Source organism: Rattus norvegicus, chromosome 3, assembly GCF_036323735.1.
Source record: "Rattus norvegicus strain BN/NHsdMcwi chromosome 3, GRCr8, whole genome shotgun sequence".
Classification (NCBI taxonomy): Eukaryota; Metazoa; Chordata; class Mammalia; order Rodentia; family Muridae; genus Rattus; species Rattus norvegicus.
Genome location: NC_086021.1, coordinates 167,183,366 through 167,254,489, shown reverse-complemented (window position 1 = coordinate 167,254,489; position 71,124 = coordinate 167,183,366). Strand labels below are relative to the sequence as shown.

Here is a 71,124-nt window from a genome sequence, read left to right as displayed (position 1 = left end):
CCCAAGGGCATCGAGGAAAACCTGTGGAGGGAAAGAGCCCAAAAGGCTCTCAAAAAGTTCTTCTCTTAAGGTTTATTTATTCTTATTTTATTGAGTGTTTTGGTGGTACGTCCTGGTGCATTCACATTCCTGAGAATAGAACTAGGTAGGGAACTGAGGCCTGGGCCACTGGGTTAAGGGCACTATGTGTGTGCAGTACCCACAGAAACCAGAAGAGGGCGTAAGGATTGGCAGTACCGGCATTTGGGAGCCATCACATGAGTTCTGGGAAACCTAGCCCCCAACCCCCTGCAAGATCACCAAGCACTGAGGGTTTTTTTTTTAAACAGGAGGTTAAAAAAAAAAAAAGCAAATCATCAACAGAACATGGCCGTGCTTGTGTGTAGTTCAAGCACTCTGGAGGATGTGGCAAGAGGGTCACAAGTTCAAAGCCAGCCTGGTCTACAGAGCAAGCCTGTACAAGAAGCAGAATGCAGAAAGCCTTTCTGTGGGTTATGACATGGTGGCCCTACTGACATTCGGCTTAATATTTCAGAAAGGTTGGACTGCCCGGTTGTGTCCTGGAACACAACTCTGATGTCCTCACCCTGTGAGAATGTCCCCTCATGGACAACTCCCTTCACCTGGCCTTCATTCCTACAGCTCTGTGCAGATCGGGGCTGTGGCTGCGATTCTGATGTTTAACCTGGACACCTGCCAAAGCCGATAATCTTAAACTCACACAGTTAACGATGGCCTCTTCTTTACTAAGTGTGAGCCACTGTTCCCAGTGTAACGATATTATTCCACCTCAGAGCTCTTCCCACTGTCTTGTATTTTTATGAATGGGAAAACTGAGGGTCAGAGAGGTGAAACAACATGCTTGAGCTCACACAGCCCACAAGTGGCAGAAGCAGGATGTGAACCCAGGCAGACTCATCTCACCCCTCCCTCCGTGGTCTCTTACACACTCGAATTCCCCTCAGGGTGTGGAGTTCTCAAACCCATATCTCCACATATACCCCTTCTCCCCTCCCCCTGCCCCGTGCTTTTTGGCTTTAATCCATGACTGAGGTCTAAGATATGTGAGTTAAGCAATGACTATCCGGTGGGATGCGCCGCTGTTTGCCGTGCACGATCCCTGTGTAATTATCAGCGACTCCCCAAAGTACTCCGATTTGGCGGGTAAATTGCATGGATGCCCATCCAATCTGTTGTGTGTACTGAGGACGGTATCTCCCAGGGCTCCTGCGAGAAGTAGGGGAACAGTTCCGGTGCCATTCTCATTCCTGAGGAACTTGGATGGGTAGGGAGCTGAGGCCAGGGCCGCTGGGACATGAGATGAGCCCCCCTCCCCTCCCCGACACCCCCCCATTTCTATGGTTCCCAGGCAACCCGCCACTATGGCGGAGGAGCTGTAGGCAACCCTTATGGGGGAACTGATTTCCTGTCCACCTTGGTTTATTCGTCTGTTAAAGGGGCTGTTACTTGGGCCAGGATAGCTGCGGGTGGGATGTCAGCACAAACCTTTGCTTTGAATGCCCCAGAACCACCTGCAGAGATCTCCAATGCCCCCAAATCCCCTGCAGATGAAACTACAAGCAGAGGGTCTCTTGGGATCACTAGTTTCCAATGGCCTGGAAACTCCATTAAGCTGAACAAAGATTGGGAACATCCCAGCACTCCAGTATCCTGCGGGAGGATCTCCCATAAACACGCTCCTGAGGGGGACAGCCAAACTTTGCCATTCCCGTCTCTGAACATCACACTTCTTTCTCTAAAAACAGAGACTATAAATCGTGGCCTTGGGCTTGGATGGGGCAACATGGAGGATTTTCGGAGAGGCGGGTAGAACAACCGAGCCATGTCCGAATCATTTGGAACCCTACGAGTCCTCTACTGAATTAGTGCAGTGGGGTTGTGGGTTGTGTACTGCTCGGCCACCTGCTTCCTGTGAGAACCAAGGCCAGCCCCGCCCACCACGCCAGCCCCGCCCACCAGGCCAGCAAACCCCTCACCACCACCACTCTCTAAGCCCTCCCACTTCCCAAAAACCCCCTGAGTTCAAGGTCATTCAGATCAAAGGCCTTCCCAAGTAGCAGCCAGAGCTGTGGAACAAGCTGCATCAGAGAGCCTCCGTCTACTTACCACGCTCCAGCCGAGGCGGTGGTTCTCATCTTCCTGGAGGTCCAACAGCTGGGATCTCAGGATTCGGCAGTGACCCTGCGCGCCCCAGCATCTCTCACTTTCCACTAGTTATACTCCAAGGGTCCCCGTTCCACTCTCTAACCCTCATCGAAGTCACACCCTCTGGCCCATCAGGCTTTTCCCAGTTGGCTGTCTCAGGGTTTCCACATCTCCTTGACCAACGCTGCGCCCACTGCTGGGTCATGGGGAGATGTGTAGGTGGGGGCTTTTACTTCATTGTTTATAAGTAAAGGCTCCACAAGGCCAGCGGCCAAGACCAGGCTACTGTACAGCTCTAAGTTCTCTGTGCAAGAAAGTCCAGGATTGTGGGGGGATTGACTTGGCCCAGAAAAAGGTCTCACAGGTCTGCAAGGAGCTAGGGCAATGGCTGACAGAATTGATGTGTACTGGAGTCTCAGAAGCAAGACTCTGACCCAGACCCCACTTCAGGGTCCTCACGTTCTAGGTAGGGTGGATGACATTATCCAAAGCTGCCCATAACAGTGGGCATCTCGCATCCAGGAAGCCTTGCTACAGATTGACCTTGGCTCCTTGACTGTGCAGGTGGAGGTCTGGGTCTCCTTCCCTTTGAGAATAGTGTGACAGCAGTGTGACTTCAAAGCAGGGTCATAAAAATGCATTTTTGTTTGGCCGTCTTGGAGCCTGGCCAACAAGCTGTAAGGAAGCTCGTTCTAATCCCCACACAGAAAGTTCACCCTGAGGGCCACGAGGAAGTCATGGCCTGTGGTCCGGTGCCAAGCTCCCAGCTGACAGCCAGCATCCATCACCAGCCTTGCCAGTGATGAGACCCCTGCCCCCAGTGACTGAATCACCCTTCAAGTGGACCCAGCTGACACTGTGGAGACAGACAAACTGAAAGACAGGTGACAATGGCCTTTCACAGGACAAGTATACAGCAGAACAGACCTAGGACTCCCAGATCCCTTAAGACCTGTCACCTCACCACACACCTGACTTAGAGCTGGCCCTGCACCTCTTCCACAAGTCATCGTACCCTGCTAAGGGACAAAAAGCAGTTATTTAAAGGGAGGGAGTCCCACCCAGAGCTGAGCACAAGTGGCCAGGCACACCACATGCTTGCCCAGAAAACGCAGCAATGCCCAAGTCTTCTCCATAAAATAAAGTGTACATCTGAGGCACACCTAAACCCCGACCACTCTACACGGTCCCCTCCATCCAGAGCAGTTCTGGCACTGGGAGACCAGGAAGTGTAGAGCTGAGCCCCTACACCCCCCAAGAAGTTAGCTCCTTGGCCCCAGGCTTCACCTCATTTGTGATGTTAATTGCATAGATTTGCATAATGCACTCACTGAGCTGGTATTTTACTTGCACATTAGAATCATCTAATCATCTGTGATTTTTCCTTCTTTATCTTGATGATACCAGGAAGGGAGGGTGGGGGAGGAAAAGGGAGCTAGAGTCTTTCTGGGTCTCTGTCTCTCTGTCTGTCTCTGTCTCTCTGTCTCTGTCTGTCTCCTCTGTCTCTCTCTCTGTCTCTCTCTGTCTCTGTCTCTCTCTGTCTCTGTCTCTCTGTCTCTCTGTCTCTGTCTCTGTCTCTGTCTCTCTCTCTCTCTCTCACACACACACACACACACACACACACACACACACACACATGCAGAGAGAATGCATGACAAAAATGTTCTTGGTCCCAAAACTTTAAGGCACTGAGATAGCAGGAGCATGACTGTTTGGCTAGGGTAGCCTGGGCTACATAGGAAGCCTTTGTCTCAAAGACTACACTGTGGTTTGCAACCCCGAGGATGTCTAACTCAAGACAGACAGACTGATGCACACTCACAGCGCATGTCTACCTTAGTCTTCCATGTTTAAATTCTTCCATCCCCGCCCTCATGCCTCACCTGTTCCCCCAGATTACATACCTTACTTCTTGTTTCCTTTGTTTCTCTCCTCAGAAGATGTCACCTCTTCAAAATATTTTATGTTTGAATGCTTAGCTATACGTGTGCGTGTGTGCCCTATGTGCATGCCAGGTACCTGTGGAGACCAGAAGAGGGTATTGGATCACCAGGAACTGGAGTTACAGATAGCTGAGTGCCATCATGTGGGTGCTGGGAAGTGAACCTGGGTCCTCTACAAGAGTCACCCTCTGAGCCATCTCTCCAGTCCTGACATCACCTCTTCAGGAAGATGTCTGTGACGTCTCGCTTAGCCCTGTGTGTAGGAAGCGGTACTAGACGATGGTGTGGGCTTGCCAGTGTGGAAGCCAGGGGTTGACCTAGCCCACCTCAGTTTTGAAACAGGGCCTCTCACTGAATCCGGGGCTCATGGGATCGATGAGCAGGTGATAGGAATGGTGGGTCAGGTAGGTTGAGGACTCTGAGGTAGCAGTTACCAGAACATCCTTGCCGAAAGCAAGAAGGCCAGCAAGGTTCTGGTTCCTGTTCCCTTGCCAGCTCCTAGATAAGCACTTCTGCCTGAGGTTGCAAAGTGACTTCACAGGGTGACTGAAACAGAACAGACAATGGACGCTTGGTAGGTCAGCTGGGCTGACGGCTTATCGCTCTCCCTGGCTGACCAATAATTGAGAAAATGCCTTACAGCTCCTCAACTGAGGCTCCTTCCTCTCTGATGACTCTAGCTTGTGTCAAATTGACACACAAACCCAGACAGCACAGTACAGTACACTATTTGCTAAGACCCTCCCCCGCTATCCAGGAACTCCATTTCCTCTCTCCTATGCCCCCACCTATGAATCTATAATAAACATCCCTCTCAAATTCCTCCTCTATGGCCCATGGATTTTGTTTTCTTTGTTTTTTAATCCTGAGACAAAACCCCAAAGCCATTTGCTCAAGCCAGTTTAGGCAGCTTTAATGTTTCTGGGACATTTGTTCCTTAAAAAGACCCTGCCAATCTCAAAGACGCCCCCACATTCCTGTATCAAAATCAGCTAGGCTTGCTGGCCAGTGATCTCCAGGCGGCTGCCTGTTTCTATCTTCCCGACGTCCTTGGTTTTCGTGGGAGTTCTGGGGACCCGAACTCCCGTCCTCCAACTTACACAGCAAGCACTTGGCTGGCCCCCTCACCTAACATCTGCCCTCCATCCTTCTACAGTGTGTGAGCGGTCAGTGGTAGGGCCTACCTGCTTAGCTACCCACAGGGCTTGCTGGAATAGAATGCAAGCTCCACCAGGACAGGGCCACCCTGTGATTTGCATCTTCTGCTTGACCTGTGATCGCTATGTCTCTCTGGGGTTGTGATAGGTACTGCGCAAAGATTTGTCAGCTGAACGCACACTTACAAGCCAGATAAGATTAAGACGTGACAGTGTAATGTTGATGACGGCTGCCCAGGCCTGATGTCACTAAAGTCAGCCTTTCTGTGGAAACCGAATGCTTTCCTCCGAAAGCTTTGACCCCAGGTCAGCATGTCCCATAGCTGACATTTCCCAAGCATAGGGGATGACCATTGGCCTCAGGGGAGCCTGAGTGAGGTGGTGGCATTTCAGGAATTGGGCGGTGGTTTTGCAACCCAGGCAGATAAGTGGGGCCCTTGGGAAAGACTGGGGGAAAAGGTGACCACAGATGCACGGAGAGAAAGGCTTTGAGGTCAGTGGAGCAGACCTCAAAACAGGAAGCTGGGAAGGTGGCTGTTGTCATTGTTCAAGAGACATGTGAACTAAGGTAACCCCTTAAGTCTGTGTTCTCCCTGCACCCCTGAGCACACAGCAAACTGAGGCTCAGTGAATGGACCTGAACAAGCCTTGTGAAGTGGAGGTGCCAGGGTTGAGAGGCCAGGAGGAAGTAAGTACAAGGTGCTGACCGCTCCTTTCTGCCTGTGTGTAACTTTTCTTCCTGCAACTCTCAGATTGGGGGTGACTTCTAGGAAGCCCTCTTTGAAGCACTCAGGCCAATATTCTCTGTTCTCAGGAAACCACACAGTTGGCCTTCATTGGCCAGAGTTCCTCAGTGACCTTCCGATGTCTGTTACCCAATTGTGTCATACGCTCTACCGTGCAATACGTGCCTGGCTGTGGTGTTCACTTCTGTTCCCAAGCCCAGGGCATACTGGATACAGTGAGGCCCACTGGTCGGATAGATGCAGTGTGGTGTGCACTAAAGGGTTGGGGTGTGTGTGACATATCAGAAGCACTTCTCAGTGAGGTGACATGAAGACTGGCCAGGAACCAAATGTCACCTCAGCATCCTTGGGTACTGCAGAGGCTATAGCAAGAATTGGAGGTATTTGGTCCTGCTTTGTCCACCACGGGTACACTGCCTCACCACCACGATCATTAGATTCTGACTCTACATGCCCTCCATTAAGGCATGCTGAGATGCTCGTATATAACACCAAGTCAGGAAAGATGCCCGGTCCCTGAACCTCTGATGTGTCGGGTGTCTGGCCCAGGAAGTACCGTGGAAACTTCCTGGTTTTCACTTCCTCCTCTGTCAAGGGTATTATTCAGCCCAGTGCCCAGCTTCACGCGGCCCGAGTGTCTGGGCTCAGAGGTCATGCCTCCTCTCTCTGCATACCAAGCCACCTTTAGTTCCCTAAGAAAGCCCAGCCATCTTTTGCTTGTCCGGCTGGGTCTTAGCACCTGCCAATCCCAGTTGTCTGCCCAGCTGGTACTTATCTCCCTCCAGAGCACACGAGCACCATCTGGAATCTCTCTCTCTCTCTCTCTCTCTCTCTCTCTCTCTCTCTCTCTCTCCACTTCTTCAGGCTGCAATGCATCCCTTGCCCAGCATAGAAGTGGTCACATCTGTGCATGTTTGCAACATAACCTAAGCTCCAAGTGCCTGAGATCAGACCCAGGCCATTGGTTTGCTAGACAAACACTCTGATCATTAGGTGTATCCCCAGCCTCTTGTCATGACTCTCTGGAGTCTTGGCACTGGCTCCTGTTCAACTAGATCCTGCTGGTCCAATGGCCTAGCCTCAGGCTGGGAACACAGTGACAAAAGCCCATGAGGGAAGGAATGATGCTGACATCTAGCCACCTCCTGCTTTTCCATCCAAGCTGTGTGGCACAGCATTGAGTGGAAGCCGACTGCCCACTGCCAGCCTTTTTAAAGTTTCACTTCCTTTTTCTCTTTTCTAGAAAAGCCGATGTCAACCCCGAAGTGCCCAGTGCTAACCCTCTCGTTCTACCAAATGAAGCGTGGTCCCTGGCATCGTGAAAACGTCTGACAGGATGTTTCTGAACATTCCCTCTGGAGACTGTAGCTCCTCTGTCCTCTCCTCAACCAGTCCCCAATTCTCTGGCAGACCTGTAGGGCTATGATGAGCTGGAGTCCAGAGTCAGGCAGCTGGGAGTTCAATTCCCACACCTACCACTGTGCTAGCTGGCTGGCCTTGAGTAAACCACTTCTCTGCCTCAGTTTCCCCACTTAGTGAATGAACAGCCCAGAAGCCCTGGCAGGCATTCTGGGGCTCTTTCTCCTGTTCCTTACATCTGGAAACAGTAAAGGGCCAAATTATATGGTCGGTGAGAGGGGCCGGAGTTTGGGGTGGGACTAGATAGCCCTGCGGGGGACATGGCTTTGCCACTGAGGCCCCTAGAGGGCTGGTAGGCTGTGCTGCTGAGAAGGGGGCCTGTTCTCCAAGCCTAACTTCCTTAGTGACCCCTTCTTGACCCAGCCAAGCCTCAGCTGGCCTGATCCCAGCCACACTTTCAGATACATACCTCACCAGTTTCACTTTGGCTTCCTCAGCTTTTGGCCTGGTTTTGTCTCCCTTGGAGGCCACTCCAAGAGGCCTGGCTCCCCTGGTCCACAGGAATGCAGTGACTCCAGCTTGGGTTTGCAAGGGACCGATTGCCTCAGGACAAGGTTTCCCGGTGTGGGAAGAGACCCAGGCTGCTGTTTTAAGTCTTTCTGGGCTTCGATGCACTCGCCGGTGAAATGGACTGGTAGTCATCTGAAGGGTACAAGTAGCTCTGTAGACACACTTAGCTGCTTATGACCATAGTTCACGTAGCAGATCCTTTGGTCCTGCAAAGACTAGAAGGGCAGACTGGCCTGTAAAGTCAGTGAGGCTGAATAAAACCAGGAAGGTGGACAGAAGGACAGACCAGGACCATGGAGGGAGGGAAGACTCTGGGCGACAGAATAGTAGGAAGAGTTTTTCTTCCATTAAAAAGGGGCTACTTGGGCTGGAGAGATGACTTAGTGGTTAAGAGCACTGACAGCTCTTCCAGAGGTCCTCAGTTCAATTCCCAGCATCCACATGGTGGCTCACAACCATCTATAATGGGGTCTGATGCCCTCTTCTGGTGTGTCTGAAGACAGCAGCAGTGTACTTACATAAAATAAATAAAAATCTTTAGGGGGGGGGTGTTCTTTAAGGGAACTTGGAAGTGTGTGCACATCCTAGACCAAGGTCAGGAGAGCCTGTGTCCCAGCCCTAGCTGAGCCCTTGCATGGCTGAGTGACACAGAAAAGCCACAGCCACAGCGGGCCTAGATTTCCCACTCTTGCACAAGGCCAGGACTCAGAATCGTCTTGCCCCTAGTAGGTGATTTCAGAGCCAGGCGGCTGGAGCAGTCAATCCCTGATTCAGAGGCAGCAAGATATAGCTAGAGCTTCTCTCTGATTGCTTGTCTGCTGTCTGGGGGAGCCAGTGACAATCTAAAGAAGAGGACACAGGCTTGAAACCACAGCAGGGTGGTTCTGATGCCTTCTGCATGAATAATCACCAAGGAAAGCACTCTGGCTTGTGGCCTGTCACATGCATGGAAGAGGGGGCTTGACGTATATGTACAGGTGTTTTATCTGTATGTATGTCTGTGTACTACATGCACTCCCGGTGCCTACAGAAGGCAGAAGAGGGTGTTGGATTCCCCAGGGTGGAGTTACGGTTCATTCTATGGGTGTTGGGGATCAAACCCAGGTTCACTGGAAGATCACCCAGTGTTCTTAACCACTGAGCCATCTCTCTAGCCCCAGGCAGTCTGATTTTAAATACGAAGTTGCTTGAGCACTCAGTGTTCTCTTCCTAGGGTATCTCAGAGGAAATATAGCCACATGAGCTGACTAGAGCTGGGGCATAAGGAAAGACTGATGGGAGGGAAGCCACAACGTAGCCCAGCAGACAGAAATACTAGTAGCCACAGGATAGGTGCTCCCAAGAAAGGCATTCATGTACAACCACATTGCCCTTCCTCAGAATGTCAAGGACAACGCGTTGAGGTCACTGGCTAACCAGGGAGGGACCGCACGCTTATTTGTTCTGTCACGATAGACTTGATATCCCCACTTGGGTGTCTGAGGCAAGTCACACTTCCCATGTCTGGGGCTAAGCCGTCATCTCTTTCAGTATCTCCCATCCCAGTCAGTGACAACTGTCTTCTGCTGGGGTCAGAGCCCTCCCACTCAGTTTGGGCAGCTGGCAAAGGTACCCAGAATCTGACCTTTTACCCTTTAACATGTGCTCCCACTATCATCCCACGTCTGGATTATAGCAATAGCCCCTCAGTGGCCCATCTGTTTCAAGGTTCCCCTCAGTGGCCCATCTGTTTCAAGGTTCCCCTCAGTGGCCCATCTGTTTCAAGGTTCCCCTCAGTGGCCCATCTGTTTCAAGGTTCCCCTCAGTGGCCCATCTGTTTCAAGGTTCCCCTCACTGGCCCATCTGTTTCAAGGTTCCCCTCACTGGCCCATCTGTTTCAAGGTTCCCCTCACTGGCCCATCTGTTTCAAGGTTTCCCTCACTGGCCCATCTGTTTCAAGGTTCCCCTCAGTGCTATCAGTCCCTCCCCCAGTATCAAGAGCCTCCTGCTAAAACCCACCCAAGGCGGATTACTTCTCACAGCTCCGGTTCGTTCAATGGCTCCCGTGTCAGAACAAGTCAGCATCTTTGGAATGCCCTGGAGAGTCTGAATAGCTCAGGCTGCCTGGGATTTTTACAATACCTTCTTGGAGGCCAACGGGGATTGGGGGAGGGTGTGATGATTATGTTCCTGGTCACTATAACAGGATCTGTGACTGAAGCAATATAAGGAAGGGAGGGTTCACTTGGCTCACAGAGCGTGAGGTCCTTCACAGCGGGGAGGACGTGGGGACAGGAGCTGGAGGTGGTGTGTGATGTTGCACCCAAGTCAGGGACTGGAAAATAACGGACTAAGTTTCTTGAGATTCCAATGCCTGGGGTGATGCCGCCCACGTGAAGGCTGATCCTTCTTCCCACCTCAGTTAACTCAGCCTAAGGTTTGTCTCCTAGGTAATTAAAGTTCCCAGTAAGTTGACCGTCAACGAAAATTAACCACCATGGAGGGATTGCTCCATTTTACTGATGGGAAAACTGAGTCCAAGGCACAGCAGAATTCACCTGCCAGTCTTGCCCTATCCACCACTCTGACACTGATGCCTGAATGGCATCTTCTAGTGTCTCTAATCAGACAAAGCTGTGCACATGGTTCTCTCCACCAAGTGCTGGCTCACTGCCCCTCCGTGGCGTCTAGCCAGGTGTTGAAATAAGACTGTGGACACTGTGCACTTGGCTGGAGCAGGTCCCTGGATTCCACCCCTTTTTAGGCCAAATATGAGCAGTGTGTGGTCCTCCTCCAGGCTGCTGAGTTGATATGAGAGGAATTAAAACCCCCAGGGCTGGAACAGGTCAACTTCTGGGTCCTGGTTCCACTGACTCACTGAGTTATCCTGGGCAAGTCACTTCTCCCCTCAGAGCCGCACCGTTTCCACGGATGAGCTCTAACATCTAAGAACATCTTCAGAATGAGTGGATTGAAGCACAGACTCACGCCGTGAGGTCTGTTGCCTGCAGGTCGCTTTAAAATAGAAAGATGACTCAGGAGGCAATATGTCATAGGATATCAGAACCACAGTATCCGAAGACCTGGAACGGCAGGACCAATCGGCTAAGCGTGAGGAGACAGAACACAAGGGGAACTTTCCGACAGCCTGTGCCGTGCCTGGACTCAGACACCAGCCAGACTCGGTCACTGAGGCAGTGTGAGTTTAGTCAGCAGGTCTCTGGGGGGCATTTGACAATTTATAATGTTGTTTTGGATGTCATCACGATTAAGGAATTAAAAGCCGTAGTGATATTTTGTATCCAAGAGTCAGGGATCCTGGATCTCCCCAAAATGTCCAGAATCGTCTCCAAAAGATCATCACCTGACTACCTTCACCACTAACAAAAATAGAAAATAAAAAAATAAAATAAAATAAAAAAGAAAAACCACTGCAAATCTAAACAGGCCAGGTTTTCATCCACAACAGAGCCATAAGACTTTGCAGGAAGTCAGAGAGGACTCTGGCTCAGGAACAGGTTGTTTCTGACAGAGAAGCAGACCTGGGACAAGAACGGTGACTCAGTTTCTGAATCATTTTCTCATTCCACACGTCCCGCCTGGTCAGAGAGTCGAACCATCTCCAGTTGCAAAGTTATAGGAAAAGAGTTCTGTGGGTGGCTATACTTCCTGCCAACATAGCAAAACCAACTGTGATCGTGGGACGGAGGGATGAGGCCTCTAAAGGCTTAGCATTGAGTTCCAGGCTCTGGCTTCCCCGTATCACTGGACGGAAGGTGGATTCTTGGATTCGTCCCCTCTTCCAAATAAGGGATGACGTTGGCTAGACTATGCTGCAGGCAGGAGGCATCTCTGAGCTGACGGTGCACTTTCTAATCGTGATATCCGTTGGGAACTGCGTATCCCTCGTCTCTGGGGGCCCTTGCTGACTCTCTCCAAGTGACAAGTGCCATGTGTGCTCCTGCATGCTCTTCTTTCTCACCTACAGTTGTTTCTCCTCCCCTGGTCACATGCAAATGACCACTGGCCATTATGCCTGCCCTGACAGCAGGCTTTCTTTTCCTTTCCAGCTGAACCCCCTGCTTTTTCATCTCCCCGGGCTTCCTGGGCCTAAGGGTCGCTGGGCTGCTCACCTCCTCGGAATCTGCATTTCCTCATTCTGTGTGACCCTGAGGAGTCTGATATTTTTCTTATCCTTCCTGGGTGGTTGTTCCCAAAACTATATTGGAGCACATTATTTTATTATAGATAACTTCTTTTCTATTCCTTCCTTATATAATAGACTAGTCATTGCATGTGTGTGTGTGTGTGTGTGCGTGCGTGCGTGTGTATTATTAACCATGAATTCCATTTCAAAATTGCAAATAAAAAGTAAGATTGGGCTGGAGAGATGGCTCAGTGGTTAAGAGCACTGACTGCTCTTCCAGAGGTCCTGAGTTCAATTCCCAGCACCACATGGTGGCTCACAACCATCTGTAATAGAATCCAATGCCCTCATCTGATGTGTCTGAAGACAGCTACAGTGTACTCAATAAACATAAAATAATAAATAAATAAATAATTCTTTAAAAAAAAGTAAGATCAAGCACTTTATATAAATAAAAGACTTGGGTAATTACACTTGTGGGTTCAGGCTTGGGAGCTGAAATCAGGAAGATCAGGAATTCAAGGTCATCCTCAGGACATAGTAAATTTGAGGCCTATATGAGACCCTGTCTCAAAACCAAACCAAAACCAAAAGTAAAGCCTCAACTAGAAAGCGTTCACATATGCAAGAATCTTTGAGTTCGAACCGCTCAGAACAGCCCCAAGAGGGAAACAGTGCCACACCCATCAGAGCTGAAGGGATGTGTTCCGTGAGGTGAGGCACGCTACAGCAAGGAAGAGGAGCCAGGCATGACTGTTCACGGCGACACAGAGAGAAGGATCACACTCAAGCATGCAAGAGAGGGGAAGATGCAGGCAGGAAGCTAAATCCGCCGACACTGAGCTCTTGAGGTACCTAGTTAATTCTGTACTGCCAGACAGCAGGGAGGGGCCCGCCTGCCTTTGTGGTCAGTGACCCGGTGAAAGGGAAAGGAGACTTACTTACAGGAAGGTGTGTGGTGCCCCACTTCCTGATCTGATTTGTCAGTGTGTGAAAACTCACCAGGCTGCTCCCTTGTGAGCACTTCCTTGTGTATATGCCAGTACCAAAGCTTTTCAGAGAAGTACAAAACAAAACAGTATGTGCATGTGATGACTTATGATAGACAGGCAGACAGACAGAGATAGCTAGCTAGCTAGATGATAGATTTACAGATAGACTACTGAAACAGGCTTGCTCCTCAGGGTAGACCAATAGGCTAGAGTCAGGAAGGAGGTGACATGGTTGCTTGAATCACAAGTCAATCTGTAGGCAATTGAATGGAGGCTCATTGGCTAAACACAAAGTTTCTTGATTTAAATGTTAGATGTTTGTTTGCCTTGTCTGAAACAACAACAACAACAAAACAGAAGACTTCTACAGAAACAGCTAGGATCTTACCGGATCAAATAACAGAGCAGCATGACCTAGTTAACTGGACACTTAAAATGGCACAATGTTACTCTTCAATGAAACAGTCATTAAGGGGTGGGGAGCTTCCTACTAACGAGCATGAGAATAGTAACATGAACAGTGCTCCCAAGAGGCCTTATTATAATTCTGGTGGTTGCAGAGCCAGGTCCACCCCATGAGCAGAACTGTCAGAACCAGATCAAAGGAGAGACCGTTCCCAAGAGCCCCTATCTTCTGCTTGCCAGTGTAACCTGGGAGAAATTTGGCTACTTTTATTATCAAACTTGAGAATCACAGCCCCAAGCCAGGTTCAACCACCCATGTGCAACAAGCCAATTAAATGAGCCAAACTATGGGCTGGGATGATGGCTCGGCAGTTAAGAGCTCTTGTTTTTGCAAAGGCCCTGAGTTTGATTCTCGACCTCCATGTGCCAGCTCACTACCATCTGTAACTCCAGTCCCAAGGGATCTGACACCCTCTTCTGATCTCCGAGGACACCGTGATCATGCAGACATACAGACGGATAAAACACTCAACCTATGTAAAATAATAAATAAATCTAAAAATTTTAAAAGAGCCAAGCTACGAGTGGGAAGCAGGAAAGGGAGGTTCACTTGGTATGTCCACACTGAGAAGAGATCTGGGGAACGCTCTCCCCCCCAGAGACTTTTACTTTGGGCGTCCTGAAGTAGAGGTAAAATTTATTAACAGAGAGCCTACGATATGTACACGTAAAATAATCCTAGTCAGGGTATGGTCCTGCTCACCTCTAACGATGTCTGGGATTCAGTCTCATCCTGCAAGGAAGTCTGACAAGTTGGTAGAGCCTCATGAAATCTCTTTCAGAGACAAGTTCCCCCTCTGGCTGGCACTTCTCCTTTTCCCAATGGGAGAGTCTTGAGGAAAATCGCATTTCTTTGGGGTCTACTGCTTTAATAATTTGTCTCTTTAGAATATCTTTATTTCTTCCAGCCGTGTGACATTTAGAAAAGGTACATTTTCATAGTGACCTAGGCAAGGGTAAAGGGGCATCCTGGGAATTCCAGCACTTGGGAGGCTAAGGCAGGAAGATTGCTAGCTCAAGGTCAGCCTGGGCTACACACCGAGTCTCAAAGAGCAAAACACAAAGATAACAAAAATATCATAAGTTTTTGTAGAGAAGCAGTAAGGGATCAACAGGACATAATATTAGAACTAATGAGCCACTTCGGTAAGGTTGAGGGACACAAGATCAATGTACAAAATCAATGAGATTTCCACACCCCAGCGGTGAGCGACCTGAAATGAAATTAAGAAAGCAATTTCAGTTCCAGTAGCAGCCAGAAGAATAAAATGCAGGAACAAATTTGATGAAAGTCTACGGTTTGTATAATAAAAACCATAGAGCATCACTGAAAGCAGAGTGAGCCCTGGAAAGGTACCGGAAGTCGGAATGCTCACCAGCAAGATGGTGGCGTGCTCCACAGCCATCTAAAGTCAGCACAAGCTCTGCCGATCACCGGGGGAGGGAGACAGGTTAGAATAAAACATAAAGGCGCAGACGCCAAAATGCTGTGGTGAAACCCATTACTCTGAGCGGAAGCCTAAAAATTAATTTAAAATAAAGAGAAAGATGAAGACAAAGTATATCTGGAGACATAGAGAAGTCCATGAAGTGCCTACCATGCAAACATGATGTCCCGAACTCAACCCCCTGAGGCCAATATAGGGGGGTAAGGAAGAACTCACTCTTGGAAGTTTTCCTCTGGTCTCCACGTCACTGCCAAGGCACATGAGTGTCCTACCTCCCTACGCACTATCTATCTAAATAAATAGTTAATGAATTATATATATAATTCTGGGCACAGTAGTTTATATGTTTAATCCCAGCCCTGGGAAGGAAGAAGACAGGTGGATTCCTGGGGCTAACCTAGGCTAATCAGCTCCAAGTCAGTCAACAAAATTCTCTGTCCCAGAAAAACAAAATGGATGGGTCCTGATGAATGATACCTTTGGTTGATCTCTGGCCCCTCCCTATACACAAGACCCCATGATGGAAAGAAAGAACTGACTCCAGTAAGTTGTGCTCTGTTTTCTATACGTGTGGCATGCCTCATGAGTACATGCACGCACGCGCGCGCACACACAAGCACACACACACACACACACACACACACAAATGAATAAAGGAAATAAAAGTATGTGTGTGTTTTGATTTCTGGTTTTGTTTTGCTTGCTTATTTTTTTTTATTTTTAGCAAGATTTATTCTTTAAAAACTTCCAAATTAACAAAAATCACACAGCAAAATTAATCAGAACTGAAGTCTATACATCTCAATGAAAAAAGAGAATTTGAGGAATGATATTCTAACATGTGTCTTACACCCCTGGGCCCTGAACACATTGTGCTAAGAGACAGGTGGCAGTTACAAAGAAGGCAAAGTGCTTAATTCTGTTTATATGAAATACCCAGAACAGACAAACTTAGGAACAGAAAGCTGGTCCCTTGCTGCCTACGATGTTGGGAGGTTGATGGGAGTGACACAGACCATAGGAAGTGTTTGGGGATGATTTGAGATTTTTTAAGTACACTCTATAGCCTTAGTATCAATACCAGGCACCTGTGCCTCTCAAGGGCTGGGTTGAAAGATCTACGCTGCCACTGTTCCCTGAAGTCTATTCCGGAAGTAAGGCGACAAATATCCTAAACCCTGTCATCCTCGAAGCTTTATGGTGGCCCACATTTAAGGCCAGAACCTCGCACCTCACAAAACAGCTGAGGGAATGAGGAAGGCCGACCTGGTTTACACAGGCAGAAACTCATTCTGAAGAGAGAGTGGCTGAGAGGCTCCAGGATAATTTGTTACTCAGGGTTCACACCCGGAATCCAGAAAACCACATTTACAGTTCTAAACAGAAAGTAATTTAATCCAGGAAACTGGGTTCTTGCGGAATCATGGAAAGACCTGGAGAAGTCCCTGAGCCTTTAGGATTGACTTTCTAGAGAAGCCATCATCCCTGTTGACAACTCAGAATGTTCAGGAATGTGTGTCTTGGTTTTAGTCTGGGGATTGGAGATACTGCTGGAACCCCAAAACCATTTCAAGCTAGGACCTGGCTATGAAAAGGTGAAGCATGAGGAGGTTACGTCTGTCTCCCTTTGTCTTTAAATGACAGCCAAGCACTCACCTGCTTGTTTCCTGAGAGGAGGACTTAGTATGAGCTCTAACTGCACTCACCCTTGAGGCAACAATCACCATGATTCTGCCTCCCAGTTGCTGGGATTTATATGACCATCCCAGACAAATCTATTTTAAGGTTTTTCTTTTATTATTATTTTTTTTTATATTTACCGCAACAATGTGGTTGCTGAGAATTGAACTCAGAACCTTTGGAAGAGCACTCAGTGCTCTTAAACACTGAGCCATCTCTCCAGCCCCCAAATCTATTTTAAGATTTAATTTATGTGTATGTAGACCCTCTGCCTCCATCTCTCTGTCTGTCTGTCTGTCTGTCTGTCTGTCTGTGTCTATCTCTGTCTCTGTCTCTCTGTCTCTGTCTGTCTCTCGTGTCTCTCCATCTCTGACTCTATCTCCTTTCAGGTTCCCACAAGTGTATTTTAATAGGCAACCTAGTTGATCTCCCACCCCTAGCTGCAAAGGAGTCTGGGAAATGCCATCTTTCTCCTTCCAGACTCTGCATACCAGAAAGCACACAGAAAGAGGTTGAAACGGACACTGAATGAAGACTCACCCTACCGTTTGAGCCCACAGTGGCAGGATGCCTTTATTTCCAGTAATGAAAACAGAGGGAAACAGCTTGAGTGCACAGTAAAAGAGGACGGATAAAAATGAGTGCATTTATCCAGTAAGATTCTAGGCCACCAATACACACCCTGCATAAACCCAAGTGACTTGAGCAGCTTTAGACTGATCAAAAGGAGGCAGGTGGCAACCACATTGGCGTGGCAACCTTCACAAGAGTAGTCACTGTGTCCTTCTTGTCCACCACCCAACACATCCTTGGCACAGAGGAGGCTCTCAAGACCCAGATCTTGAATGATGGCATGATTCTGTGTTTAGGAATGCAATGCATAGCTATGCAAGTCTACAGCTGTTTGGCTGTAATAGAGCAAGGCCAGAGAGATACAACAAATGTCAACAGTTGCTCTCCGCTGGTGATTTTCAGTGACTTTCCCTCTCCTCTTTTGGCTCTTTGAACTTTGTAAATGTCAAACAGTGAGCAGGCATCAATATCAATTAGAGAGAGCGCAGATGTTCTGGAAGAGCCTCAGAGGGAAAACACGCTGAGCTCACTGCTCTGTCTCTCGTAGGGCTGGCCAAACTGGGCCCACAGTGGGTACTGCTCCGGGCTTGCTAAGCAACAGTGTGAGTCTCAGTCAGTCTTGGCGGGAGGAGGAGAGGTTCCTGTGTCTCTCGCTGAGAGCCTGAGGGGAACTGAGCTTCCGGGGTGAGCCTAACTCTTCTGGCACCCACGGTTCTCTGAGCACCAGAGCCTGGAGACCCTTCGACAGGGTCATCCAATACTGCTGAGGTGGGGTTGGGGATTTAGCTCAGTTGTAGAGCGCTTGCCTAGGAAGCGCAAGGCCCTGGGTTCGGTCCCCAGCTCCGGGGAGGTGGGGGGGGAAGAAAAAGAATCAGTACTGCTGAGGCTGGCTCAGGTTACACTCATGCTCTGTGAGTACAGGATCAATGACTCCGTCCATTGATACAACAATCCATATACCCATCAGGGCCCTGGGCCTCTGTACCACCTCCCAAATCAGAACTGACATTAAAGCTCTCAGTTGTAGTTAGGGACAGAGGTTTCCTGGAAATGGAAGGGCAGGGGGAAACCTATCGTTCCTCAGAGCTGTCTTGCATATCACCTTGGAGACCTTCAGGGAGGTGTGCTTATTATGGGTTAGAGGAGGGGGGAGGTCTAGATGTGATGGGGCAACTTATGTGCCTCAGTTTCCCCACCTTTGCCAACAGCCAGCTGGGTAGACAGGACTTCTAGTGACAGCTGCCCTCTTCCTTCTTGCTGCCCTCGTAAGTTGGGAAGAGGTCAAGAGTGTCCAACTGTTGTCCTCAGTCCTGTGGCATCTCTCACACCCATCAGGAAGGCAGGAAACTGAGGCTCCAGAGGGACAACACCACAGCCAGGAGCACACACTGGGAAAGAAATGTCTACAAAGCGCATCCCTGTTCCCACCAGTGTCTTCTGAGAATCCAGGGCAGGACCAAATGGAAGAGATGGGAATGGTGTTACCAAAGGCCCAGGTTAGCCTCATCCTCAACCTCTGTCCCCCTCCCCTGACAGATGGGGGGGGCTGCTGTCCTGTGGGTACCACTGCTGCCTCAGTGCATTCAATGAAAGGGCCCAGGGCTGTTGTCATCACAAAATCCAATTCTAAGAGCCCGCAGCTAATGAGTCCACTGTCATTATCCCCAAACTCTGCTCCAAACACACCACTCCTGTCTCTTCGAAATAATTGGCTCTTTGTAGGTCAACCTCAAGCCTGGTGCACTTGGCTATCTCTGTCTCATTCGTTCGTTCATTCATTCATTCATTCATTCATTCATTCATTCCCTGGGCCCTGAAACTCCCGTCACGTGTTTCTCCACACCTCCTCACCCCTCTGGCTTGGTCCCATGTGCAAACCCAGGTCTCTTGGTTGGAAATGCCACGCTTTGCCATATCTGCCCAACTCACACTGCAACGCTCAGACTGTCGCCTCCTCTGGGGAGCCCATCCTGATCTTCCGGACAGCCCCTCGAGACCTTCCCCCTCCACAACTCTGAGCACAGGTTGTGAACCACTAGCACGGTGAGCACCCTGGAACCTGCCTGTTTACCCCACAGAGACGAGAGTTCCTCAACAAAACTCTGTTTCCAGATCAGGATATACAAGGGGCTCAGGGAGTGTCTGGAAATTATTCTGTCAGTAAGTCGATCTCCAGAGCACCCCACAGCTCTGCCTCTACATGTTTAGGGGTCTCTGACGATGGGAGCTATCACTGGCTAGCCTGGGGTGTGACACAGGAGTAGAGAGCTTGCCCAGCAGTATAGTTCGCCAGAGTTCTATCCTTAGCACCAGAAAAGAATGAAGAGGAGGGGGAAGAGGAAAGGGAGGAGGGAGGAGGAGAAGGAACAGGCCAGGGCGAGTGGGAGGGGAAGGGGACTGAACTAGCTACTTCTGAGGTCATGACCTTATGACATTTGTCTTCTGTCTGTCTTCCCACGGCTGTGACCAGCCCGGCCCAGCCAAGCTGTCAGCTACTTCGACTAAAGAGGAAACAGAAAAAGTGAAACTGACTCGAAGGCCACACAGCACCTCACACATGGGGCCAGATCTCCACTGTGGAGTCCCCTCTCTCCAAGCTTCCTGCAGATAAGGCACAAAGTTTGAGAAGTGTGTCTGTCTGTCCTGTCTAGACAGAGGGAAGAGCCAATGTAAAAGTTATGAGACAACTCTGCCAGAGCTAAGGGAGCAGGGACAGCCCTGGGAGAGGAAGTCCAAGGACAATGACCATGACGGGCAGGTCCTATAGTGTGAGGTAGCCAAAAGCGGATATCTAACCAGCCCCGAGTGGCATCAGTGACAGGCCAAAGTGTGATGTCATAAAGTCCAACATTGTGAGACAAGTGAGTTTATTGGCTTTCTTATAGAACACAGGTGAGGAATTGCTTACAAGAGGATGGGTGACCCCAAACAATTGCATCGCCACCAAGTCCCACCCCTACCCAGGTCACCAGCTCTAGCCCCATTACCACAGACCTGGCCACCACTGCGTTGTTCTGTTCTAGTTGCCATGGCTACTGGGCAAAGTCCAAGAATGGCATCTTGTCATGGCCAGAGGAAAAGGTGCCATGTAACAAGAGACACATGAACACTTCAGCTTAAGTGAAATGGAGAGGAGGCATTGCCAGCTCTGGAGCAGGGGCATGGTGTAAACTGACTTAGGTTTTAAAGCATTGTTCTAGTTTGCTTTGGTGCTGATGAAACATTCTGATCAAAGGCAACTTGGGGCAGGGAAGGTTTTCGTTTATCTTACAATTCTAGGCCGCAGTTCATCTTTGAGGGAGTCAAGGCATGAACCTGAAGGCAGGCATGTTTGCTATGCCATGCATGGAGCATTATCTACGAGTGGGGGACTCACAGTTAAGGAAGCCCGGGAGAAACCTGGAGGCATGCTGGCTCCTTCAAAGGCTCATGCTTAACTTGCTTTCTTATACAGCCAAGGACCCCCTGCCTAGGGAATGGTGTCACCCACAGTGGGCTAGGCCCTCCAACATCAATTAACTATCAAAACAATCGTCTGTAGAGGTGCTCAAATGTCAATATGACCTGAGCAATTCCTCAGTGAGAACACTTCTCAGGAAATCTAGGCTGTGTTGAGTTAATGTTTAAATCTAACAGGCCAGAGGTCTTTCTGACTACTATGTGGAAGGAACACAGACTAGGGATAGGGGACAAGGGAGGAGGAGAGATCCAGTCCAGGTGGAAGGTACTAGGACTGGGGTTGCCCTTATATAAGAAGCAAGATTATGGAAACCAGGGGACCCTAGTCCTGGGTGGACCACGGTAGTCAGTAAGCTGCTGTTCCAGGCCTCCTGAGGGCTTGGTGAGGAGGACTGATGACAATTAGAATCATGAGGGACAGTCTTAGGGACAGTCTCAGCTGAGCCAGAAAGGTTCTCCCAGAATGGGGGATGGCTGGCCTTGGGTACTCTGGAAAGAATGGACAGGGACGGGAGGTGACACTTTGTGTTCACTTGGAGATGGGGAGAGAGGTGCAGCTGATACAGGATGTGTGGGATCCACAGGGATGGAGCCAGCACAGGTGTGAACTCAGCACACAGATCCAGGACCCAGCACAGGTGTGAACTCAGCACACAGATCCAGGACCCAGCACAGGTGTGAACCAGATCACAGATCCAGGACCCAGCACAAGTGTGAACCAGATCACAGATCCAGGACCCAGCACAGGTGTGAACCAGACCACAGATCCAGGACCCAGCACAAGTGTGAACCAGACCACAGGTCCAGGGTCCAGCACAAGTGTGAACCAGATCACAGATCCAGGACCCAGCACAAGCGTGAACCAGACCACAGGTCCAGGGTCCAGCACAAGTGTGAACCAGACCACAGATCCAGGACCCAGCACAGGTGTGAACCAGACCACAGGTCCAGGGTCCAGCACAAGTGTGAACCAGACCACAGATCCAGGACCCAGCACAGGTGTGAACCCAGCCTACAGATCCAGGACCCAGCATGAGTGTGAACCAGTCCAGGCCATCAAACCCCACCAGAAGCCACAGGGAGGTGCCCTGCTTTCCTCAGCCTCAGTCTCCTCTATGAACCCAGGGCAATGGAGCCATTATGCAGAGAACTTCCCTGATAATAACCGTGTAGGATCAGGTGAGGGTGGAAAGAAGCAAGAACTAGTGATGGACTAGGAGGAGGGGAGAGCCTGCATAGGGGTGGCCACCCAGGCATTAGTATGCCCACCTCCTCATCCAGCCATATCTACTGCACGACAAACTGACCCTGGGAAGTGACAGGGTTAATCGAATCAGTTTCCAGATTGTGCAGAGACATTCGCTTTATTTTAAAAGGTTGGGGGGGGGGGGAGCCTGTCAGGTCTCATTTAGAAACTCTAACCTTCTGAAAACGTTGGCCAAGAGAGGGGGCTGTGCCCACTGGAAGAATCCTCTAACGGAATGATGCTAATCCAAGATGACAGCAGTATCTCTCTTTTTAAACCAAAAAGGCAGACAGTGCAAATTGCTCTTCTGGGATTGATGGCCTGGGACGCTAACTCAGTAGGGCGCCCAGCAGCTCCAACCCCCTGGAATCAGTAGAGAGGCAGATGATGACACCCCCACTCCAACCCGCACCCCTGTCACTGCAAACAGCAAACATGGCCGGACATGGAACCATCAGAAATGCATTGTTTGTTTCCATTTAATCTTGTCACAAATGGGAAACAGAGGTCCCGAGAAAGGATGCGCAAAATTCCCTTCAGCCAATGGGAAGTCCCAGGACATTCCGTGCCTCCTCCATTAGTGAGGGGTTGGCCTACCGCCAAGGCCTGGGTTCCTGACACTTTACCTTGCAAGGAAGTCCTCAAGTTCAGTGTGGGTCCAGGAGCATACTGTGTGGAGTTCCTGAGTCCTGGCGACAGGATCATTAAAGGGGAAAGGGGTTCATGGAAGTCACCCCCACACTGGACAAGGAGACATCTGAGAGTGTCCATGCAGTTTTTAACTGGGTGACAGCCCCCGAGGCAGATGGAGGAACATAAGGACAGCTTCAGACATTTACTAGAGAGTGAAGACATGGGTCCTTGCAGAGCAGTACCTGGAGGCTTACAGCATTGCCTAGGGCAATGACAATCTGACACCAGTCACAGGTTCACACTGAAATAAATTATGGGACGGTCCTGGCATGGAATACTACTTGGTAGTAAAAAGGAACAGGTGAGGTCTGCAGCAGCATGGAAGACTCCACCATGCTAGTCTAAGTAATTTACCCAGGATTCCACCCATATGGCATTGCAGAAACAATGAAACAAGAGATCCAATAGCCAAGTTGGGCCTGCAGGCTCAGGCTTGTCACATCGTGGACTCAGGAGGAGCTAAGACAGGAGGACTGCAAATTTAAGGCATGTCTGGGATAAAGGGTGAGTTCAAGGCTAGCTTGGACTCCTTGGTGAGGCCCTGTCTTAAAAGGATTTTTTTTTTTAATGAATAGTAGGGCTGAAGCTCAGGGGTAGCCCTGGCCTAGCATGACAGAGGTCCCCGATTCCCCCCATCAGGGGTTGCCGGGCACAGAGAGGAAGTAGCTTGCCAAAGAACCTGGGGCAAATTGGAGGGCACCAGAAACTGTTTAAAATCTAGATCATGATTGTGAATTAGCACTATGAGGGAGTCATATCTGACCTGAGTGAACTGTGCTATATGGAATCAGGATGGGTGGGCTGCATGTGAATTATAATTATAATATAATTCAGAATCAGACAAAGCTAGAAAGGCCAAGCTTGAGGAAAGGCCGGAACTGAAGCCACTAGGAATGGACCAGCAACCTCCAACCCTTAATGGTGGCTCTGGGTGTAAAGTCCCAAAGTCCCAGGAGAGTATCCGATTGGCTGCGTTTGCCCTTCAGGCCCGCTCTTAGCCAGGATTGGATAAGACCACTTGATTGACAGTCTCAAGAGCTTGTAGGAAGAGACCATTATCCAGCCGCAAGACACTGGGCCAGCTGTGTTTATAGAGGGTGCTATCAATTTAGAAGCTCATACTTGCTGGGGAGCTCTGATCCAGGACTCTAACGATGGAGGTTAACACCTTCCAGGTGTTAACCGGATCTCCCAACCCCGGGATGACATCCAGCCTCGGTGTGTCTCACTGATGGCTGCCACAAGTCCTCAGGAAGCTCAGGATACAGGCCGGGGGGGGGGGGGGGCGCAGTGCAGTGACTGTGTTTGAATTAGATGGACAACCTCAGCTGGGGCCCTAAGGCTCATTTGTTTCCATGAAAGAAAGAGTTCTTGGCTCCGAATGACTGAACTGGGTGTGTCTTGCAGACACAACCCTGAGTCAGAGGGAGGGATGAGGAACTGAGCAACCTTGCAGAATCCGGGCGGAGGACCCCAGCATCATGGACAGACCCTCTGGGCCTTGGGAGCTTGGGTAGTCACCTATGCCCTTACTCAGCTGACCTTCTATTATATCCCAGCAGTGTTGACTGCGGTCCCTCGTCTTTTCTGTGTTCTGTGACCTTGGCCCATTCGCTTCCCCCCTCTGAACTTTGCTTTATAGAAAGCGACCTTTTCCAAACTCTTTTGGGACTTGAGACCGAGGAGGAGAAGTTGTCCAGGAGCAAGCATCTTTAATTCCAGTCCCTACCCCCAGCCCCACCCACACCATCACCCCCACCCCGGAAGGCAGAGGAAGGCAGATCTCTCAGAGTGCAGGGGCCAACCTGCTCTACATAATGAGTTCTAGGCCAGCACAGTGAGACTCTATTTTTTTTTTTTTAAGACACAATGAACAGGGATGTGAGGTGTACAGCGTGCAGTCAGGAAACCGCAGGCTTCAGATGTGGAGGCCCCTGAATCTTCTTTCTTCCCAGTCCCGTTTGTGGTTTTGGTGGGGATATGATGTCAATATTCACAGAAGTATTTTCTGGGTTGACTGTGGGTGTGTGTGTGGTGGGGGGGCATGTCCCTTCTCTTTTCTCTGTACTTTGTCCACCCGCGTTACCAGCACTCCTCTCTTCTAGAGAATCCTTGCGTTTCCGTGAAAGCTCCGTTCTGCCAGCACAGGTCATTCATCCCTAAATTAACCTTCTCCTAAGTGAGGCGGAAGATAGTTTCTCCACTTAAAAATGTTGCCTCCTCCCAGGGAACACTGAAACCTTTAAGCGCACCAACCCACCCCCAGCTGGGACCGGCGCCCCTCCCAGGACTGCGGGCAGCTCAGGCTGGATTTTTCCAACCCCTCCTCTGCGTGTTTACATTCACACAGTGAGCACATGTTTACTGTCTGTCCCCACACGATGACAGGGCTGGTCCGCAGAGCCCCCACCCCCGCCCTGCAAATTGCTCTCTTTGCTCAACTCTAAGACAGAATTCCTTTGGGCTCAACACAGAGAACGAACTACTCCTGCCTTTTTTTTTTTTTAAACCAAGGAGGGATTTAATTCGGGACCAAGCTAGCCTTGTGCTCTGCCACTGAGACACACTCCTAGCTCTGTCTCTGCTTTAAAAAAAAAAATCTTAAAAAAAAGTGTGTTTGTGTGTGCATGCATGCATGCGTGTGTGTCCCACGCATGTTCTTATTAGTCTGAATGTGTGCAAATGCAAGTTCACACAAGGTCTACATGAAATTGCTTGCTCTCCACCTTCCTATCTGTCTGTCTGTCTATCTGTCTGTCTATCTATCTATCTATCTATCTATCTATCTATCTATCTATCTATCTATCTATCTAGACACTGGAGAGATGGCTCTGTAGTCAAGAGCACTGGCTGCTCTTGCAGAGGATCTGGATGTGATCCCAGCACTCCACTCCGCAGCTCACAACTGCGTCTAACTCCAGTTCCAGGGGGATCTGAAGCCCTCTTCTGACCTCCAAAGGCACCAGACTCATACATGGTACATATATGCACACAGGCAAAACATCTGAAAACAGAAAACAAAGATAAATACATCTTTTTGAAAATGTCATACAAACCTATCCTGAGTTTTTCCACTCTCTTTCTCTCTCTCTCTCTCACCAGCTCTTTCTCCTCATAAAACCCTTGCTTTCTTAACAAGTACTCCTGGGTCAATGTCTCCCCCCTTGATTCTCTTAATTTCATTGGGTTTCCCGAATGACCACGAGTGGGAGGCTGGAATGATGGCGACTTGGGAAAACAACAACCCCATCCCCAACCAAGTCCTGTCCCTTGTCCCTAGTCCAGTCTTATTCAGCTCCTCCCTCCTGCATGATGCAATGTCTGCCTTTGTTTTTTGAGACAGGATCTCTCACTGAACCCGAAGTGTATGGCTAGACTGACTGACCAATGAGCTTCAGGGTTCAACTTTCAGTTCCATCCCAACCTGAGTGTTGGGATTATAGGCACACCGCTGTGCTCAGTTTTATACAGGTTCTGGGGATCCAAACGGAGGTCCTCAACCTAGGTTGGTAAAACTTTACTGACTAAGCTATCTCCTTGCCACTCCCCTCCCCCTTCTTTTAGTTGACAAAGTATCTCGGGCATGGCTAATTTATCCAAGCCCTCTCAGGCGTTTAGGTTGTGACTAGTGTTTTACGTAACATTCAATGCTGTGCAAAGTGAGTTTCAAGCTCTTTCCCAGGTCTGGGTCTGGGGAGGTAGGGTGGGTGATACAGGAGCAGTTTTAGGACATCAACAGAGATAAAGGCCCTTGCACCCAAGACTCACAACCTGAGTTCAGTCCTCAGAACCTATAGTGTGAAGAAGAGAACTGACTCCCACAAGTTGTCCTCTGACCTCCGTGTGTGTATATGTGTGTGTGTGTGTGTGTGTGTGTGTGTGTGTGTGTGTGTGTGTGCTCTCGTGAGTGCTGTGGCCCTGGTGTGTCCTCACATATACACAAATAAAGAAATAAATGTGCTGTCAGGGGAACTGCACATTTCAGGTGTGAGATCGGCCACTCGCTTCTGGTTAGATGTTGTGCTTCCTCTGCCTGTGGGTTCGTGTTTGTAGAGGCTTCTGAACTTAGCCCTGCTTTCTTCTTTTGTTTTTAAAGCGCCCACACTATCCCTTCACGTCCTGTCATTACATATATATCATTAGCTACAAATCACACGCCAGAAAACCGTCATCCGTTTAAAGTGGTTTTGGCAGATTCTCGGGTTTGGGCAGCCACCACGACGCTCTAATTTTATAATACTTTCTTTACATGCCCAAAGAAATCCCTCGTCATTACCACCCATTCCGTGGCTTTTGGTGGCCAAGATCCACTCCGTCTCCAAGGATCTGCCTATCCTGGCATCACAGAAGCAAAGCTCTGTGGCACCAGGTTGGGCATGGGTGGCTGGTTCTTGAGGCCCACATGCAATCCTGAAGCTCCTAGGGTGAATCAGTATCTGTTTCCCCCCTAGTAAACAACCTCCTTCTGCGAGAGTTCAAGGCCTACCAAGTGTGATGTTAGACTCACAGAGAGTTCTGTTTTGTCGTCGCTGCCCACTTTGCAAAGGGGGAAAACAAGACTGGGAGTAGTATTGTTGAGATCAGATGCAAGTTGTGAGGTCATGAGGAGGGATATGGACATGATTTTAGTCTGTCACTAGCTGGAAACAGTATGTCTTCAAAGCTAACAGCTGTGAAGATGACCTCCATAAGAGATAAAGGAGAGGTTCCCCTTTCTGGTGATACCTCAAGCATGGTTATTAAAATACCTCATGAACGATCCAAGATGCACAGTGACCTTACCACACTGCTTTCTGCAAGGCCACGTGCTTCTATGATTCTCACAGGCATGGTGATAACTCTGTTGGTAATTTTAAAGTATCTTTTCTTGCTTGCTTTTTTTTTTTTTTTTTGAGACAGGTTTTTATGTAGCCCAGGCTGGTCATCAGTTTCTTCATGCAGGTATACTTAAGATATTCAGATACATACAAATGCTTTTGTGTGTTTGTTTTTTGTTTTTCAAGACAGGGTTCCTGTCTTGAACTAGAACCTGGCTGTCCCAGAACTTATTTTTTTTAGAGACTGGCTTCAAACTCACAGAAATCCATCTCCCTCTGCCTCCTGAGTGCTGAGATTAAAGGCATGTGCCATCATGCCGTGTGATGCTTCTCTATCTTAAAGGATATTTTTATTTTATGTGTTTGGGTTGTTTGCCTGCGTGTATATGCACCATGTGTATGCAGTACCTGTGGAGGCCACGAGAGGGAGGTGGAACCCCTGGAGGTGGAGTTACAGATGCTGAGTGGCTTTGTGGGTGCTGGGAACTGAACTCAGGACCTTTGTAAGAGCAGTAAGCTCCCTTACTCGCTGAGGCATCTCTCTAGCTCCCCAGTCCTTTTCTTTTCTTTTCTTTTTTTTTTTTTTTTCGGAGCTGGGGACTGAACCCAGGGCCTTGCGCTTGCTAGGCAAGCGCTCTACCACTGAGCTAAATCCCCAACCCCTCCCAGTCCTTTTCTTAATAAACCCTAACTTGGTCTCATCCTGGTTGGTCCTGGAATTCTTTGCTGTGTAAGCCAAGATCCAAGATGCACCTGAGTAGACTTTCCTGGGAGGAAATCCTGCTGGCAGTATTGTGTTGTCTCCTGTGACACATCACAACAAGACACCCAAGATCACAACAGAAAGTAGCTGGCAAAGCTCAACTTGAACCTAGGTCTGTCAAGTCTTTGGCCTATGTCCTGTCACTGGGCTGTGACACTGCTAACAGTAGGCTTAAAAGGGTCTGTAGCCTATTACTGATAATTGTCATTTGAAATCTGAAATCACCTGGGAGATGGACCTCTGGGCATGCCTGTGTGGTATTACCTTGAAAGTCATCATCATCTATTGATATGGGAAGATCTGCCCACTGTGGGCAGCACCATTCCTTAGTTAGGACTCTGTAGTGGATGGAGAGGGGCTCCTCCTCCTCCTCCTCCTCCTCCTCCTCCTCCCCCCCTCAGCCTCCCCCCCCACCTCTTCCTCCTCCTTCTCTGCCTCCTTCTCTTCTTTTTTCTCAATTGTAGTTGCAGTGTGGTCAGCGGCTTCAAACCACTGATCCCCATACTTCCTCCAAAATGAAGGACCATAATCTTGAACTGTGAGCTGAAGTAACCCCTTCCCTTTTAAGTTGCTCTTGTCAGGTGATTTTATCACAGGGACAGAAGAAAAGCTAAGACAGGAAGGCTAGAAAGACATCTCAGCTGTTACTGTAGCAAGCGTGAGGGACCGAACATTGATACCAGAATCCACACAAAAGCTGGGTACCACAGTACACACCTGTATGCAACTCCAGTGCTGGTTGACTGGACAAGCAGAGTACATTGGACATTGACCTCTGGATGGAGTGCTGTTGGCCTTCCAGTCAGAGCACCACCGTTCTCCACCCTTCAGCTCCCCTGCAGCCTGGATATGCCATCCTCCCCAAAGATGAGCAGGGTCTAGACTACCCCTTGACATTTCCACCCGTCCCCTGTGCTAATGGCCCCACCCCACCCATCATCTCAGCCCAGGGGAGTGGCCCAGCTATCTTGGGTCCCTCACACCAGATACTGCTCATCCCTGTTAGTCACAATCAGTAGAAGAGGGAAGGCCTCCTAATACCCCAGCCCTGTCCCACCCTTGGCTCCTCTCACCTCCCTTTCATGCAACTCAGAGTCAGCTCTGGCCCAGGGACCTTTGCCCTATGGGAATGGACAATGTCTGGGAGCCCAGTCATGCTGTGTGACTCTAGCTTGCTCAACCTCTGAGTCTAATCTTCCCCTTCTTCCTTTCCCTCCTTGTTATTTTTCCCTTCAGCTTTTTCTAACTCACCCCTTTTTATTTTATTTTTTTTTCTGTAATGTCAAAGACATTTTGGACGCCCAAAGTCTATGACAGACCACAGGTCAGATACATCAGCCACAGCCCAGAGGACCTCCCTTGCTGAGAGTAGACTGGACTGACACAGGCCCCTGAGGGGCTCCCCTATGGCTGGTAGAGGCAGACCTGACCTGAGTCAACACAAACCTTTTATCTGACGCATTTTTATGTAACATTAGGCCGTCACTTTACCCCTTGCCTCTCTTACATCACTGAACACATGACAAAACTCATGCAGTGAAGCTTCAATGGAATTCAGGCCATAAATGGACTATTCGAGTGTCCAAAGGCTCACCTTTGTCGCTACTGAGACACAAGCCTCCTGTTGGATGAGACCCAGTACTGAGGCTATAGGATTCAACGCCTTGGCTCAGGCATACAGAGTCCTTGGGAGACAGCGAGCCCTTTGGAGCTCCCAGTAAACCGTGTTCAGCATTTGGGACCTTCTTCCAATCCCTGGGGAGCCCCACTTTGTGAGGAGATACCAGACCCTTTGCAGACATCTTCATAAGGAAGTTTCTGGTGATGTTTTACTATGTAACCAACACCGGGTAAACAATAGCTAATTCCCTCAGCTGAAGATGTATCCATTCCACAGAGGGGAGAACCAGAGCTCAGAGAGGTCTAACGGCTTGAGGGTGCTCCCACAACAATAGTGAGCTCCGTACTCTTCCTGATCCAACGGCTGCACAGTCCGTTCCCAGAAAGTATGGCAAAAGGCTCTCCACACAGTGCTCTCCAGGGACCTGCAACCCTTGACCACCTTCTCTGCCGCCAAAGCACTTCTGAGACTTTCTTTTTTAATTTTAAAAATAATTTATTTTTATGTGCATTGGTATTTTGCTTGCATGTAGCTCTCTCTCTCTCTCTCTCTCTCTCTCTCTCTCTCTCTCTCTCTCTCTCTCTCTCTCTCTCTCTGAGTTACAGACAGTTGTGACCCTCCATGTGGGACCTGGGTGTTGGTTCACAATATGTGAGATTCCATGTGGGGACTGGGAATTGAACCCTGGTCCTCTGGAAGAGCAACCAGTCCCCCCAACCACTAAGCCATCTCTCCAGCCCCCATTCTGAGTCTTATCTGCCCCTGTGAGGTATAACACAGCAGGGCCTCACAGACTTCCTCAATAGAAAACTGAAAACTGAAGTCAGAGTCAGGCAAGGGACCCAAGTCACAGGACCAGGAACCAAGTCTGCCACCTTACTTAAGTCAACAGATCCAGCCTAGTATTGCTTAAGGCCCCAAGCCACCACCCAGCTGGCTACAGTTCTGTAGAAAGAGACAGAAAAAGGATACAGGGCTGACCACTGGGTGAGGTGGGCAAGTCTGAGTTTCATGCTGAGTCCCTCACAGGAACCCCAAATAACTGGTGGGACACCCCCACCATCTGCTCAGTGAATCACAGCTTGCTAACTCCTGTGCTGGTTCCATCAAGGTCTGACTGCACCAGGACCTCTCAACTCACGCACAGTGACCCAGTGCATGCCTCCACTATACGGTTAAGGGAGGCCCAAGGCACGCCACTGTTGGGGACCCCAGACAGGCCTCTAAGGAGTCCTGCCATCATAAAAATAGGGACACAGTGGTAGCAAGAGTGGCAGGCCTCCACATCAGCCCTAAAGGGGCTGGCTGTGGGCCCTATGGTAGTCGTAGCAAGGGGCCAGACAACTTCATAGCATACCTGTGCTCTGAAGCACTCAGGGTGGAGACAAAGGTGGGAAGAATGCATCCTCCTCAGATGGGAAAGGTCAGCAGAGTCATCTCTAACCTTCTCTGACAGGGCTGACACCCTTAGGCCAGCCTGGGCTCAAGAGTCCCTAGGTGTTAACCACTTTGACTATGCCCGACTCAAACCTGTGAGGAACGAGTTCTTGTCCTTGTTCCTGGCAGGATGGAATGGAGGCCCCCCAGTACCTCCCTGAGTCGCTAGCTATCAGGGACCCCACGGTCCCCAAGGACTGTATGGGCTTGTCCTGGCACCCTGAGTCACACTCAAATAGAGCCTCAGGGGTTGGGGATTTAGCTCAGTGGTAGAGGGCTTACCTAGGAAGTGCAAGGCCCTGGGTTCGGTCCCCAGCTCCGAAAAAAAAAGAAAAAAAAAAAGAAAAAAAATAGAGCCTTAGGGTGTCCTCTCAGGTCAAGGCGGCCAGTCATGCAAAGTATCCCAGAGAAAGGGCTAAGGGAATCTGCAGGCCTATGCCCTTTCAGGAAGTCCCCCACTCAGTCTACATGGTGGTATAGAAGCAGATCGAGTTGCCATCAGAGAAGCCAGGATGAGAGTTGGTCCATGGGAAGGGTGGGAGGTATGGTCCCTGGGCTCTTCCTGCTGTATCCACAGTGAGCTAACTACAAAGAAGGGGAGCACAGGGAGGGGGATGGGAAAAGGGATAGGTGAGTGGATGCAAGCACAATGGATGGGTGGGGGATTATCAGAATGAGTGGCTGGGTGGGACGGGAAGGCTGGGTGGGTATCTGTGGGTGTCTGCATGCCAGTACCTGTGCCCCTGTCTGCAAGAGTCTATAAGCTCCCACATCCAGATACCTACATATTTGAGGGTTATATGGGGCTTAGTAGGAACCCAGCCCCATGTCTGGTTATGTCTAACTCCTGGCTCTCCAGGCTTGCAACGTGACTTAATGAGGGATGTTGATTTAATTATCGTGCATCCAAAATTGTCAGTTGATTCCCTGAGACTGTGGGTGGATCTCTATGTCTTTCTGCTTGGTTTTGTGTGTGTGTGTGTGTGTGTGTGTGTGTGTGTGTGTGTGTGTGTATGGTGTGTGTGTGCATGAAGTATGTATAGATATGGTATACGTGTGTATTTATGACTGTGGTATGTATGTCTATGTGTATCTGTGTAAGGTACATTCATGGATGTGTGTGGAGAGGTGTGTGTTCTTGGCTACTGATTTGGTCTGTGGATCTTATCTACGCGTCTCATGTTCGGTGGCCTTGGTCTGATCTGGGTGTTCATCGCACGCTCCAGATGTCTGTTCCGAGGTCGCCCTGTGTCCAGCAGGGGGCGCTCCCGGCAACCTTAGTTCCCGGACCGACAACCCTGGAGTCCGCCCCGCCCCGCCCGGGCCCGCCCGGTCGCCCTGGGCTATAAGTTCGCGCCGCGAGGCTGTCCCGCAGCACCGCACTGGTGATCCGCGCCCGAGTGTCCCGCTGCGTCCGAGCTGTCGCCGCTAGCTTGGCCATGGCCGAGGGTGAGTGCCTGAGCCGCGGGGAGGTAGAGTCGGGAGCAGGCTGGACTATCTCCAAGTCCCCAGAGCAGAGCGACAGGTGGGCCATTGGAAGGCACCTTGCTGGCCCTGAGTTGTTGGCCTCAGTTTGCCCCCACTTCAAGGCATAGCTGTTAATTCTGCCCTGGATGAGGTGAAAATGCTACCCCGAAGGTTTACTGGGAAGGGTGAGGTACTGTCTTCGTTCTCCCAATACTTAGTTAGCTGGGTCCGTGCTGCGTGCCAGGTACAGAGGAGCCACTCAGGGATGCTGACCGGAACGGGCACTTGGCTTTCCTCAGAGCCTGGAAAGAAGTACAACTTTCCTGGCTGATTCTGTGGTCTCAAATCGAAGTGACATTCCAGCATCTGGTGGAGCACCGCAGGAGCCAGGCCTGCCTGTTCTTTCAGGTCCTCTTGAGCCCTGGTGTTCTCCAAGTTCAGATCTTGACCACTTGTTGAAGTTCGGAGTTCCCTGCTCTAAGTTAGGGACAGTCGCTCCAGCCTTGGTACAAGCACAGGGCTGAGCAGAATGGAAAGGGTCCAGGGTCCTGTTCATTTCCTGCCTGCTTCCCTCCTGGAGGGTGTGCTCACATGTGTGCATCTGTGCATGGGCAGCACATGGAATCACATGGGTCAGGACTTGTACAATGGAGGAGGTTCCTAACGCTGCCAGACCAGCTAGCTATTAGGTCAAGTCCATTCAGGGATGGCATTTGCCTGCACTGTGACCTCAGGGAAGGAACTTGGGGCAAGAGAAGGGATGTGACAAGGGACCAGAAGCAAATAGGGAAATTCCAGAGTTAGCCCTGCTGTGAGACCTTGGGTCACTCCTTTATCTGAAATCTCAACAGGCCGTGTGATATGTCAGCCAAGGGTCTGCTTATCCCCAAGGCGGTTTCCCTTCCCTATCTCCAAAATCTGAGGGATCTCAGAGATACACCAGGCTGCTTACTGTGTTGGGGTTTCCTCCAGCAAAGGCTGTTGAGTTCTGTGATTCTGAACCCTGGCTAATGCACCCTTCAGGCTGTGGGTGGGGCACTGCATCCTGCCTCCCCAGGCCAGGGGATGGTTGACACCAGGGTTTCTAGAAAAATGGCCTCTTTCCTGCCTGAGCCTTCTGACATTGAAGATTTTGTGGGTCTGTCCAGCCTCCACTGCCGTGCTATCAACCTCTTTGCTGAGATGTCGCTGGTCATTACCAGGGCAACCTACTGAGTCTTGCTACAAACCAAAAAGGCACCTGCTATAGGACCAGGATCACAGACATTTCATTCGAGGTGGTTTCTGGAGAAGCCTTCTGCACCTCCAGGATGGTTTCCCTCGATTTGGAAACCTTGCACAGCAGGAGGCCCAGCATCTAGGCTGGATGACTTTGGGCCCCAGTCCCTGCCCTGGGCCTCAGTCGGACCACATGTCCTGCACTGGCCACATCTCTGAAAGTCTTGTGCCTACTCTCCACCAGAAGGACTCCCTAGTTCTGACCATGAGCCTCTTCAGACCGGGACCCCACGCCACCCCCACCTGTCACCTAGTGCTTGCCCAGGTCCTCAGCTCTTCCTGGAACTGAAAATAGGATTTCCACAGCACAAGGCTCTCTCCTGGGCTGGGGCCCGTCTCGACTTCATAGCACTCTCTGAGGTTCGAGGGTAGGAACACTTGCCTAGGATCACAAAAGCAACATAGGATGAAAACATAGGTCAAAATACTCCCAAACTGTCATTTTAAAACCTTTTATTTTGGAGAATATTGGGCGACCATAAAGTAGGGAGGAATAGCGTGATAAACTCCTCTGCCCTCGCTATCCACTTACTTCTGCCTCCTACCCTGTGCTGTTCTTGGGAAGAAAATCCCATGTCCTACCAGCTGTGAGCCTATCAACACATGCATCAAAAATAAGGACCCTCCTCAGAGACAAGTCAGCAGAATCCCCCAGCTCTCCTCTCTGTCACCAGTTCAATTCCTAGAAAGCTGCCTGTCCCCTGCTCACTGTAAATGTTTAAAAATCATCTTGTGAGATGGGTCTTAAAAACAGCCGCACATCACAACTGGCAGAACACCCTCCGCTTCCCATCACAGGGTCTCCTTTCAAACTTCTAGGGCTTTTTCCCTCTTGCATTTGATATGTGAAGGAAACCAGATTTTCCTGAAGGCCTCCCAGACTGAATTTTGTTAGCTGTGCCTGGTTCTGTCCTTTAGCCTGATCCTTAGTCTATGGTATTTCTAGGATGGTGGCTGTCTTCAGGCTGGAGAAAATGGAGTTTAAAGCCAGGCTGGGCTACATAGTAAGATCCTGCATGGAAAAGGGGAAGGAGGGGAAAGGAAGGGAAGGGAATAGGAGGGAAGAGAAGAGGAGGGCAGAGGAGGAGAGGAGAGGGGAGAAGAGGAGAGTAGGGGAGGGAGGAGCGGGAGAGAGGGGAAGGGAGGCGAGGGGAGGGGAAAGTTATTTGGTTCTGGTAGCAAGCGCTGAGTGCCTTCAGCAGATGCCAGCCCTGTGTAAATCAAAGTCAACGCTCTTGATGGCTGTGACCCTGTGTGGTCTGTGCAGACCAGGAGTATGGGCATTAAGTGCCCTGTCGTGCTTCACACACAGCAATTTATTTAAGGCTTGTCATGGCCCTCTAAGATGGGTTCTGGAAACTGAGGCCCAAGAAACTTGAATCGCTGGGGATCACATGACTGGGTCATGGCAGAGGTCTCTCCCATTGCAAGTAGGAGCTTATGATTAAAAGCCCTGTCAATATTTAGCCTTGCCAGACCCCTGCAACCCTGGGAAGCTATGGGTTGAAACGGTGAGGGCTGTGCTTCTAGAGGGGAGAAAGTGTCACCAGGGTCTAAAGAATGTCACAGAGGGTACAGAGCCCCGCCTGCAGCAAGTAGGATTGTATCGCCCAAGATCACCGTCCGCTGAGAGAGATGCCACAGTGGCTTATGCCTGCCTCTGTCTCTGTCTCCGTAGAGCTGAACCTGGAGAGGTGCGACTTGGAGATACAGGCCAATGGCCGTGATCACCACACGGCCGACCTGTGCCAACAGAAACTGGTGCTGCGGCGAGGCCAGCGCTTCCGGCTGACACTGTACTTCGAGGGCCGTGGCTATGAGGCCAGCGTGGACAGACTTACATTTGGTGCCGTGACCGGTGGGTACCTTTGATTCCCTCTGTGTCCTACTCCAGGACAGATGAATTCCCACTTCCCTGCGTGACTCCCCTCATCCTGTGGGAATCTCAGCTGTCATTAGCCCCATTTCACAGATGAGAAACTGAGACTCAGAACCAAAGAGGGAGGGGCCACTTGAGGCTCTGCAAGCCCATGTGTACTGGGTTGCTGCTTCCCACAACTTCCTGCCTTGGAGTTTCATCAAGATCTTCCCTAATCTTTCCCATGACAAACAACTTTCCCATCTCTTCTAACCAGGGCTCCCAAGAGCCCACCAGGCCGCTGGGATCTGACCTAAACCAGCTCTGGGTAGTTGGGGAAAGTTCAGTTGACTGGAGGTGAGGTGGACTGCTGACCTACTGTGTGACATGGAGTTAGTCACTTAGCCTTTCTGAGCCTGAGTTTCATCAGCAATTCACACTGGAGGCTTCAGTAAGAAGGCCCTGGAAGGGGCTGGGGATTTAGCTCAGTGGTAGAGCGCTTACCTAGGAAGCTCAAGGCCCTGGGTTCGGTCCCCAGCTCCGAAAAAAAGAACCAAAAAAAAAAAAAAAAAAAAAAAAAAAAAAAAAAAAAAAAAAAGAAGGCCCTGGAAAAGTCCTGTAGGTATTGGTGGCTGTTGCTTGTGATATCACTCCAGGGGCTCCAGAGATGGGTGAAGGGGTGTTGGACCCTGTCCACCCTATTCCCAATCCCTTTGGTTGACTGTTCTAGGAAGTGGCCTTGAAAGCCAAATCAGTTGTCTAGCTTCTGGTAGGAACCACTCCCTCAGGGTCAGCAAGGGGCCACCTGGCTGGGATTCTGGCCCAGGGGTGTAAAAGGCCAGCTTTCTTTGGTCTTCAGGGGTAGAAAGACTGATAAGCAGGAGTTGCCGCCCCAGCCCAGCTGAGGCCCTTTCTATCTGAGGGACATTGATAAGCTTATCTTGGAGCCCACAGGCTGCCAGGATGTCCCCTCCATCCTCTCCTCCTCCCTCCTCATCCACAAAGGCAGGCACTACCCAGGGACACCCCACACCCTCACCTGTAGGCCCCTTTCTATCACTCCAAAAGTCCTCGCCAGTGTCTGGCCTTCCAGCCTCTGTGGAGTGGAAGGCTGCTAGTGTTTGATTGTGCAGGGCTGGGTCATGCTTGGAAAGGTGGAGCAGTCCACATACCCACCCTGATGCCTCAGTGGGGAAGCATAGTGGGCTCCCATTTTTCAGACAGGGAGACTGAGGTAAGGTTGCTCAGATGGTAAAGTCAAACACTCAGTGGGTCACATGGGTGGCTAGAGGCACAGTCGTCTTCAGTTCCTGACCCAGCTGTGAGTTGAGGCTCTCTGTCACTTAACCCCATATCTACCTGAGTGCCTACCTGGCCTCGGTGCACCGCCCTGTGACAAGGTGACAGGTGAGATGGCAGCCCGAGCAGCCTGTGGGCACCCACATTCTCTCTCCTCCCTGACACAGCCTCTTCTTCCTTCTTGTACACGGTCTGGGCAGTGTAGCCAAGGTACTTAGCATCCGGAGCTCAGTGCTGGGAGGGATGTTGACCTCCTGACCCACAAAGTTAATCTCTGCTCACCAGTCCCCATGGGTCACTTCCGTCTGTAGGCAGTCGTGGTTTCCCTGTCCGCTATCCAAGACCCTCCCGGGTTCCGGGGAAGCCTGAGGGACAATACCAGGAAGCCAGGCTCCCACCAGGCCAAGCTTGAGTCGGTTCCCAGCCCAAGCCTGGCTGGGGACCTCCTCCTCCTTTAGAACTCTCTCCTTTATGCTCAGCCTGTCCTCTACCACTTCAGGGAAACTGAGGCCCAGAGAAGGGAGAGAGTTGGTCAAGCCACTCAATGAAGGGCTTTGTGTTCCCACCCTGGCTGCTTATTTTTCCGTAGGCAGTTTGGGGTCTGGTGGGCTCCGTAGCAGGCTCAGGCCACAGTGCACAAACGGCCCTTGTTAAGAATGAAGGCCTCTCCCCTGTTGGAGGGTGGAGAGGCACGAGAAGAAGCCAGCCCGAGGGGGTGAAGGGAGCCGCTGTGAGACTAATTGAGGGTGTTACCCTGGAAGCTTCCCTTATCCCAGCCCAGCCTGTCACCATGGTCTGGACGGTGCCAAGACCCCTTGGGGCTCTGGAGTTACATGGGTCTAAAGTGACCATCATGGGGTGCCTTAGGCTTCACCAAAGCTACCTTGAAGAACCACAGCCAGGAACTTTGCAAAACCAACCACGCAAGCAGCGGTGGGACCAGGGGGATAGTGTGTCCTTGCCTGTCCCCTAATAAGCCCTCTTGGAAGAAAGGAATGTGTGTGTGTGTGTGTGTGTGTGAGTGTGTGTGTGTGTGTGTGTGTGTGTGTGTGTGTATGTCCCCGTGGGCATGTGTGAACATGAATACATGTGCTCCCAGGTGGAAAGGTGGGGCCATGCGTTTTCTGATCAGCCCTAGGGATTACCATCAACAGACAGTGGCATGGGACCTGGCCCAGGCAGGTGATCGAGTGACCAGATCATTGATCATCCGAACAGGGACACTTCTGAGAAGGGAAGAGCAATAGTTACAACTGTGCTGGGGCTGCAGGCATAATTATTACTGACCTGCCTCACCCACCTCTCACCAGCCTTATTCCCTTTGCCTCAGTTTCCACATTTGTGAAGTTATTTCATTGCCATAAAAGTATCCGTCTGTGTCGCAGCCCTCAAAGCCTGCTATCTGGCCTAAGAACTCAGATGTCTCGTGACCCTTAGAGGGGGCATGTCAGAGGCTAGTCCCTACTATAAATGGTTTCCACAGGCCCTCAGTGAACCTCCCCAGTTGTGCCAGAAGGCAGTGGTGAGAATAATAGGTCATGGTAACTACTTATTGAACACTTAGTGTGCAACAGGCTTGCCTTCTTAAAGCTTCTCAAAGCTTCTTGACAAGTTTAAACAAAATGACTTCATTCTACAGAGGAATGCAGGCTTAGAGAAACAAAGTTTCTTGTTACAAGGTTTCAAACTTGGGAATGAACTTTCTAGGGCCTGTGGTTCAAGCCTGTTTCTTTGAGGAAGATACTGTGTGTCAGAGAGGCCTAGGGTCTTGGCTTAGGTGCGCCACTCTCTTGACTTCCAGAGCTGGCTAGCTCCTTTCCAAATGTCAGCTCTGGAAGTCAGGGAGGGTTTGAATGCCTCCAGCTCAGGGCCTGGCACCCAGACAGGCTCTTGAGGCCTATGTCATGCTTATTAGCTCACGGTTATATTTGGGCCCTGGGTGCAGTGGGGCTGGCCGACAGGGAGGAGGGGTGGGGACTGGGAGGGAGTCCCTCAGTGAGCAGGCCCCAGTATTGTCAGCAGCGGATGGCAGAGCCACAGGGAGGGCGTGAAGAAATAAAAATAAACTGTCAGGCTGCCTCCCAGCTAGCCAGAATGCTCCTCTGTGTTTTTTGCTCTCCGCTCAAAGCCAAAGCAACCAGCCCTGCCCTCCTGTGACTCAGACCTGCCTGCTTGGGCCAGGCCACCCCTGACCTGGAAGAGGTCTGTGCAGACCATGACATAGGATGTCACCTACCAAGAAGCAGCATCTTTTGAAATGGAGCAGTGTAGAGGCCCTTGGGTCTTGAGAACGCAGAGACCCAGGGTGTCTTATGAGCCTTCCTCTCTAGGCCTCATCTTTCTACTCCCCGGCAGTTAAAGGGAAGTCCAAGAGTCAGAGCCCCCTGTAAGGTGTATGGGCTGTAGGGAAATGATTACTGTCATGTGTCGTCCGTGGGATTAGAATCCATAGCCAGAGGGTCCCCCGTAAACCAATGCCCCCCACCAGCCTATAGCCAGGATCTCAGATGTCCAGGTCCCTCCTACACTGAGGGTGTAGCTATGGGGAGGGACAGCAATATGCAAGTGAGGGCTTCAGATAGAACTGAAGTCCTTGGCAATGTCTGCCTTTCATCTTGCCGGTGTCATAGACAGGCATGCTGAACCTATCCAAAGTAATGTCACCTCAGATCTGAGGCAGACGACTGAGGCTCTTCCGAGCTGTACAGTCCTCTTTCTGGGGACTTCACCATTAGCCTGTGGCTACTTCACCAATGAGGAAACAGGTTTAGGGAGATGGAGCCTCTTGGCCGAGCTCCTCCAGTGCTCGGAGGCAGAACTAGGCCTCGATCTCACTCACAGCTGTGCCATCTCTCCCCTGCAGGCCCAGATCCCAGTGAAGAGGCAGGGACCAAGGCCCGATTCTCACTGTCTGACGATGTGGAGGAGGGATCCTGGTCAGCCTCTGTGCTGGACCAACAGGACAATGTCCTCTCGCTGCAGCTCTGCACCCCAGCCAATGCTCCTGTTGGCCAGTACCGCCTCAGCCTGGAGACTTCTACTGGCTACCAAGGCTCCAGCTTCATGCTGGGTCACTTCATCCTGCTCTTCAATGCCTGGTGCCCAGGTGAGCTGTTTTCTATCTATCTATGGGGGGTGGGGAGCATCAGGAACCAATAGTGGGGGTATAAACAAGCATTGGATAGGGCACCCTCAAAATAAAGATTCTGTTGACATCCCAGTTTATAGACAAGGAAGCCAGGTGACTCATCTGGTACCAAAGGATACACTCCTGGCCTGGGGCCTGTGAGTTCCTACGGCACCAGGTGTCTAAGTCCACTTGGCTGGTATCCCATAGACTGGTTAAAAACATGGCTGACAATTCTGGGGATTTGGAGGTTCAAGATCAAGACCAAAGAGGTCACACCCAGTGAGGATCTTCTTGTTGTGACCCAACATGGGGAGATGCATCATGTGGCGAGAGAGGGCAAGAGGGCCAAACCCTTCTTTAGCCACCCCAACCTCTAGTTTAGTAAGCAGTTAGAACAGGAGTCCGTCCATTCATCCGGTCCCTCCTCCGAACACCCTTACAATGCAAGAACACTGTGGGCACAAGGAGGTGTTGTGCGTCAGGAGTCCCTGTTAGGGGAGAGGTACCCAGCTTATGGCCTGGGCCACTGTGTTCATTCTCGACACAAGGCTTTGATTTAAACTCATGCAGGTTGGCTTAAGGACAGGAAACTGAGTGAGGTACAACAGGGCCCAGAGTCTGACTCATAGCTACCTCCTTACACAGCTGGTGGGGACGTGTCAGCATCTGTGATGCTCAGACAGGAAATTGAGACTCAGAGGTTAAGAGGCTCTTGGAAGCTCCTCCAGTTATCCAGGGGACAGTGGCAGAGCGAGAGGGGACAGATGGAGAAAGCTCAGGCCAGCTTGAGTTTTAGGGGGAGGAGGCCAAGCTGGGGTGCACTTCCCGGACTCAGTTTCTCCATCTCATTCACACACACTCAGTCTTCCTCTGACCCGGTGAAGCGGGAGAGGACCCTGGGGCTGTCCAGCCTGGGAATTCAGCGGCCTTTCAGGCTAGCCCTGAGTCTGGCCTCTCTGCTTTCAGGCAAACCCTTTCCTGGATCGTGGCTTGTTTTCTTTTCTTCTCTATTTGGGGACATTTTATGATATACTTGATAGAGAGGCTTTTAAAATTCTTCTGGTGTGCCTACTTTGGTTTTTATTTCTAATTCTAACAGATGCCGGAAGACCCTTTTTTTAAATCTTTTTATTTTATGTGTTTATTTTTGAGGCAGGGTCTCGTCTAATTCAGGTTGCTGCCAACTCATCGTGGAGGTGAGGATGAACTTGAGCTTTTGATCCTCCTGACTCCACATGAAGCTAAAACTATACCCCTCACCCCATTTTGTGGGGCTGGAGAGATGGCTCAGTGGTTAAGAGCACTGGCTACTTGTCCAAAAGAACGGGGTTGATTCCCCGCACCCACGTGGTTGATAACAACCATCTGTACCTTCATTTCCAGATGATCTAATGCCCTCTTCTGATCTGACTTCCTTGGTGGTGCACATACACACATGCCAGCAAAACACACACACACTCACACACACATACACACACTCACACACTTATTCACACACACACACTCACACACACCCTCATACACATACACACTCATTCACACACACTCACACACACTCATACACATACACACTCATTCACACACACTCACACACACACCCTCACCCTCATACACATACGCACTCATTCACACACAAACTCATTCACTCACACACACTCACACACACTCACACACACATACGCACTCATTCACACACACTCATTCACACACACACACACACACACTCATTCACACACACACACACACACACTCCTTTTTTTAAATCTGAACATGGACTCTACTCTGGGAACTCTATTATCTGCAGTCTTGGGTTAATCTCAGCTCTATCTGTATACACCTGGAGAAACTGGTCCATCACTCTTGAAAATTGCTATTTCCAAAATGATTGTTAGCAAACATGAAAGGCCAGGCCTATAAGCCTAATACTTGAAGGCCGAGGCTGAAGGATTGTGCATTCAATGCCAGACTAGGCAACTGGGCAACCCTGTCTCAAAAAAAAAAAAAAAAAAGAAAGAAAGAAAGAAAGAAAGAAAGAAAGAAAGAAAGAAAGAAAGGAAGGAAGGAAGGAAGGAAGAAAAGTAAAGAGAAGGCTTGGGGATGGAGCTCGGTGGTTAGTGTTTGCTTAGCTGCTTGAAGGCCTTAGTTCAATCACCAGCACTGAAACCAACAAAACCACAGACGGCCATAGTCCAATTGGCTGATGTCTGGCTTCTCCTGCAGTCATCTTCAGATCTGTGAGCAATGCTCTGAACACAGCTGCCCAGTCTTTCCAAGAGTCCAAATGCATTGTACGTGGCCCATATGGGCTGCACCTGTGCAGTGACCCAGCTAATGGCCCTGGGGTCATCCCCAGTGACCTGTGGGTTGTCTCGAAGATCACATGATGCAGGGATTGTTTGGAACAGAGGTGGTTCTGCTGAGACAAATTTATTTGGGTGAAGCAAGAACCCTTGCCAACTCACAGGGTTTTAGAGTTCAGGACAGAGAGAGGGCAGCTCCCGGGGATGTCCCCCTACCCTTCCTTTGGCTCAGTCTTACCCTGCCTGCCCTGAGGATTGGAGTGGGTCCCAGTCAAGCAGTACAATGAATGACTAAGATGACCCACATTGCAAGGCCTGGGGGAGGCAGGAACTTGGGCTCGGGCGGGGACAGCTGGTGTGGGGGGAATTTTCAGGATGGATGGGAAAGGCTGGTTCTGCCTGGAAACGGGAGCCCCTGCCTTGGATCCAAGGCCACAGGATAGCATCAGTGTGGGTATGGCTTCAGGTCCCCTGTGTATTTAGTTTTCCCAGAAGTCAGAGCCGCTATCCTAATACTACACGTGCTAACCACACTTCATGTGGTAATCCTGAGCTTTACTTTCTCTTTCTCTCTCTCCTTCCTTCAGTGTCCAAGAGCTCAGTACTGTAAAGTTAATCCCACACACCCCTCCTACACCCCTCCCCACACCTCTCCCCACACCCCTCCCTCACCCCTCCCCACACCCCTCCCCCACTCCTCCCCACACACCTCCCCCACTCCTCCCCACACACCTCCAGTCATGACCCCTGCCCCAGCCCTGGAGCTAGAGAGCAGTGTGCCCAGAGTGCCATTGCACTTGCCTTCCTCAATACAATGCAGAGGTGCTGGACACCACACAGGTCTCTGAAGGTCTAACCTTGCCTCACAGAAGACCCATAGGACTCTTTCTCCAGCAGATCCAGCAGGGACTGGAGTTTGCCATTCTTTTAGGCACCATGAAGATATTTTCATTTCTTTTAAAGAAAAAAAGGGGCGCTGGATGTCCCTAGGTTGGCGGGGTACTAACCTAGCTTATGTGAAACCCTGGGTTTGATCCCTAGGTATCGCACACTTGTAATCCCAGCACTCAAGAGGTAACGGCAGGAGGATCCGAAATGCCAGGTCACCCTTAGATACATGGGGAGTTTGAAGCCAGCCTGGGATCCATGAGACCCTGTCCTTAAAAAAGGTTTTTAAAGTAAACATGCCATTGTGTGATATTAAGACACCAACCATAGTTGAATTTGCTCTGGGATGGAGAGAGGGATTCATAGAGAACAGACACCCAGGCCAAGGGGCTTGCCAGAGTCACCATGAGGCTCTGGGTTTCCCCTCCCAGCCTCAGTTTCCCTGTCTATGAAGCAGGCACCATAAAGCCAGCCTCAGCCTCCTTGGCTCTGTACCCTCCCCCATTAGGCACAGGGAATCCTGTAACCCACGTTTTCTCTGGGACAAAGCTTTGCCACCTGTGTTCTCAGTTCACGCTGCCATCCTCCAGCCTCCTCTGTCATGGCTCAGGGAGCCTCCCTGACCTCCTTAGGACTATGGTGACCCTTCCTTGGTGGCCCTCTAACTCTGGTGCCTAGGGAGTCGTGCTCCGTCCTAGCTGTCTTAAGAGTTCTGTTCCCAGCACCTCCTGCCTGCCACACCTTTCACTTTTAGGCAACTCCAAGAGGTGTTAAGAGGGGCACCAAGGCCCAGATCACACTGAAAATAAATGTCAGAACCGGGTGGTGGTGGCCCATAACCTTTAATTCCCTGTACTCAGGAAGCAGAGGCAGGTGGATCTCTGTGAGTCCCAGGTCAGCCTGTTTCTACACAGAGAAACTCTGTCTTGAAAAACAAAAACCAAAACAACTAGTGAACGTTAGCACCAAGGACTCCCCTTCCCCATCATTTATTTGGATGTCTGCTTTCTCAACTTGGAAGTATTCTTGAGCCTCAGTTTCCTTCTCTTTAACACAGGGCTCCTGGGAGAGTACATAGATTCATGTGCGTTCTGCCTCAGCTCAGCCCTGGGCATGTTCGGAAAGTGTATATATGACAGCCTTGTCTCTAAATGGTGTGACCTGTAATTAGTTTTGCTAATTGAGAGAGACTTGGACTAGGGAGTTAGCTCCCAGCTGCCACCTTGCAGGGCTCTCCTGAGGCTCAAGCTGAGACCCCTTTCTTCTGTCTCCAGCGGATGACGTGTACCTAGATTCAGAGGCGGAGCGCCGGGAATACGTCCTCACACAGCAGGGCTTCATCTACCAGGGCTCTGTCAAGTTCATCAAGAGTGTGCCTTGGAACTTTGGGCAGGTAGGACATGAGGTGCCTGCCCCTCATGGTGAGCGCAGGCTAGCCTGTGACTGGGAGCCCGAGTGGGTGGCAGAGTTGCCCATTCCATTGTTAGGAATGCAGGGTACCCATGTAGCTGCAGGCCCAGAGAGGTGTAAGGCTTGTCTAAGGTCACACAGCTGAGGCAGCACTCCTGGGCCCAGGGTGGAGAGATGAGGAGAGCTTGTGAAGCAATGAAGCCCGCTGGGGTTCTCAGGAAGGAGACAGCGAAGGCCCCTTGACCCAGTAATGACCCTCAAGGGATGTGCAGTGTGAGCTCAACCTGTGTCAGTCAGTAAGTGGGTGAGGATCTTGTTGGGTCAATAGTTCCTAATGAGAACCTCCCCAAAGCACAAATGGCAGGGCCTTCCTCCTAGCTTTTGAGAGGCAGATGTGGCCAGGGGTGGGGTGTACCAGGGGTGCTGATGTTGCTGTTCATAAAGCATCTGTTTGTATCAGCCACTGCTCAGGAACATACAAGCCTTACACATACATGGCTGAAAGCAACAACCGTCACCAGGACACGGCTCCTTACAAATGGAGACCAGCCAGAGCAAGGCTGTTGAGTCTGGGCTGGGCTGGACAGAGATGACTGGCTACTACTGTCCTGTCATTTCTGGTTCCCAGCCAGGGCTGGCTCTGCAAACTCCAGGTTTCATTTTCTCCATTAGCCTCCCTCCCAGGAAACCTCTTGATCCTGTAGAGAAACCATGGCACCAGCTTCTGGTGCGTCAGGGTCTCTTGGGGGTGGAGCCCATTGTTAGCCGTCTTCCTGTAGCCTCTGGATCAGTGACTGATGTTCAGGCCGGGAAAATCCTTCTTGGGTGTAGGGAAGTCCTCCTGTATGTCTCAGTGTCATGCTGACCACAGCTTCCTCCTGAGGGATCGTAGCAGCAAAGATCTCTACCCGGCACAGGCGGTCTGGCTGTGGGAGTGAAATGAGTCATGTCTCCGTGACGTGACGTTTAAGCCTCGCCACAAGTCAACCTCAGCTCCCAGGGCTTTGCATTCTCTTCTGAGAAACAGGGTTACAGACCTGCCATTGGGACCTTCAGGGTTGTCCTTTGCAGAGACTTAAGAAAGAGGAAACCTCGCTGTCCACAGTGGTCAGAAAGTCTTCTGGAAGTTGGAAGCATTTGAGCTGGGCTTTGTAGAGCAAGTAAGCGCTTCTCATAGGAGACACTAGCTCTGTGGGAAGAACTCAGAGGTGGGCACGTCTATATCCTGCCTGAGAAGGGATCTGTGGGTAAAGGAACCCTGAAGGGCGAGTTGGGAAACATCCCAGCTGTAAATATCCCTGAGCATCAGGCTGGTGGCAATGGGAAGCCCCAGCAAGTCCCAGAGGGCTTTTCTGCAGCATGAAAGGACGGTTGGGACAAGGCTTTGTCAGGAATAGCATCACAAGATGAAGAAGTGCAAAGGCAGAAAGGAGACTCCCGAGGTGCCAGATGGGCATGATCCTCCCTCTCTTTATACTTAGGTCCCCCAGATGTCACACTGCTTCAGCAGCTGGCATCCTGGGGGTGTCCAGAACCAGCTGGATTCCCATTTACTAGCGAGATGGAGTGGGGTTCCTTCAGCTGTGGGGGTGTAGCACAGCTTCCTGAAGAGGCTGGCACTCCAGCTTCCTCTTCTGTTTGTTTGCTTGGATACAGTTTGAGGATGGGATCCTGGATGCCTGCCTGATGCTCTTGGATGTGAACCCCAAGTTCCTGAAGGACCGTAGCCGGGACTGCTCACGACGCAGCAGTCCCATCTATGTGGGCCGCGTGGTGAGCGGCATGGTGAGTATGGGGGGGGTGGCTGGGGGAGCTGACAGGCTGCTCCCTTCTTGGAAGATGAGGCCACTGTGCCCTGTGTTGGGGATGATGAGGACTTGGCCTCAGCAAAAGCAGTTTAAAAAGCTCTACACAGATGAGGTTCCTAGGGCAATTCGCTCAGCCTTTCACCCAGCAAATATTGACCAATGGCCACTGATGACCTGGATGCTAGGGTAGAGCTGGGTCTAAACACCATGTGGTCCCAAAACTCATAAAGCCCTATTCTAGTGGGTGGGTGAAAGGAACGAGACACTAGTGGAAATAAACATGAGGAATGAGCGTTCAACCGTCAGTCAAGATGCGCGTGCTGTGGGAACAAGGTTTGTGAGTGTCTGAGCACAGGCTCCCACCATGGGGAGGGGCTGAGGATCCTCCCTCTGGGGTGGTCCCCAGAGATGACTGGAAAGAAGAGGTAGCCTGTGCTAAGGCCTTGGAGAGAAGCTGGAGTAGAGTGAGCCAGAGGAGTGGGCGGACAGGGCTGGAGCACACAAGGCCTTATGGGATGTATTTGAATTCTATTCTGGAGGCAGTGGGTGTTTCAGAGATGTGTGGGACCAGTGAGGGTGTTTGTGAAACTCAAATCGCACCATGCCACTTGGGGCTGACCCTAGATTCACAGGGCAGTTTCATCCCCTGAATCGAATTCTGAGAGGTTGGCTCTGGTAGGATACGGCCTTCCTCTGTCTCCTGAGCCCTTGGCTGCTCTGCAGCACGCGGGGTCTACAGTCCTTCATCCTGGCACGGCCCCACTTTGATCCCTTGCTCTATGTTCTCCTCCTGATCCACACGGCAGGCTTAGTTTCCCATGATTCTCTGTTGATTTCAGGTCAACTGCAATGATGACCAGGGTGTGCTTCTGGGTCGCTGGGACAACAATTATGGGGACGGTATCAGTCCCATGGCCTGGATCGGCAGCGTGGACATTCTGCGGCGCTGGAAGGAACACGGCTGTCAGCAAGTGAAGTATGGCCAGTGCTGGGTGTTTGCGGCGGTAGCCTGCACAGGTGAGCTGCCGCTGGGCAGTCTGGCACCAGTCTCAGTGCCCAGTAGGCCCATGGGGACACAGGGAGACCTGGTTTCAATACCACTTCTGCCATTGGGATACCGTGTATCCTGAGACTAGTTAGTCCATTTCCTGCCTCTTTTCTTCCCATGAGTTCCATACCCTGAACCTTTCCTCTAGGGTCTAAGACACCTTTTCTCCATGGGACCTCCTGAATTCTCCTGGAGATATCCCAAACCCTAACCTCCTACCTAGGTGCCTTTGTTTTTGGCTGTGGCCACCTTCCAGGCTGGTATGTGAGGATTCAAGGGAACTTAAGCCAAGTCCGTGGCTCAGAGACCCAGGGAACAATAAATGTTCAGGCTGCTTCCAGTCTCTAGGTGGGCTTGGGACAGTGTCTTCATGCCTCAGTTTCTCCATCTGAGAAATAGGGGCAGCAGTGATAAACTGATCACAAAGAGCCCCGAGGCCTCGGACAAAACCACTGAGCATAGTCTCTGGTTAAGAATGGCTTGGGCTGGCGTCTTAGGGCATCCAGGGTTCCAGGGCATCTGGATGGCACCCTGGGCATTTCCTCAGTGCCTGGCACTCAGCAGCACCAACCACACTGAGGTTTGCCTTGGAGGGCATGTGACCTGCGGGCTTTGGCAAAGTAACTCCAAGTGCTGTTCTGGGCACTAGGCAGATGAGCCTGCCCCCACCCATGCCTTTGTCTGAATCACTACATCCCAGCAAGCTGCTATTATTGGCTTCTCTTGGTAAATGGAAGCTCCAAGAGGGGAAGTGACTTGCTCAAGGTCAAACGGCTGGTTCAGGGCACAGTCTGGCCCTGAACCAGGTATGTATGGCTCTGGGGAAGCCGAATATCCTTAGACTGTGGTGATAAGATTTCTCAGGGCACTGTCCTGGGGACAGCAGACAGACAACACAGAGCCTCCTGTCTGTACCCGGAGGCATGCCTCACGTGGAACAAGGAGTAGGACTTATACCAGCTTCAGCTGTGGCTACAGGAATCAGGCAATAGGTAGCAGGTCACTGCTTCCCCTCCCCCTCCAAGCACCTCCTGAATCTCCTGGCCAGAAGCCAGGGCCATCTGGAAAGCTCTTTCACAGGCCAATGTAGGGTAAAGGGCAAAGGCCACATCTCTCTTCCCCCTTCAAAGATTCAAAGTCTATCAAAAGGAAAAGGAAAAAGCTGGAGTCCCAGGGTTGGACATACTGTAGACTTTTTGTTTGGTTTCATCTTTTAGATACTTAGTTTCTTTTTCCCCATCCTAAGAGTCTATCCCATTTATCGTAAGGGCTGAGTGTTACCCAGCTTGTTGAGTGGGCCCAAGGCCCTTGCAAAGAAACAAAGAAACAAAAGAGCTGGGGCTGCAGCTCGGTTCGTACAGTACTCATCTAGCATATACATGGTCCTGGGTTTGAGCCCCACCACTTGCGATCTCAGAGGCATGGGGATCAAGAACAGAAGCTCAAAAATCAAGCATTCCAGCTCATCCTTGACTACATAGCTAGACCAACGGGGTTACATCAGACCCTGCCTCAAAACCAAATTAAAGTGGGGGTGGGAGGCACTCGAGATCCTTACCCCACTCTTTGTATTAAGCTTGCGGTCTTCCCAGGGTGGTCAGCGCCTTGCTATGCCCCTGCCCATTGTTCCTGGGGCTTGCAGGCTAGAGGGGTGGTGGAGGTCAGTGTGACTGGAGTGAAGTGTGCAAAGAGGTGATCAGGAATCAGGGGCCACAACAGAGTCTCCCTTTGATGTCCATGGGGGCCATAGTGCTATGGGAGGCCACTGAAGAGTTTATTGTGATGCCGTGACAGGGGAGGAACATAGTGGGCACAGGTAGGCACCATTGCAGACCAAGAGTGGCAGCTACATAATAACGTCCCCACCAGGTTAGTGGGCCCATCGTCCCCTGGGTGTAGATAGGCCTATGAGGGCCTGGGCAGGGCAGAGCCTCAGTAACAATGTGGAGCCTTCTTCATCCCTCTCACCCTACCCCCAGTGCTGCGGTGCCTTGGCATCCCTACCAGAGTGGTGACCAACTACAACTCCGCCCACGACCAGAACAGCAACCTGCTCATCGAGTACTTCCGAAACGAGTACGGGGAGCTGGAGAGCAACAAGAGCGAGATGATCTGGTGAGGGGCCGGATGGGATGCTGGGAGGGACAGGAAACCGGAAGTCATGGTTGAATTGGGCCTTGACTGCTGAGCGGGAACAGGCAGAGGAACTGGCCTGGAGAAAGCTGGGTGGAGGCAGAGAGGTGGGAAGCCCGCCACAAACAGCCCTAGAGGGGATGGTAGGAGGAACCGGGACGAAGTGGGAGTCTGGAATATGAGCTGGGGTGCTGGCTGGCTTTTGGAACTACTCTCAATTTCAGAGTCAGAAAGGACTGAGCCAACCCCATAGGCCAGGGCTGGAGCAGGGAGCTGGGGTTGGGAGGGTTCAGGTGGGTAGAGAGGGGCCCTGGACAAGGCAGGGACTGAGGGCAGGAAAGTAGCTAGGACCAAGCAATTGAGAGGTTAGTCATCGAGACCTGGAGCTGCAGAAAGGGCTCAGAGATGGTGGAAAAATCAGAGGACAGGATGAGTCCCCACTAAGGAAGCTGCTACTGAGACTGCTCCAAGGGAGGCCAGAGAGGTGGATTTCCTAGTCTCCTATGGTGAGTGGGATTTGTGGAAGATGACAGAAACAATTGTCTGTGTTTTGCCTCTGTCCCATACTAGGAATTTCCACTGCTGGGTGGAGTCCTGGATGACCAGGCCAGACCTACAGCCAGGCTATGAGGGGTGGCAGGCCATTGACCCCACACCGCAGGAGAAGAGCGAAGGTGGGTGGGGACTGCACTCCCTAGGGGTCCAGAAGCTGCAGCAGGGTGGGGCCGAGATGCCAAGCTGAGGCCAGCAATGGAGTGGCTGTCCTTGGTCTGTGTGTTCGTAGTGTACTCCTTTAGGGAAGGTGTGAACAAGCCCAAAGAAAAAGAATCTCTTCACCTTCTCCCAAAATAGCATTGTCACCTACCCACTGCTTCCAGCAATTCCAAATGTGATGCTTGTATGTGTCAGACAGACAGACAGACAGACAGACAGTGTCGAGGCAAGGTCTGAGAAAGCACTTGGACATTCTCTCAAAAAAATAAAAAGTGCACAGATAGGGATACAAGGAGCATTGGAGTTATAGAAAGTTCTAGGAAAAAAAAAGCCTTTATGGCATAATAACACTTGTTCCTTTGTGGAGCAAGTTCTAGTGTTGGGGACAGTCTATGTGACAGCCCTTCCTATCTGGGACAGCTACAGAGATGAAAACGTCTCTGGTTCTTACTGGTGGCAACTGTAAGTGCTCCTATGCCTTGTCACCTTGTCATCAGAGGACAAGCTGTTAGAACACTGTAAGTTAAAGATGTCATCTACATTCTTCTAAAGTCACCAGTCCTTTTATTGGAAGCTGGGCAGGGTTGGTGATGAGTGTTACCGTTAGGCGGCCTCTTTGTAGACTTGTCCATATCCCAGGGTGACATTCCTGTGACTTCAGTTTCCATGTCCCATCTCACGACGTACCAGAATATCTCCGCCCATCTCCAGCCCCCGACACTGTAGGTGTGGACAGGGTCGGGCGGTTTTACCTTTGCAAACCCAGATCGCACACTCAGAACTGGCTGAGGCCAGGCTGTGGCAGGCACTGGTTTCTGCTCAACACTGAGCTTGGACTTGAATGCCAATATCTGGTTCTGGAGTCTGCCCCCCAAATCCTCATTCTGCGTGCCTTCTTCAGGAATGGCTTCTCTGGTTAAAGAGTGATCTGGTCTGAGAGCTTTATGCATGTGGTCCAATCCTGGAGGGGTCTGGTATCACCTGCTGTGTAGCTCCACTCCTCTCTCCCTTTCACCCCGAACAGGAACATACTGTTGTGGCCCAGTCTCAGTGCGGGCCATCAAGGAGGGTGACCTGAGCACCAAGTATGATGCGTCCTTCGTGTTTGCCGAGGTCAACGCTGATGTGGTGGACTGGATCCGGCAGTCAGATGGGTCTGTGCTCAAATCCATCAACAATTCCCTGGTCGTGGGGCAGAAGATCAGCACTAAGAGCGTGGGCCGTGATGACCGGGAGGACATCACCTATACCTACAAGTACCCAGAGGGTAGGTGTCTGCGCCCTCAGAGCAGATGAGCACCCGGCTTTACCAGCCCGACAGGCTTGCTTGTCTGTGTATCACAATTGACAACCTATGTGTGTCAGAGACCCATGGGCTATGTTGCAGGTTAAGAGAGTCCTCAAAAGCAGGTGCAGACATTGGGGTGACTTATTTAGACTATTGTTCAACAAAAAAGATTCTTTCTGAGCTGGACACCAGGGTACATGCCTGTAATCTCACCTACTTGGAGAGCTAAGACATGGAGAATCATGTGTTCAAGACTAACACAGTGAGGTCCTTAATATCTGTCTGTCTGTCTGTCTATCTAATTTTATATCTATCTATATCATATATCTATCTCTATTTATACATGTTATTTGATTTCTATATATATATCATATATCTATATATATCTAGAGAGAGAGAGAGGAGAGAGAGAGAGAGAGAGAGAGAGAGAGAGAGAGAGAGAGAGAGAGATGTATGTATGTGTGCGTCCATTTGGACATGTGTGTACATTTAGAGGCCAGAGGTGATGTTAGTCTCTTACTCTATTGCTGTCTGGTCTTTAAAAAGACTTATTTCATTTTTTTATTCGTGTGCATGTGTGTGTGTGCCCAAGGAGTCCAGAAGAGAGTGCTAGAGCTCCTGAAACTGAGTTATAGACAGTTATGGGTTGACTGATGTGGGTGCTGGGAACTGAACTAAGTCCCCTGGAAGAACAGGAAGTCCTCTTAACCTCTAAACATCTCCCCTCTTCCCCACCTTATTCTTTGAGTCAGAGGCTCTCTCACTGAGCCGAGAGCTCACCAGTGGGCTAAACCGGCCGGCTAGCTCTGTTACAGACATACACTATCATACCTGGCTTTTACATGGGTGCTCCAGATCTGAAGTTGGGTCCTTGTACTTGCAAACTAGGCACTGATGGAGCCATGCCCCTGTCCTTGTCACCCTGCTTTGTAAGTCTTGCTTTTTTCATTGATTTGATTCTCAGTCAATCTGGAGAGCACATGGTCACTGTAGGAGAGCACATGGCCACTGTATAGGAGAGATGTGCATCTCGAGAGGAATGGTGATAATGTCCATGTTGTATGTCACATTACTAATGGGGAGTGTCGGGCAGGACCTGTAACTACACACAGACCTTTGTTACAGTGTGTGTATGCTAGAGAGACCATGGGGAGCATCCTGGAAACCGGATAGTAACAGGTTCAGTCTCACCCAGAGGCCATACTCTTTCTCTCACAACGGTGGATCAGTAAAGAAAAAGACTGCGAGACTGACTGGGCACATCCACCAGCCCACTCAGTATGAAGTTTCTCAAGTCTCACTGTGTGGCAGTCTCCATTACTCTTACGGAGGTGACCAAGAGATTGCAGTCCTTGCCCTGACCTGGTCCCCAACAACTCTGAGGCTGCCTGGGAGCTAGAACTGTCTGGACACGCTCTAGCAGAGCTGAAGGGATGTCCCAGCAAATAAGAGTGCTCGCTGCTCTTTTTTTTTTTTTTTTTTTTGGTTCTTTTTTTCGGAGCTGGGGACCGAACCCAGGGCCTTGCGCTTCCTAGGTAAGCGCTCTACCACTGAGCTAAATCCCCAGCCCCTAATGCTCGCTGCTCTTACAGAGAACCGTGGTTTGGTTCCTGGCACCCACTGTGGCTCACGAACCACTGGTAACTCCAGTTTCATGGAATCTGACTCCCTCTTCTGGCCTTTGTGGGCACAGGGCACACACCCAGGGCACATACATAAGTGCAGGTAACACACACATAAAATAAATAGATCTTTTAAAAACCAGATATAAACTTAATAACACTTGGAGAAAAAGGAGAAGGTACACAGGAGAGTGGTAGATGGAACGCAGAAAGAAAAGACTGTTTCCACGGAAAACCTCAACATTAGGCAGCCGAGGGAAGTCAGGCAGAGTTGTCCCTGTGCAAACAAATTATCATGTCCCTGCTTCATATGCACCAGCTGTTCAGGTCTGAGTGTGTCACAGAGATAAATAAAATGGAACCTTGAGCTTCTGGGGTTGGAGGTAAACACATAAAGAGAAAACCACCGAGGTGGGACAGGTAGGAAAGGTTTTCTTGGAGCAAGGGTCATTTAAGGCTGGATCTTGAGGGTTCTACAGGAGTTCATCTGTGGGGAGTAGCATGCACCTTTCTCGTCCTAGCACAGAGGTGTGGAGAGGGGTTCCCTTGGGGCTGCTCTGTGTCACCAGGACTCTGAAAAGCCAGCTTGCTCCGTCCAGACCCTCGCCCGTTGATCCTTGTTGAAGGCATGATCGGAGTTCTCATCTCTGTTGTCTCTCAGGGTCCCCAGAGGAGAGGGAAGTCTTCACCAGAGCCAACCACCTGAACAAACTGGCAGAGAAAGAGGAGACAGGGGTGGCCATGCGGATCCGAGTGGGGGATGGTATGAGCTTGGGCAATGACTTTGACGTGTTTGCCCACATCGGCAACGACACCTCGGAGAGCCGTGAGTGCCGCCTCCTGCTCTGTGCCCGCACTGTCAGCTACAACGGCGTGCTGGGGCCCGAGTGTGGCACTGAGGACATCAACCTGACCCTGGATCCCTACTCTGGTAAGGCTCTGCCTGTGCGTGCCTGGAACATCCAGGGTTTCCGGGTGTATCTCACCTTCCAGACTCTTGCCTGGCATCACCAGGGCCAAATGTTCTTTCTTAGTATCATGGTATTTAAGAGTGTGTGTGTGTGTGTGTGTGTGTGTGTGTGTGTGTGTGTGTGTGTGTGTGTGAAGGCAACTGTAAGTGTTATCCTTCAGGTACAATGCACCATTATCATCATCATCATCATCATCATCATCATCATCATCATCATTATTTTGCATATGACTGGGTCTCTCACTGGGCTGGAATTCTTCAGACAGCCTGGACAGCTAGTCCCAGGGACCTGCCTGCCCCACCTCCCAGCGCCACCATTACAAAGCCTGTTCTTTTTGTGTTCTGTGGAATTGGCATTTTTGGGTTTATAAGGCTGGCCCTTTACTGGCTGAACTGTCTCCAGCCTCCCAGCATGCTTAATTCTTAAAGCTATGAGAGAACTGGGAGCTGGCATAATAGACCGCACCTGTCATGCCAGCTCTCGGGAAGGGGAGGGGGACCCCTGAGCCATGAAGACTGAGAGTTGGAGGACAGCTTAGGCGATATAGTGAGACCCTGTCTCAAAAGAAAAAAAAAAGGTGTGTGTTGGAGGTGAGGTGTAGATTCCATCACTGCAACCCATTTTCCAGATTTGGAGACAGAGGTGCAGAGTAATCAAGTCACTCTCCCGTCAGAGTTGTGCAGCTAGTGAGGGGATGGGTTTGAGCCTGTCTTGTTTCATGGCATTTTCCCATGAGTCCGCTGGCTCTCTGTCACCTCCAATTCTCTCCTCAGTGTTCTCCTATAGTTGTTCTTGTCCCTGAGGCCACACGTTGGGATAGCACAGAGCTGGGACACAGTCCAGCCCCATAGGCCATCCATGTCTCCCTTTTGGGGAAGGCAAAGGGACTGGGACCTGGTAGGAGTACCACTCATCCTGGCCTCTGGGTGAAGCCACCCCACCACCTCCGAGACCCTGTCCCCTGGGCTCAGGAGGGTGAGCTTCGGCCAGTGTGGACTGTGTGTGCTTCTGTACTGTCAACACTCAGTACTGGAGAGCCAGTGAGACCTTCCTGGACGAGGAGGAGGCCTAAGCCATTGCTCTCCCTACTCCCACTCCCAGGACCTCCACACAGCTCTGGCATAGCCCAGATTTTCTGAGTAGACAGACCTGTGTCTAGGACTTCTTGACTCTTCTCTCACGGGCCTGGCAAATTCTCTTAGCCCCAGACCCTGGGTCCCAGCACTGACACTGTTGTAAGATGCATTCTGAAACCAGTTAGACTCACGTGGCTTTTGCCTCCACAGCCTTCACAGGGCAATGTCACAGACTAGCAAGGTGACCATACCCATCCTATGAGGCAGCAACCTGCTCACCGGATGGACAGCGCTGAGGACTCAGGGCAGATGTGGAATCACTGTGCCTGGGGCTGTCTGCATCCGTGTGAGATCCAGGGAGACGAAGGCTGGGCCTTTCTTCACCACTGTGGTGGGTGACAGGTGGCAGTGTCAGCTCAGGGTATCTCCACCACGTGATGGAAGGATCCAACTGATCCCCTGTGTGTGAGTCCTAAGAATAAGAGGCAGGGGTTCTCACCATGGGTACATGGGGTAGCCCGAGCATCTGTATCCCAGTTGCCTGCTGCTGTTGCCCTGGAAACACAGCTGTAGTTTCCCACGCAGGCCACAGACCCTAATTTGCACAAAGGCCAGTCCCGCCCGCTGATACCACTCGCTCATGAGCTGTCCTGAGGAAAGCAGTGTACTTTGAGATAAACGTGGGACAAGCCCTAGATACCAGGTGCCTTACTGCCAGCCGTGGAGTCACCCTTGCCTCACGGATACCATCAGAGCACCTGCATCAGGCTGCAGGAGCTCCAGCCAGGCCCACAGTTCAATCAACAGGGCCCTGCCTGCCAGAAATCCACGAGGGACAGCATAGGGAGCAGGAAGTAAAGGCCAGGGGCTCTGTGTGCTGGGCTCTGACTGGAAAGCACAGTTAGTCCAACATGGCCTCCTGGGGCTTCCAAAGCCAAGGTCAACCTGAGACTGATAGAATTACTGTGCTTATGCTCTTTGATGATATGATCTGGGGACTTCCATGTACTAATGGACAGGAAGCCAGGCCCAGGACAGCTGAATGGAGTCCAGATGCTCTCCCCACTCCTCCTCCCGCTCTCTTTCTCTCTCTCCTCCCTCAGTCACCAGGAGATCAGGAAGGCAGTCAGTGTTGTTCAGTGACCATCCCCAGGGGCCCTTCTAGAACAGGTCATAATGTCCAAGGGAATGGAGACTGACCACATTCAGTTTCTCCTACCAGCCAGCATCTGGCCCAACGCCAAGGCCTGGTGACTGATCTGTGAACGTCCAGCAGCTCTCCAGGGCCTGGCCTGGCCTGGCCAAGCCAGCAGTCATGGCCACACCCTCCTCGTGTCCAGGGTTTCCTCTTTCTATTTTGCCCCCAGGGTGTCACTGGCCATTTCAGCCTTTAGTCCTCATGGACACATCATCGGGCAGAGGCAGGTCCCCCTGGTGTTGACACAGCTGGAAGGCCACCCACTGCCCAGCTTTCTAAAGGCTGTGGCACGGGCTGCTGGAGTCAACGACAGGCAGGCCACTATCCCCCAGTTTTGTCAGTCCTCCAGCTAACCTGGGCAGCAGTCCCCAGGTGCAGGGGCAGAGAGGTACTAATTTGCCTTTGGCACCCCAGTCCTTGTGAGTCACCTCATTATCAATTAGCTTATATCTATATCTATCTATATCTATTTATATCTGTATCTATGTCTATATCTATATCTATGTTTATTGTGGTGTTGGTTTGTTACAAATAATGATGAAAATCTTCTCTTAGAAAAAGATGGTGGTGGTGGTGGTGGTGGTGGTGGTGATGGTGGTGGTGATGTTAAAAACATCAAGCAGGTTGTAGAAAGATACCATGTAAATACGAGGACCCTACTGCTCTGTGATAGCCATTCCACTCCGGGTATATAAATGCTGTTCTAGCAAGGGAAGGGGATGCCTCCATTGTCAGAGTGCTGGCTGCTCTCTGCAGGGCCACGATGCTGCAAAGTTGGCTCTGTGCAATGAGCTTGGGGGAACAACCCTGCAGAGCTCCTGTTTCCCAGGGAATCCAGGAGCTCAGGGTCTCAGTGGATGAGCAGATAGGGCTGGGAGGTGCAAGCCAGTAGATCCCAGATCTGAGCTCCTTTTTCCAAACCGTCCTGCTGCCCACAAACCCCTGCTGCCCTTAGGCCTCCGTCTTCTTCTCAGAAAAAAATTAAAATGTGATACAGCCCACGTTTCAGATGGGTCAAGGCTGTGTGGCCCAGTGGTGAGTGAGCTGCTGATGTGACTCAGATGCCTGGGTGGTATGTCCAGCTGTGGGCATAATGCACGGCAACACCATTGCCCAAGCCTCAGCCTTCTTGTCTGTAAAAGTAAAGCCACTCTTGGGTTGTCGAGCGGGTGAAATGGAAGGCCTTGGGAGAGGCGTGCTGTCTGCCAGTCAGCTGCCCTCCTTCTCCAGAAGACTGGTGCCTCCCTGGCCCACTCAGGAAACTCTCCCCAGTCTCCTAAGCATTCATATTGCCCAGTGTACTACTAGTAGGCTCTAGTAGGTGGCAACCTGCCAGGTCACCAAGAAGGAAGTGAGGCAAACTGGGAATACAACGACTCTGCGAGAGCGCCCGCTTGGCATGGCGAGGCTCTGGGTTCTATCCAGCTGTGGTGGTCTGAAATCTCAGCAGTTGGTCAGATCCAGCCCTCACAGCTCAAACGGCACAGGCCACCCGTCACACCTCCCTCCCTCCCCTTCATAACAGAGAACAGCATCCCCCTTCGCATCCTCTACGAGAAGTACAGCGGTTGCCTGACCGAGTCAAACCTCATCAAGGTGCGGGGTCTCCTCGTCGAGCCAGCTGCTAACAGCTACCTGCTGGCTGAGAGAGATCTCTACCTGGAGAATCCTGAAATCAAGATCCGGGTAAGGAGCAGATGGGGCCTCAGGACAGAGCTCCCACCTACACACACCTGCTTCTCTCTCTGCAACCTTTCTGTGCCTTGTGGTCCTTATGGAAGGAAGGCATCATAAAGATAAGAGAATGCAGGACTTGAAGCTCCTATGAAGGGTGACTAGAGCCTGGGGTGGAGAGTGTGGTGTCTGGGTCTGGGACTTAGGTAACTTTAAAGGGCCAGTACCCACCTTGGTGTTGCTGCTGCAGTCAAAGGGTAGCAATCGTCATGGCTCAGGCTTGTGATTGGGTGGCGCTGAAGATGCTAATTCAGCCTCTGGTCCCCAGTTCACTGCTCTGTGGGACCAGGTCAGTGCTGGCACTTTGGGGATACTGTGAGAATCCAAGTATGGCCACAGGGAGCGGCTACGGCCTCATACTGCATGTTTGGAGGCTTGGTGAAAGCCAACTGTACCATCATCACCATCTTCCTCCCAGCCCTCTTCTGAGGTGCCCCTACACCCCAGCAGCAGTTGCTGTAAAGCACCTCACAGTCATGGGCCAGAGTCGGCCAAGGGCTTGCAGACCTCAGCTTATCTGTCCTGAAGAACTGACAGCTTTCTCTTCTCAGCAAACCAGGGTTCAGAAAGGCTCAGCTTCTCCCAGTAGTGCACAGCTCAGATCAGTCAGGTTAGTTCCAGTCCTGACTTACCAGCTTCAGACCCTGGGACACATGAGACCCTTCATACCCACCCCCCAGGGTCATATGGAGCCTCTGTAAAGTTCCATGAAAGGGCCTGAAGCGCATCCATCATTTGTGGTTTGCAGATGGGAAATGGAGGCACCAAGATGTGCCCTAGAGTTGGGCGTAACTTCTTTTAGCAAACATTGGGAGAAACTCTGTGGGTATCCAGCCTGGCTCTCTGCCCTAACCTTCACCTGCACCCTTTCAGATCCTGGGGGAGCCCAAGCAGAACCGCAAACTGGTGGCTGAGGTGTCCCTGAAGAACCCACTTTCTGATTCCCTGTATGACTGTGTCTTCACTGTGGAGGGGGCTGGCCTGACCAAGGAACAGAAGTCTGTGGAGGTGTACGTACTGGGTCTTGGGGAGGAGGAGGCTGGAGCCAGGAGCAAGGCTGTTGAACCCAGCCCAGCCTGTAGCCCAATCTGCTCATCTCCTGCTCACCTGCATCCCACCTACCCTAAACCCCAAGCCAGAGTGCCCACAAGGTGACCTTTCAACTCTCACAACATGCTAACTGCAGGTCAATCCCCCACCAGCACACACCTGACCTGGGACGCACCAGTCACCGTGTGCTGTCTCCAAACAGTCTGGATGCCCACATGTGTCTCTGTGTACATGCACGTCCAGGCACGGGGCATCTGTAGCCATTTGCATCTACACACGCTGCTTTTCTTTCCAGTGCCATGTAATTCATACAACCAGAACAAATTGAGAGCATGTACAATCCACACAATCTACACAATGCATTGTCTCTCCTGTAGCCACAGGGCATGTGCATGGCTGCCAGTACACATGGGCAGATCTACTCACCACATATGCTTGCCCTGCCCCCACCAGCAACGTGCTTGCTCACACCTATATATGCTCGTATACATATAAACATATATACATACTGTCTCATATACACTCAAACTTGTGTACATGCTCAAATGCACACATGTGTATATGCATGCATGTGTGCATACTCATACACACACACACACACACACACACACACACACACACACACACACACACACTAGGAGGCCTAACCCTGCAGAAGCCATGAGTTGGAACCATTATCAACACTGGCCTTAGTCTTCCTTCGGCAATGTCCTGGCCTAAGTCCTAGTGTGTCTTCGCTGGTGTTCCATGTGTAACATAGCAGCCAGGCCTGTCTCCTAACTTACCCTCTTTCCTTCTGCAGCTCAGACCCTGTGCCAGCAGGAGATGCGGTCAAGGTGCGGGTTGACCTGTTCCCGACTGATATTGGCCTCCACAAGTTGGTGGTGAACTTCCAGTGTGACAAGCTGAAGTCGGTCAAGGGTTACCGGAATATCATCATCGGCCCGGCCTAAGGGACCCCCTTCACCCAGACTCAGCCCATCACCTGCCAGCCCTCAACTCAACCTGGTTTTATCCCCAGATAATGAGCGACGACTGCACCCCATTCGGGCTGACATGACTGCCTCGGGGCTTTTCAGAAGACAATGTACTTCTGGCCCATCCTGTTCCTCTGGATCTATTTCCCCATCTGTCCCCTTAGCTGTGAGGAATGTTCTGTGCTGATACAGCCAGTACCCTGGCGAGAGTAAGAGGAGAGCCATTATTACCAGCACTCTGTATCTGTGTATTGTTTGAACTGTCTCTAGAGCCTCAGAGTGAGTGCAAACGGATGGTGAGCCCGTTGGCTCAACGAAGGAACTCAGCTGCCTCTCCAACAGTTTCCCACCCGCCTCCCCTCTGAAGGGGAACTGTATGTGCTAGGCACCTTGAGTTCTAACAGGGACAGCAACCTGTTGGATGTCCATGAGAAACTTCAGGGTGGGAACTGAGGCTGCCCGTGCTGTACTGTGTCAGTAGGACAGGCCAGCCATCACTTGCAGGGCCAGTGGGTGAGCTTAGAAACACCACCTGTGTCATCTGGCTTGGAATTTAGCACTCTATCTGTGACACCAGCTTTGACCCGAGGGTGTCAGAGAGGCCATCTCTTCCGGCCTTCTCCGGAAGGACACGGTTAGGGTGAGGAGGTGAGGGAGGAGCGGGGAGGCTTGAGAGCTGGGAGTCAGAGCCTGGGTTTAAGCCCCAAGGAGGGCTACACTCTATCCTCCTCTTCTGGGCTTGATCCTCCTATATCAGAGCAGAGATTGACAAGCCCTCCTCCAGGGTTTCCTGGTCCCATACTTCTAAAGCCTTCCATCCAAGGCTAGGGCACTTCTGGGGTGTCCTGCTTCTCACCTGTGCCTGGGCTCCTCAGATACAGTTCCAGGACAACCCACAAGCTACTCACATAGTGCCTAGACTAGATTTCACAGAAGGAGCCTTAAATGTCCATGCTGGTCCCTACCCACCAGGGCCACCCCTCCATGCCCCTCCTCCTTGGTAAGCACACCTAGACACAGCATTTGTCTCTAGAAAAGCACAGAAGCCTATGGGTCATCATCCGAGTTAGCCTACTCCTACCCCTCTGTGGCTGGGCCCTCAAGCTGGAAGGCTGCAGTGTGGAGGGGTTTCTAGGGGGTGAGGTCAGAGACTCTGGGATCCCCTGAAATCCCAGAGAAGAACTTGGGAAGAATCACACTGCTGCATTTAACACGTTCCGCTTTATGCAGAGAATCGCACCGTGAGTCTTGTATCTGCCCTGTCCCCACACGGTTCCATTTCTTTTGATCTGTGCAAGCTTCAGGCAGTAGGCATGCTTTCGAAGCACATGTGAACACCGAAATAAAGGTCTATTTTTCACACTCAAACAAGGTCTGCCTTGTCCTCTGGGAGCTTCTGAGGGGGTTGGGTAGCACTCACACCTGTGGCCACCCCCTGCCTTCTCACCCAAGCTTTAACAACCCCCCTCCCACTTTCCTGGTTCTCAAGGCTCTACCCACAAACCTCTCCCACTTGCTGAGCCAGGAATTTCCTGTGTCCCCTAGTGTGTGTGCCTCTTATGTTTTGCTGTTCTCTGTGCCTAAAATACCCTTCTGTGTCTTTCAAAAGTCACCTTTTGTTACTTTGGGGTAACAAATCATGGTGTGGTGGTGCCCAACTATAATCCCAGTTCTACGGATGAAATTCCAGTTCATTGGCTAAACAGTTTAGACTACTTGGTAAGCTCTAGGCCAGTTAGAGACTCTGTCTCCAAAACCAAGATGGACAGTATTTGAGAAATGACACTGGAGAGTTGGCATTTGGTGCGTATACACACACACACACACACACACGCACACACACACGCACACACGCACACAACGCACACACACACGCACACACACACGCACACGCACACACACATGCACACACACACGCACACACACACGCACACGCACACACACATGCACACACACACACGCACACACACACGCACACACACACACGCACACACACATGCACACACACATGCACACACACGCACACACACACGCACACACGCACACAACGCACACACACACGCACACACACACACGCACACACGCACACACACACGCACACACACACACGCACACACGCACACATACACACACATACACACACACGCACACACACACGCGTGCACACACATGCACACACACGCACACACATGCACACACATGCACACACACACATGCACACACACATGCACTTCTACACACACATGCACATACATACAAATGTAAAATAACTCCCAATGTCACCTTTCTGGGGTATCAAGTTCACATTCCCTGGACACCTTGGGTGACTTGGGCACTGGGTCAGTAAGCAATGTGCTCAAAGACAGAACCAGGGCCAGAAAGATGGCTCGGCAGCTAACGGTATCCACCACTAAGGCTGATGACTGAACGCAAGTGGTGGAAGGAGAGAGCCAACTCTTGAAAGTTGTCTTCTGATCTGCACATGCACATACATACACACACAATAGATGATAGATAAATAAATGATGGATAGATGATAGATAGATGATAGATAAATAAATGGTGGATAGATGATAGATTGATAATTGATAGATGATAAAAAGATAGATGGATGATAGATAAATGTAACACCTGTCGTCTTTTATTATTACTTTTAGTTGTTTATTACTTGGTAATTTCTTTTCTTTTTTTCGGAGCTGGGGACCGAACCCAGGGCCTTGCACTTGCTAGGCAAGCGCTCTACCACTGAGCTAAATCCCCAACCCCGGTAATTTCTTATCACTATTACTATCAGTTGCTGAAAGAACCTGCAGAGGCCAGCTGCCTGGCAAAGGACTCTGGGAAACTTCCCTGGAATACAGAGTTGGTCAGCAAGAGAAAGGAGGGGCTGGGTGGGACCTACTGTCACTGTCTCTGCCCATCAGCTCCACATGGAGAACCCTTTCTCAGCTTCCAAAACGCAGCTCCAAGGAGGCCCCTCTCTGAGGCTCTCCTAGGCTGTTGCCTTTGTGCATCTGAAGCAGATGTTTATGCAGGTGGCAACTGGGGCTATGAACAGTCATTTCTGCACCTGCCTGTGTTCTGGGTGCTCTGGGGCAGGGGCAGACTCACAGCAAGAGGCTCCTGGGAAAACTCAAGGCTGCCAACCCCAGCTCGCTGCCTGATTGCTCACTACTAACACGGAGGAACGGAGCTGCCCCAGCCGTCTCTGCTGTACATAGCTTAGCTGGCTTGAACCTCTTCTCTTGTTTACCCCCCACCCCCAAATGAATACCTGATCAAAGAGCACAGCCTCAGCTTCAGGGTGATGGCTCAGCTAGAAAAGTGCCTGGCACACAAGCGTGAGGACCTGAGTTTGAATCCTTACCACACACACACAGAACTGGGCACACGGCACCCAAGCTCACAGTCCCAGCACTGGAGGATGAAGCTAAGCAGGTAAGGCACATGGATCTTGGGGACAGCCAGTCTAGCTAAATCAGTGATATCTGGGTTCAAGGAGAGACCCTGTCTCATAAAATAACCTGGAGAGCCGCTGAGGAAGACACCTGATGTTGACCTCTGGCCTCCATGTGCACGGTGGGCCCTGCACATATAAACACAGGGACAGAGAGAGGAAAGAGAGGAGAGAGAGGAGAGAAAGGAGAGAGAGAAAGAGAGCATTCTATTCTCTATTTAGAATACATTTAGAATACAAAAGTTTCAATGAAAGCCTAGAGAAATCCAGCTGTCTACACGGGACAGATGCATGGCCCTGTAATGGGTCTTCAGTGGCAAAATATCTCAAATGTGCTTATGTGGCACACTCCTAAATCTTCCTCTGGGATTTTAGAAACCCTAAAGGTTATGCCATTTCACCTATTTGTAGATACAGAAACAGAGGGTCAGAGAGGTTAAGCAATTTGCCCCAAGTCACACAGCTGATAGGTTGCAAAACTGAGCCTTGGTCTACACAGGCAGCTATGCCCAGCCCAGAGTGTGGTGGAGAAAGCCCTGACTCTTCCTGCTTACCAGGGGCTGGGACTTCTGGGATGGAGGCCTTCAGACATGCCTGGCAGCCCTCATGGAATAGGGGGTCAGGTTCATCTTCCCACCCCAGAGGCCTCTTTCCTTTCTAGTTGCTCTTGTTTGCCTAGGATGCCTGCCAGCTCACCCCTCAGCCTCCAGCCAAGCCTGGAATTTCAGAATGCTGATAGAGTCCAAGAGGGAGGCTGGGGTGGACCCAAGCCAGTTGCCTCCTCCATGCACATTTACCTTGGGGCTGGGGCAATCAGGAACCCAGTCAAAAAAGCTAGCTGCTAGAGGACATGTGGCCAGGACAAAGAAAACGTTTGTTCAGAAAGCCAGCAAACCGAAGAAGATGGAGGTGTCTTCACACGAGACCATACTGTGCCTGGGATGAGGCGGGAACGGAGGGCCCTGTGAGCGGTTGGGGGTGGAGTGAGCCTTTCTCCTGAGGGGCCTTATCTGCAAGCCACTGTGTATTCTGGGTTCAGAAGGTCTACAGAAAAGTTACTGATTAGAGAAATGTGTGACTTATGTCTTTTTGGTTCCTTTACTGGCCTAAGTTTATGCAACAGTTAATTATTAGGCTCCAAAAGGTATGCTTTCTCCAGAGAACAAGGAAAGGGAAAAGCCACTTCAGAAGCCACCAGGAGGGAAAAAAAGAGAATTTGCGTAAGCCGAAATCTACAGCTAGGCCAAGGGGTGTTAAGCATAGGTCTGAGCAGGTACTCGGGGACTAGGAACCCCATGCAGTCCATGGCTTCTGTGTCCAGTAGGAGAAGAAATAAACCATCCAAGTGAGAAACTGGGCCCATGGAAGGCATGTCTAGCCTTGAAGAACAGGACCAGACTCTCAGTGAGTGTTGAGAAAATTTACAGACACAAAACACTGCTCTGTGCGTGTTCCTATGAGTCCACAGTCACCATTGACAGCCATGGAGTCTCAGGTCACAGAATTACCCAAGGCCTGGCCAACGGAGAGGAGTTGGGATCTGGCTGGCTATCCCACCACTCTCTGAAGAACGGCCTAAAGAGAGGAGGGGGAGGACATGGGGAGGTCAGGAAAGGGGCAGACTTGCTTCCTGGACCCTGGACATTGGAAGCCCTGAGTTTACCCGCACATTGTTCCCCCATCAGTAGCCCTGATTATCAGAAGACCAAAGTGATAATAAATACGGAGCAACCCACGCCCCAGAAATTCCATGAGAGAGGAGAGCATGTGTGGACACAAAGATGTTCAATGCTGTCCACGGTGCCACCATTCACAGTTGAGAAGAAGTGGAAACAACCTAACTGTCCATTAATTTAATTACAAGACAGATAAACTATGCTGTTATCGATCGTGGAATATTACTTGGCAGTGAAAAGGAACGAAGCCCTGATACACACCACAGTAAGGACAAAAATAGGCTAAGTGGAAGGACACAGAAACAAAAGCTGCAGAATGGATGATCCCACCTATAGAGAGGAAGTAAAATGGTGGCTGCCTGGACCTTGAGACATGAGGGATGGGGAGCTGGAACTCAAGGGGATTATGGGAATTCTGTGAAGTGTCTTCATGGCTGCAGTTGTCTGGACTGGAGGCCACTGAACTGTCTAACTTGCACAGCATGTGAGTTCTATCTCAGTAAAGCTGTCTAAATAATTAATATGAGCAGGAGAAGAAGAAGGCTTAGCCAGAGCTGCAGCCTGGGTTCCGTCTCAGGGATTTGCTTGGGCATGCTCCATTTTCACTCATCCCCTTCCTGCTTCTTTCTCTTGTGAAATGAGGGAGCAGAGAGGAGGTGGTGCCACCAGTTTGGGTGTGTGGTACATTTTATAGACAGTGGTCCATGATTATGCATACTCCTGCCCACTGGGTAAAGTCAGAGGGTTCCTGGGGCCTCGATAAACCCCCAATCATTCAGCACCATGTCCACTCTAGCCAGCTGCAGGTCAGACTTGATTTACACCCTTCACAGATGGCCAAAGAGCTGCCGCTAGACAGTGTCCTCAGCTGCTGCCCTAGATCAAGAAATGTCAAACATCTTAGCACATGCCTGTCATCCCAGCACTGAGGCTATGGCAGGAGGATTGTGAGTTTGAGGCTAGCCTATGCCATGTGGAGAAGCCCTGTCTCTGGAAAAAAAAAAGTGAAGACAACTGGAGGCAAAGGTTCAGCCTTGTCAGTTCTACATCCACTCCTCCAGAGTCGTTCTGGGACAGACAGACAGACAGACAGACAGACAGACAGACTAAGGGGAAATGCCTGCTAGGCCCCCCAGGAGTGATGATTTTCCTTCATTTGCTATGATCACCCTTCTTACGGCAGGGAAACTGAGGCACGGGTGGGAGTGGGGTGTACTCATAACAAAGAATAAGGGCAAAATCTGAGCCCACCCCATTTCCACTCTTCTTGGAAGAACTGAGTGGCCACACGGTTAGCTGGCAGAGGTCCCCCAAAGGGACAGCAGTGACCCTGGGGTGAGATGAACTAAGCAGTTCTGGGTGATTGATGTTTCATCTCCCAGCACTCTCAGGCTGTGTGACTATGAGGAAGTAACTTGCCCTCTCTGGATCTCCATCATAATGGAGCACCTGGACAATGCCTATTACCCAACCTTGGACAAGACTACAGAAGGGGGGTGCTTACAAACCATTGAGGGCCAAGGACACAGAGGCCAACAGGAACTCTGGCTACAAGACAATGGTGGGATCAGTGTAGGTGACTAGGACAGGGATCATTTACTTAGGCATCTCTCACAGCTGGGAATGGAGAAGTGACTTCAGAGCCCAGCTAAATGAGGCAGTGGTGTAGAATGACTTGGGGGCTATAGCTTGAAGACACCTGGATGAGTCAAAGTTCATATAGACCAAGTGTTATACTAGATTTTAGGGACACGAGGTCACCATAGCAAGACAGACCTATAAACTATATGAGCGAACTCCAGGGAGAAACAGGAGGAGCCAAGAGGGATGTGGTATCAACTCTAAGATCCAAGCTGAGGCTGGCAAAATGGTTCAGCAGTAAGAGCTTTTAACTCTGTAAGCACGAGGACCTGAGTTTGAATCCCCAGCACCTATGTAACCCCAGCATTGGGTGTGGAGGCAGATAGATTCCAAGAGCCACTGGCTAGTTGGTCTAAAAGGCAAGCTTCCTCTAAGTGCCTTGCATACACAAGGGTCCTGGGTCCTGACATCCTCATTCTTCGGTATAGCAGATCGAAGGGTGACCAGAGAGCTTACTGCACAGGCTTAGGGTCACATCCTTGGAAATACAAAGTAGACAAGAGTACCAAGCAGACAGTGCCCAATTTCCTATGCTGTCACCACCTGTCACACTGATTTGTATGGTTCTAAGAATGAGTCATATTTTTGGTTTTGAATGAGTGAATTTATTAAGTATATAGCAAGCCAAAACGTGTGTGTGTGTGTGTGTGTGTGTGTGAGAGAGAGAGAGAGAGAGAGAGAGAGAGAGAGAGAGAGAGAGAGAGATCAAAATAACATCAAATTGGATGTTCCAAACATCCTGTGGAGCTGGGCTGTGGTGGCACACACCTTTAAACCCAGCATTCTGGAGGTTGAGAGGCAGGTGCATCTCTGAGTTCAAAACCAGCCTGGTAAACAGAGTGAGTTCCAGGCCAGCCAGGACTACAGACTAAACTCGGTCTCCAGGGAAAACAATCAAACAAAAAGAACAACCAACCAACCAAACAAACAAACAAAACACCAAAAGAACAGAACAAGACAACAACAACAACTAAAACCTCTGAGCAGCAATGGACTCCTTAGCAGTCAGCTGAAGTTCCCAGTAGAGAGTTTTAGGCAGAGCAGAGGGGCCCCCAAGTACTGCTTCCAGGCAAAAGAACAAACACATTTAATCCCAGCAGAAGCAGACAGATCCCTGAGACTTCAAGGCCAGCCTGGTCTACATAGTGAGTTCCAGGTCAGCCAGGGCTACACAGTGAGACCCTGTCTCAAAACCAAACCAAAAGCATAACACCGATGGTTACAACATCTGGCAGAGGCGGACTCAAGGTGGGTTCTCAAGTTCTTATATCATGGGATAAATGTAGCAATGTCTGCTGGGAATGGTTACCTTCTAGCTGTTTTTAAAGACACAATGTTTTTACTCTCTGGCTGTTTTGCCTTTTCCGTTCACAGAGTTAGAGTGGCCATCCCATCCTCAAACAAAAGGGCCCTAGAGGACATTTTGAGATATACATGTTGGGGGGGTGTGAAATGGGGGTGGGGGATGAACCTCACCTCCAGAGGTTCTCAGTGAGCTCCAACAACACATGACAGTTAGCAATATAATATACATTTCACACATATGCTGGACTCAGACAAAGACAGAGAAGGTACTGTGGAGCTTGGGGCCTGAGGAGGATCAGTCAGAGACAGGCAGGAAGTGTGCTAGCTGAGCTGGGAGGTGCAGCAACCTGTGAACTGGGCAGGAAGGAGGGTGGGAGAGCCCATTTTCTAGGAAGCAAAGGCTACCTCAGCCGGCGTGCACATCTGTGTGTGCCCAGCTTTGGAAGCTGTGTGTGCTGTGTTCCAGGCAGGGCACGGCCATCTCAGGAAGTGTATGAGGGGAAAATGTTTCTGGGAACCGGCCTCAGAGACTTCAGAGGAAAGGAATCTGCAGCTTAGAAGTCTCCAGCAATTTGCTGGGGAGACTTTTCACGCGCTTTCTAAATATTTACTTTTGTGTCCGAATCGATATTCATCATTTCCCTTTGTATTCTTCTTAAATCCAATCTGTCAAAATAAAAAGTAAAAGCTACAGTTGTCTTGCCAGAGGAAATAAAATTAAGAAATTAAAAAAAATGCACTTGTCCAGTTACAGTGAGTCATAACATAAGTTTAAAACTTTATAGTAAAAATGTGTTTATGGGCTGGGGAGATGGCTCAGTAGGGAAGTAGGGAAAGTGCTTTGATGAACAAGTTGGGGGACCTAAGTTTGATCCCAGAGCCAGAGAGAGAGAGAGAGAGAGAGAGAGAGAGAGAGAGAGAGAGAGAAGAGGGAAGGGGAGGAGAGGGGAGGGGAGGGGACAGATAGAGGGGGGGCAGGGAGAGACAGAGAGACAGAGACAGAGACACAGAGGCAGACAGAGACAGAGAGAGGGAGGGGAGGAAGGGAGGGGGAGAAGAAGAGGGAGAGAGAGAGGGAAAGGGAGAGGGAGAAAAAGAGGGAGGGAGGGGAGAGGAAGAGGGAGAGGGAGAGGGAAAGGAAAAGGGAAAGGAAGGAGATGGAAGAGAAGAAGAAGAGAAGGGGACTGGAGAGATGGTTCAGCAGTTAAGAGCACTGACTGCTCTCCCTGAGGTACTGAGTTCAATTCCCAGCAACCACATGGTGGCTCACAACCATCTATAATGGGATCTGATGCCCTCTTCTGGTGTTACTCACATATATAAAATAAATAAATCTTTTTTTTTTTTAAAGGAGAGAGGAGAGAGAGACAGACAGACACCGAGACACAGAGAATGGAGTGCAGAGACAGGAGGCCCCCCAGAACTCCCTGGCCAGGAGTCTAGATGAAACATCAAGCTCCCAGTTCTGTGAGACCCCTGTCTCAAAAAATAAAACAGAGGAGGAATTGAGGAAAGAACCTGGACCTCAGCTCTGGCCTCCACTTGAGCACCGCCCTGTTCCCTGTGAGTGCTCCCACAAACTCCTCATTACCTTCCAAACAATGTGTTTATGCACAGCCAGCCAAACACCCTTGTTCTGCCCAGCCTCCCCCAGGTGCTCCGGCCACTTGGCAGCCTACGGTTGGTCCAAAGCCCAACCTGTATATTACAACTGATTGATATGATAACTTTACTATCAGCAAGGCTGGTTTGTTTTTACTTTACGACAAAGGCTTGGCTAGCTTACTTGGGTTTGGTTTGGGATTGGGGCTGTTTATTTATTCATTCATTTGTTTTGAATGTTCTCCTGTAGCCTAGGCTGGTCTTGAACTCACTGTATAGCCCAAGGATGACCCTGAACTCTTGATCCTCTTACCTCTACCCGCTAACGGCTAAAGTTACTCTTTTACCACCACACTCTGCTCTTCTTTGTTCGTTCTATCTATCTATCTATCTATCTATCTATCTATCTATCTATCTATCTATCTATATATCATCTATGATCTATCATCTATGTATGTATCTATCATCTGTATGTATGTATCTATTTATCATCTATATATGTATGTATGTATGCATCTATCTATCATCTATGTATGTATATATCATCTATGTATCTATCATCTATGTATGTATGTATCTATATCTATCTATCATCTATGTATGTATGTATCTATCATGTATGTATGTATGTATGTATCTATCATCTATGTCTGTCTGTCTGTATCTGTCTATCATCTATGTATGTATGTATGTATCATCTATGTATGTATGTATGTATCATCTATGTATGTATGTATGTATCTATCTTTTTGTTATTTTGTCTTTTTTTTTTTTTCGGAGCTGAGGACCGAACCCAGGGCCTTGCGCTTGCTAGGCAAGAGCTCTACCATGGAGCTAAATCCCTAACCCCTTTATCTATCTATCATCTATGTATGTATGTATGTATGTATGTATGTATGTATGTATGTATCTATCATCTATGTATGTATGTTT

The 71,124-nt window shown here is 50.4% G+C and overlaps 1 protein-coding gene across 2 annotated transcripts; it reads left to right on the top strand.

Moving 5' to 3' along the window:
• The first annotated feature begins 32,644 nt into the window (after positions 1–32,644).
• Positions 32,645–61,878, top strand: Tgm2 (transglutaminase 2). 2 transcript variants are annotated; one of them, NM_019386.3, is made up of 13 exons: positions 32,645–32,710; positions 35,685–35,864; positions 40,027–40,269; positions 44,756–44,874; positions 46,548–46,676; positions 47,539–47,716; positions 49,727–49,862; positions 50,451–50,554; positions 51,619–51,861; positions 54,166–54,435; positions 58,275–58,435; positions 59,357–59,493; positions 60,336–61,878. In NM_019386.3, the coding sequence occupies exons 1-13, from the start codon at positions 32,701–32,703 to the stop codon at positions 60,484–60,486; spliced, it is 2,061 nt and encodes a 686-aa protein (NP_062259.3). In that variant the 5' UTR covers positions 32,645–32,700; the 3' UTR covers positions 60,487–61,878. The 2 variants fall into 2 exon arrangements, with proteins under 2 accessions (NP_062259.3, XP_038961668.1); XM_039105740.1 differs by lacking the exons at positions 32,645–32,710; positions 35,685–35,864; positions 40,027–40,269; ... (2 more) ...; positions 47,539–47,716; positions 49,727–49,862 and adding an exon at positions 49,907–49,987.
• The last annotated feature ends 9,246 nt before the right edge of the window (positions 61,879–71,124 follow it).

Excerpts from the sequence above, each read along its gene's own strand:
- Tgm2 (NM_019386.3), top strand. Across the intron at positions 51,862-54,165 it reads TACCTACAAGTACCCAGAGG|GGTCCCCAGAGGAGAGGGAA; the intron begins GTAGGTGTCTGC and ends GTTGTCTCTCAG. Across the intron at positions 54,436-58,274 it reads GACCCTGGATCCCTACTCTG|AGAACAGCATCCCCCTTCGC; the intron begins GTAAGGCTCTGC and ends CCTTCATAACAG.